We start from the raw sequence: 60,948 nt of genomic DNA, 5'->3' as shown, positions 1-60,948 counted from the left end.
CTGTGGGCCCAACTCAAACTGTTGAAACAATTCTGTCTTGCAGGCGTGTTCTAAAAAAACATGTATTTGTGTGTTTTCTCAACTAAACTGCTAATCCTAATCTTATCCACCTGCCTTTGAACCTCCCAAACGGTTGTCTAAAATACTCATCACATCATCATCTCATCATCACTCATCTTCTTCCGCTTATCCGGGGCCGGGTCGCGGGGGCAGCAGTCTAAGCAGGGATGCCCAGACTTCCCTCTCCCCAGACACTTCCTCCAGCTCTTCCGGGGGACACCGAGGAGTTCCCAGGCCAGCCGGGAGACATAGTCCCTCCAGCGTGTCCTAGGTCTTCCCCGGGGTCTCCTCCCGGTGGGACGGGACCGGAACACCTTCCCAGGAAGGCGTTCCGGAGGCATCCGAAACAGATGCCCAAGCCACCTCAGCTGGCCCCTCTCGATGTGGAGGAGCAGCGGCTCTACTCTGAGCTCCTCCCGGGTGACCGAGCTTCTCACCTTCTCATCTCTAAGGGATCGCCCAGCCACCCTGCGGAGAAAGCTCATTTCAGCCGCCTGTATCCGGGATCTTGTCCTTTCGGTCATGACCCAAAGCTCATGACCATAGGTGAGAGTAGGAACGTAGATTGACCGGTAAATCGAGAGCTTCGCCTTGCGGCTCAGCTCTTTCTTCACCACGACAGACTGATACATGAACCGCATTACTGCAGAAGCTGCACCGATCCGTCTGTCAATCTCCCGTTCCATCCTTCCCTCACTCGTGAACAGGACCCCTAGATACTTAAACTCCTCCACTTGAGGCAGGCACTCTCCACCAACCTGAAGTGCACAACAGAGATTCAACAACAAGCCAGTGACTCTTCCCCCGAAAGGCATTGGAGGGAGGGCATCCCAGTGGCAACGAGAGCCCACCTGGCAAGACAGCAAGGGTGGACAGTATCAAGCCTACTAGTCACCTTCACACCCCCGGGACAGGCTACACCTAATTATAAACCGTGCTGTAGAGATGAGTCGACACCTGAAAGTTTGCACTGAGTTGGCATTTCTAACCTTAATTGGCAGATCATTCCACAGTAGTGGAGCTCTATGAGAAAAGGCCCTGCCTCCGGCTGTTTGTTTTACAGAGTTTTGGGGTACGACCATGCAGCCATCGAGGTTCACAGTGAGATCTGCTAACAATGCTCTTTGTTTCTTGGGTCCTAAAACGAGCATTTCTGTTTTCCTTGAGTTTAAGAGCAAGAAATTATCTGTCATCCACTTCCTAATATCTGAAACGCATGCTTCCAAAGTAGCTAATTTAGAGGCTTCTCCATGCTTATATATATAACTGTGTGTCATCAGCGTAACAGTGAAAGTTTACATTGTGATTTCGGATTGCCCAGAGGGAGCATATATAGTGAGAACAATAATGGGCCCAGAACCGAGCCTTGAGGAACACCAAAGCATACCTTCGGTGTTCTAAACATTTATCTTTTCACTGAGAGTTTTCATTCTGGGCAGACAAAAGATAGGAAGAGGTCAACTTCATTTTGGATCACCACAGGTGGCGGGTGAATATTATCTGGGGAATAGTGGCAGGAGGTCATCTGCCAAACGTCAATGAGGACCACGGGCAGGTCCCTGAACATCGTCCTGAGGGTCAGGTCAAGCTGCCAGGAGAGCCAGTCGCTGCCGTACACGTCCTTGTAGCCTGTGTTGGCGGACTTGATGATGACCAGGGTGGAGGGAGAGCGTTGCAGCAGCGAGGACACAGCCCGACGGATGATGGCTAGGCGGTGAGCGTAGCTGGCCAAGGGGTACGTGGTGAAATGAGCCCAGAGGGTGAAGACCACCACAGAGTGTGGCCCTCCTGCCAGATCCTCCACCTCCCTGGCAATGTAGTGGAGGTCAGCCTTGGGGGTCTTGCTCGTCCGAATTGGTATCCCATGGGCCCGCCAGATGATACGAGTGTTGGATTGGAGGTCAACCGCCTCAAAAGGGCCCGATTGGCTTGAGGTGTAGAGGTTCAGGCGTTTCAGTGCTGCAGAGGGGTCATATGAGAAACAAGTAAATTACACATTTACATGACAAATCCATCCAAAATGTTCTTGACACAAATATATTTTATATATTAATGGACCACAATTTGTTTACATATGTATATTTTCTCAAAATGTGATTTTTTTTGTACCATGTCAACCAGTCATTCTGTCAAATTTCAGGTCCATTTTGAAACTGGAATTGTCAATTTTAAATTATCCTAAACCATTCCCTAAATTACAAAACATTGACATCGAACAGAATTTACAAAACATACAGGACAACGACAAAGATATCATACTTGGCACAGTGTTCTCCAGATACTCGAACCACTGACGGAGGGTGGAGTCACCCATCATGAGGATCTGTTTGTTCTTCAGGCATCCTGACACCAGCTGGGCCGATGGAAACGTCTTTGAATCACACACCAGGGATGTCCAGTGATCCTGGAGGTAGAATCCAGATGGGACTGAGGTGTGCAAACCAGGACGGCATTTTGTTTGTGATCCTACAGAAAAAGGGGGTCAAATGCTGAAGTGGTTATAAGAATGAAGGCTCAGCAACTGAAAGATCACTTTGCTGGTATTCTACCGAAGACTAAGAATGCTACAGCTGTATCTCAAGCATGTACTGTGTAATGAGGAAAGTTTGTAAAAATATGCAGTCTAGGTTTTTTGTGATTAACAACAATGTTAAACCTCCCATTTTGGGCTGGATGTGTAATATGTAAAAAAAAAATTGCACCACTTTTACAAGCAATGGCCAAAACCAGTGGCCAAAAATCTTCTGCATCTTTAAGTTCATATTTTGTTTAGAGCAATCAATACAGTGTTTCATGCTTCAAGTTTCTGCTCAGATGCAAGGTAAAAGCCTGATAGATCACATGGTGTCAGAAATTGACACATCTGGTAATTACTTACAGTGATGAGGTCCTGGTAGGCAGAGAAGATTGAGCAAGATGGAACAAGGTGGAACAATCAGCAAATTTTATCTTCAGTTAAACATCTTACCTCAAAATTGTTTTTTCTTTCCCAAAGCCATAATGATTTACTCACACTGTGTACATAGCTTTATAGACTCAAACCTGCAATGGTTTTTTGTAGGAGTGGTGTGCTCACTAGAACGATCAGATGAAAATGGAAATACCCTAAATATAAAGCAATCAAGAATGCTAAACAATTTGTGAACTTTATTGTTGTTGTTTCACCATCTGTGTTGATAAGCTGTTTTAGTGACAACCAAGAAAACACCATGAGCCTCATTACGTAAACAACAGAAACAGACCCGCCATTTGTTTTTCGTTTACTTCTGTGAAATGCCAGTAGGGACAGAAACAAATTCAAAGTGTAATTTGAGAGACGCTGCCAAAGTTTCAAGATTTTCTGAAAATGGGTCAAAATTCTGCTTCAAGAGGAAGCTGCTCTGACCATTGGAGTTGTGCCACGTGGGGAGGGATGGCCGAGAAACTGGAGGTGGCCGAACAAACTGCCCTGCAGTAAGGACAGTTTGAGCCTGTCAGTAAGAAAAAACTTTTTTGACAAGGGTTTGGTGTCAGTTTGGTGTCTAAATGGGAATCAGAGTTTCTGGGTATGGAGAAAGCGACTTAAAGTAAAGGCAAAGCAAACAACACAAAATATAAATCTGGCCCTATAAGCATATGTTGCTGTAAGTTAAGGAAAGGACGATTCGGTTGTAAGGACTTACGTGTTTTGTTGCCTGGTTTGACATAGATAACTGATTCATCACCTTGCAGAACAATGTCTTTGCTGCAAAAATTGAAATCTTGTTATTTGAGTTAAGAACAGTATTGAATCATTTGGATACTCCAGGTATTACACCAGGTGTTTTATACACCAGGTATTAAAACACTTCTGTTGGGAATTACATGAATAGATACACTCATAAGCAAAGTAACACAGGATTGTTTTAGTTTGGAACAATTGGTTTAAAGTATTTGACCAAATAGAAACAACATCAAGCAACTTATAGGTAATGTGACAGTGAGTAAAAGGAACTGGATCAGTCAAGTCACAAGAGGAAGGGCATATTCTTATAGTATGAACACTGCAACATCTTTAAATATGCAACCCTTGTTTGGAGCTCAACTGGGGGCCACATTAAATTGGATGCTGGGTAAACAATGACCCTCTAACTGCACATTTGACGTGACTGATGGAAAGGCACCTACCTCTGCAGAAGAGTTGTCTCCAACTGGGAGAGTGCAGCCTGGTAACCACCCATGCTGTGGTAGGTCAAAGCATGGCAGGGCAGGGACGATGGTTGCTGACAGAACCATTCCTCTCCAGTGACCGGCTCATTGTATTCACAGCAGCACTGAGTGCCGTCCCCCAGCAGCCTGGAACTTCTCTGGGCATTGCAAATAGCTGTTTCCTGCTTGACACCCTCCTCAAAGTGTCCCAGGAAGTAGACTTTGTCTGGTTCCTGCTCCCTATGTCGGCACAGTACCTGTACAGCCTCGCTGGAGTGCACTAAACGGATGGACACCTTTGCCGGTCCAGGCCAGAGAAGGGCCAGGCGGACAGTGTAGGTGCCATTGAAGTGGTCCGTCACGGCTCCATAAGTACTGGCCTTAAGTTCTGTGTTATACAACTTGGCCTGAAAAAAGTCCCCTCCATAGGTTTTGGGCCTGTTTTTGGAATCTCTAGCGGTCAGAATCACATCTACAAACTCTCCGACTGTGTGGCTTGAACTGGAGTTGACAACAGAGAATGAGCATTTAGTCGGGTTTGTTGCCTCCTGTGGTGATAGGAGGTCAACAGGGGGAAATGGCCATTGTAGATCTGTGACCAGAGATTCCCATTCTGCTTTACTTATTAGGGAGTCGTTGGCTGGTGCAAAGGTCCTGAGGCTGGTTCCACTACAAATAATATCTGGAGATTGTGACAAAGTATCTGTGGTGAAGGGAGTATGGTAACCATCCAAATGTTCTGGGAAAATGTTGCCTCGAATGTGCTGTGGGAAAACATTTACTAGGCAATGGTTGTCTTGACACTCCTGAAATCGGAAAAACAAGATGGCCCTTATTTACATTTGCAGCATGATCCCTTTCATTCACTGCTGTGTCTGAGTTGTCTAGTTAAATCATCACTTATCGGCGTTAGAAATATAACTCAGAAAACTGGATCTCAAGCCTGGATCACACTTTGACCCAGTAATCTCCACAGAAATGGGCATGACTGCCTTTTCCTGTTACGGTCCTTGCTTATGGAATATTCTGCAGACCAGACTTGATGTGAACATGTTGTAACTGAATAAAATTTGAAAAATCTGGGGGGGTGAATTATTTTGTGAGCTACTCAGCATTTTCATGTACAGTATCTGTTGCTGCACTAGAGCCACATGCTAACGCTCGATAAGCTGAGCTCCATTTTAAATGTTGACATTAAATGACTTGGCGCACTCTGTTGTCCAAAGTAACTTACAGTAGTGAGTGCACACCGATGCATACGTTAACATATTTACTTTCCATACTTTGGCTGTAACAACTGGCAAGTCATGATATCAACATTTTGGAGGCAATGCAGAGTTCAAGTAATGGGTTCCTTCCAAATAACAGAGATCCATTTATCTTTGTTTGTTGGATGATTTGATCTTAAAATGTACACTAGGAGACATTTGAGGGTTAATATGTGTATTAAAATATTTTTTCAGTGAATGATATAAATGGAAAAGCCTAGTCCGACAGACTACAAAGGGTTCAATATTACAAAAACATTCTGGGATTTTTCATCCACTTCTTGGAAATTGTGCTGTTGAGCCAATACAGGTCCCTGAAAATTGTACATTAGGTGTTGAAAAATTTATTACGAACTGCTTCAGAATTATCTAAATTCTAAATAATCATGAATTGTTTAAGTGTTACCTATAAGATGCCACTGAATAACAAAATAATCTTTGCATGTACAAGAAAAACAAAACAGAGGATTTGTATTAATTATTAGAATCTAATATCCCAATTAAACAATAAAGTATTTAAACATTTCTTGGACAAAAATGTATGTGTCTAATGTAAGAGTTAAGTTAGTTGATAAAAAAATAATAATAAATAATTTTAATGGTAGGTTTATTTGAATAGTGAGAGACAGAATAACAACAAAAAAATCCAGAAAAATCCATGTCAAAAATGTTATAAATTGATTAGCATTTTAATGAGTGAAATAAGTATTTGATCCCCTCTCAATCAGAAATATTTCTGTCTCCCAGGTGTCTTTTATACAGGTAACGAGCTGAGATTAGGAGCACACTCTTAAACGGAGTGCTCCTAATTTCAGCTTGTTACCTGTATAAAAGACATCAGTCCACAGAAGCAATCAATCAATCAGATTCCAAACTCTTCACCATGGCCAAGACCAAAGAGTTGTCCAAGGATGTCAGGGACAATATTGTAGACCTACATAAAGCTGTAATGGGCTACAAGACCATCGCCAAGCAGCTTGGTGAGAAGGTGACAACAGTTGGTGCGATGATTTGAAGAAACACAAAATAACTGTCAATCTCCCTCGTTCTGGGTCTCCATGCAAGATCTTGCAATGATCATGAGAACGGTGAATCAGCCCAGAACTACATGGGAGGATCTTGTCAATGATATCAATGCAGCTGGGACCATAGTCACCAAGAAAACTATTGGAAACACACTACGCTGTGAAGGACTGAAATCCTGCAGCGCCCAGTCCCCCTCCTCAAGAAAACACATGTATAGGCCCATCTGAAGCTTGCCAATGAACATCTCAATGATTCAGAGGAGAACTGGGTGAAAGTGTTGTCGTCAGATGAGATCCAAATTGAGCTCTTTGGCATCAACTCAACTTGCTGTGTTTGGAGGAGGAGGAATGCTGCCTATGATCCCAAGAACACCATCCCCACCGTCAAACATGGAGGTGGAAACATTATGCTTTGGGGGGTTTTTTCTGCTAAGGGGACAGGAGAATTTCACAGCATCAAAGGAACGATGGACAGGGTTATGTACTGTCAAATCTTGGGTGAGAACCTCCTTCCCTCAGCCAGGGCATTGAAAATGGATCGTGGATGGGTATTCCAGCATGAAAATGATCCAAAACACACGGCCAAGGTAACAAAGGAGTGGCTCAAGAAGAAGCACATTAAGGTTCTGGAGTGGCCTAGCCAGTCTCCAGACCTTTATCCAATGGAAAATCTGTGGAGGGAGCTGAAGGTTCAAGTTGCCAAACGTCAGCCTCGAAACCCCTCCAGGGTCCGAGGTGATTTCGGACGGATTTCATTATTTGGACATTTTGGGTCCTAGATTCATTACTGTAACAGATATAATCTATTATTATGTATCCTTGAAAAACCAATCACGCCTAGTTCAGCTGGCCCGCAATAGAAAATGTTGCTATCTCAAGATTCAAACCCGGGTCCCCTACATGAAAGGTTGTGTCGTTTAACACTACACCATGGAGGTGTACATTTTCTGGGTGTCAGTATAGCCTCTTGTCTCTATCCTGAACAAATCCTCTTCTGCCACTGGACGATTTAATAGTTATTTGGCTATTCGTGAATGACATTGATACAGTTAAACTGACTAACGATTCTTACTAAGTTTACCACCACAAATAGTTTGCCACTGGCCGTTTTAACAGCGCATTAGCAAATAAGCTTTACCGGTATCTACTTACTTACCGGAATAGTCATAAGAATTGAGCAATTGCTAGCAAGTCTGCCAAAGCTATTTCATTTCATGGAATACGAACATATTTTTTTAATTCATGACAAAACAACACACTTTTTTCTTTCATTCATGAATTACATTTATACAATAACTATCAATAAAGGCAACAATAACTAACTTTTTCATTATGTGAAAAGACGAGAGAATAGTGGAATCTACCAGAAATAATTAATAAATGTCATTGCTCTCAATAGATTCGAACTTGAGAGGCACTGTCTTTAAACACTACGCCACGGCATTACATGTTTCAGCAGACTAGACTCCATTGAGGATTGTATTAAACTGACTAACGTTTCTCATTAAGTTCACCTCCACCACAAATAGCGTCTATGAACTGTTTGGCTTTTGCCACCGGACATTTTCACAGCTTATTAGCCAGTAATAGGCATACTAGTATCTACTAACTTAGGAATAATCATAAGAATTGAGCTAACTAGTATCTACTAACTTAGTGAGACTGAAGATGCACTATTCCATGCCAGAAACAGTAGCAATATAACTGTATACAGTTTCATTCAGCAAAGTTTTCGCCAATACAGAATAATTCACAATGCGAACATTGCTGCGCCTGTGAGGAGATACAAACTCAGGACCTATAGCTCACAAGTCCTCTTCTCTAACCACTACGCTATTTAACAAGGGGCGGTCAGTCAGGCACTCAGTCAGTCAGTAAGAGACATTCACTCTTTCTAGCCGGCTCCGCTTACGTGGTCCGGCCAAAAAAACTAAGATTTTATCCATGATTGTTTTTTTTGCATATTTATGTGAATTTATGCTAATGTCCAAAATCCACATATCCATGGATTGAGACCCTGGAGGCTTTTGATGATGATGAGAAGATCTGCAAAGAGGAGTGGGACAAAATCCCTCCTGAGATGTTTGCAAACCTGGTGGCCAACTACAAGAAAAATCTGACCTCTGTGATTGTCAACAAGTACTAAGTCATGTTTTGCAGAGGGGTCAAATACTTATTTCACTCATTAAAATGCAAATCAATTTATAACATTTATTTTTTCAAAAATTTTTGGGGGTAATTCCATCTCTAACTGTTAAAATTATAGACTGATCATTTCTTTGTCAGTGGGCAAACATACAAAATCAGCACAGGATCAAATATGTTTTTTGCTCACTGTATACCGAAATAAAAGATTATGGAAATGTTTATAAAAATAAATAAATACAGAAATTAATGATCAAGGAACTAAATAGGGAAACATTATTGATGAATAAATGTATTATTAGATTTTTATGTATAAATATATGTGTTGATTCATTTATTCCAGGTTTGGTCCTCCATATACATAAACCGCATTTGCCCGGAGAAATTTGACTTGTAGTGTGCTACCAATATTAATCTATTGAAGAATAAAAAAATGTGAAACATATTTGCTACCTGAGTTTCTGAGACCTGTGTTGTCAAGCAATCATCTGTGAAAATGTTTGCCGGTTGAAACTGTTTCAAAAATGTAAACTTGTGTATTAGCCACACCCATCTATTAACCGCTGTGGTTCTCAAAATCTGTGTGTACAGTGGATATAAAAGTCTACACACCCACGTTAAAATGCCAGGTTTTTGTGATGTAAAAGAATGAGACAAAGATAAATCATGTCCAAATGTTTTTCACTGGAACTGGGGCCTTAGTCAGGTTGGAGGGAATTATGAACAGTTCCAAATACCAGGCAATTTTGGCACAAAACCTTAATGCGTCAGTTAGAAAGGTGAAGATTAAGTTCACCTTTCAACACAACAACGACTCAAAGCACACATCCAAATCCACAAAAGCATGGCTTTACCAGAAGAAGATTAATGTTTTGGAATGGCCCAGCCAGAGCCCAGACCTGAATCCAATTGAACATCTGTTAGGTGATCTGTAAAGGGCTGTGCACAGGAGATGTCCTCACAATCTGACCTATTTGGAGCGCTTTTGTGAAGAAGAATGGGAAAATATTGCCACGTCAAGATGTGCCATGCTAATAGACTCCTACCCAAAAAGACTGAGTGCTGTAATAAAATCAAAAGGTGCTTCAACAAAGTATTAGTTTAAGGGTGGGGACACTTATGCAACCAGGTTATTGTTTTATTTAAAAAATGTCCCCCACAAAGTTTTCAGTTTGTTTTTCAATTTAATTGTTCATGTTATAGGTCACATTACAGGTGAAAAGTGTTCTGACATGATTTATCTTTGTCTCATTCTTTTACGTCACAAGAACCTGACATTTTAACATGGGTGTGTAGACTTTTTATATCCACTGTAAGTCGATGTTTATAAATGGGACATTTTGGTAATTGTGCTATTAATTGGAGTTGAACCAAGATCAGCATTTTAATATTATATTCTTTAACAATTAATGAATACATTTAGTAAGAATATAAAAATTCCTTTATAACTTACTGATACAAAATAAATGATGATCATCAGAAGCATAACCAACATCAAAATCAACAGCCGTCTTCTCATTCTCAGTCTGTTGGTAAATCATAAGAGAATATCAAAGTAAGAAAATATAGAATATCTTAAAACCATTCTTCAGGAGTATTTAAAATAATTTCACCCATTGTAGTATGTAAGTTAGTTTAGGCCTAGTATTCTTTCAACATTCCAATAATCACAATATAGGTTATTTATGTTCTGATTCTAATATTTTTATTATAAAACAAAATTAGCCTGCTACCATGTAGAAAGTGAACAATGTGATCGGATTTTGTTTGTGGTATTGTATTGAGGCTTTAATGCTTGCATCTGCTACAAACTGTTGTATCCTCTTTTCCTCCCCTCTGCCATGTTAATCAAACTTCCTGCCCAAAAAACTAACTCTCAGAGTGGAAAGTAGCATTGTTGGCCTTATTTAGAAAATGTATCTCACAGTTTGATGCAAATTGATAGAGAAATAAACCTTCTCAGGTGGAGCAGTTACCAGATTGAATCAGTAGTGTGAATGCTGCCACCACGTTTGTTTAACCGAAGCTCAGACACATCAAGACACCAACATATACTGTATATATACTGTATAAACAATAATCTTTATCGCCGTTAAAAAAGGCTTAACAGATGTTGGACTAGCAGTCTGGAGCAGCTTACCTAGATGAAGTAAAAGCGCAGCATGGCCTGTGACATGTTCCAAATTGTTTGAAAAAGGAATCTAAGCGGAAGAAGATGGTATGGTATGGTAAAGGAAGTGGTCTAAATGCACTCCTGTCAACCCCGGCGACAACTGAACCTCTCCTGATAGAAACCCCCTCCCCCTCTGCTTATCCTCGTCAACATCTGCCCTAACTGATATTGAACGCATCCCCCCCTTCCCTTTAGGTGAGTGCAAATGAATTCGCCCGGTTGTCTCAATGGCCACATGCAGTCTGTCCTCCTTTTACATAAGCACTAGTCGAAAACCAACCAACCAATTAACCAACCAAAGAAAGTTTCACTTTCAGTAGCATTACCACTGATGCCTTTAACAAAGTGGTATATTTTAAAAAACAATCAGCAGTGATTATGTTTTATTATTAGTCCGGTTTGGCCAGACATTTTTCCACTTTTAATGTGACCTGTAATGTGAAGAATTCAATTGAAAAGCAAACTGAGATCTTCGAGGGGGAAAAATTGAAAATAAAAACCTTAACAGCACTGGTACTGAGAGCATCGGGTTCTGAGTTGGGTCCAGTAGCCGAGAGACAGATACACAGTCAAGAGTCCGATGATCTGCTCTTTTACTGAACCACCTCGGCCCTTTTATAGAATTTATTTTACATAAGGGCATTTTCTTACAGTTATGGTTACTCTTCCCCTTTGTACAAACGTTCCGATTTTCACACTTTAATACTTACATCTCAGGTTTCTGTCACTTTTGTGGTCGTCTGTTCTTCTTGTCAGATGCACTTAATGCATTCATTCATTTACATACAGTATACAGAATAAATGAGTACACCCCTCCTGGATCCTAACAAAACCCGCTGTCTCTCTTTGTAAATAAGACATTTGCGTTTCCTGTATGATTAATTGTTCCAGCAAAAATGGTGAATCAGTCATCAATGAAACATTTAAAGTAAGGGCAATTCATCAGCAGATGAGCCTTTTGAACCACCAGCCTCAAACAGGTGTAATGCCAATTAAGAGGGGTACTTAACCCATTGAATCACTCTCAGACTTGATGCTGACAATGGCACCACATGAGAGAAAAATGGCTGGAGAAAAATAATTGTTTCATTGCACAAAAGAGAAGAAGAGTACAAGAGGATTAGAAAATCCCTGTTATTAAGTTGGAACACAGTAGCAAAAATGATACAGAAGTTAAAAAAGGATGGACTTGACAAGCCCTTTGAAATGTTCTTGCCGGCCCTGTAAGCTTTCCCCATGTCCTGAACGATCTTTGCTGAAAAAGGTGTAAGAGAAAGTGCCTCAGAGCTGGCAAAAGCTGTGGAAAGCCAAACTTGAGTGATTGTTTCATCTCACACTGTAGGAAGTGGATTGCATGGTTGTCGTCCACGCAGGAAGCCACTGTTGAAGCCAAAGCACAAGAAGGCCCGTTTAGGCCCATGTTGACAAAGGTGAAGACTTTTGGGGATCCATACTTTGGTGTTATGAGACCAAAATCAATCTGTTTGGATCTGATGGCATCCGAAATCTCTGGCATTACAAGGGGGAGTACAGTGAAGTGCATGGCCCCAAGTATGGAAGTGGTAGAATTCTTATGGGGATGTATGAGTGTTAAAGGTGTAGGGGACTTGTACTTCATTTAGTCTTTTCATGGCCCTAAAACATTGTGGGGAAATAATTTGTAGTTTGAAAGTACATGTTCTGCAGTTCTACATATTGGCATTGGGGTTGGGGCTTCATCATAAAAGATGCAGTTATACTCGTTAAGACTACTGAATTTCTGTGACAGGTTTACTAAAATATAACAGATATACAGGTGCATCTAAAAAAAATTTAATATTGTGAGGAAAAAAAATATCCCCGTTATTTCATATCGAAAGTGTCACCTTCATATATTCTAGCTTTATTCTAGGTCAACATTTCTGTATTATATTTATTTAGATATTTTCAGATACTGAATTTTATATTTCCATGGGCTGTAAGCCATAATCATCAAGATTGAAACAAAAAATCATTGAAATGTTTCACTTCATGTGTAACAGTGTGTCTAGAGGCGTGTTGAAAAAAGGAGTCGAATGCAGGGATGCGGTCAAGGTATATGTATTGCGTTCTCAAGAAAACAAGGCACGCAAAACTCAAAAATGCACAAGCTCAAAAAACCCACCGCACAAGGCAAATACAGAACACTGAACATAGAACAATACCACACAAAGACGCCCAGAAACAAGGGAACTAATATAGGCAACCTAATGAGGGTGTGTGCGATAACAAGACAGGACAGTGCCGTGGGAGGAGGAGCGGCGTGGCTAGAAGGCCGGTGATGACGCGCACCGAACACCACGTCGGGAGGGGTGGCGCGCGTCCTCCATGCGCGTCCTCGTTACATCATGTGTAATGAATCTAGAATATATTAAGTCACTTTTTGATTTGAATTACAGAGAATAAGGAACTTTTCCACAATTATTTAAAAAAAAAAAATAATAGTGGAAATATAAACATTAATATAAACGTTAACTACTAGTACTGCACCTGTCAAACCACAAGCACTTGATAGAAGTGTTGTGAACAAACGGGTGTCTTATCAAGGGGAGAACTTTAATCTCCAAGTTGATAACAGCAATGAGCTGCTCGATGACAGACAGAGACAAAAAATATCAAGGGGGGGGGGTGGACGGACAGACATCGAAAAAACAAGTGTGACACACTATCAACATTATTTTGACACAATGACTAGTCTTGATATTAATTAATGTTTTGGGGCAGTAGGTAAGGGTTAGTCTGGGGATGCTGTTCTTCTTTTGTACCTCGATTGATGAATTTACTTCCCTGAATAGTTAGGAACAACCCTCATAGTATACAACTAAATCGGAATCAACTATATGCATTTCATTAGTCTTAATTCAATACTGAATTGTTCGCATGAGGAATCATATGCACAGGACGCCTGTACTCGGCAGGAAACAAAACAGCAAAACTTCAGCACACCGTCTACATCAGTGGTTCCCAACCAGGGGTACTAGGAGCCTTAGGGGTACTTGGCCTCTCCACAGGGGGTACTTGAAAACACTCATGGCACCATAGGCTTACTAGTGAAATTAACATGAGTGGGTACTTCAGCAGTACTCCAAGCAGAGCAAAACCCTGTCAGTGGTACAGTAACTGAAAAAGGTTGGGAACCCCTACCACCATTTATGCATACAAATACAGACAGTCTATGTGTTGAATGTCAACAAAAACAAAGTTTATTCTACCCATCAACTTGACATAAGGTAATATTTGTCTCACTACAGTGAAACAACAGATATGTATTAGTTTAAAACATTTCTGACTGTATCAGACTGTGTCAGAATATCAAGCGAAGGAGAATCATTGAAATTACACAGTGTGCTCTAGGCACTGAAGGTACAGAACGTTCATTTGCTTCATGCTCGTAGGACAAAAAACGTCACTGTATATTCATTCATTGTTTTATTTAAAGAAGTTAACAACCATCCCTACTTTTTCATTATGTAGAATAGGTGGTTTTGAAGTATGCTGAAAAAATAGGAACCCACTTTTTTTCTAGTCAAATTATGCATGCTGATCTCCTTCCTGTTCTACAGTTTCACAATGCTTGCAAAGACTAATTTGACACCAAGGCACACCCATCAAATTGTCCTTCAAAGCTACCAGCAAATCTTAAGAACACAAGAGCACATCATATCTTATATCTTATATGGAAAGTGAAGTGGAGAAGAGGCAAAATAACTACATCCTGTTATGATTCTATTAACGCAAAGCTGTCCCTCTCTCCAATTTCAAACCTCAAACTTTCTGATAGTTTGAAGGCTACATTGGGACCTCATCAGCTCTGAGCTTTCAGCACTATACCCTGTTTTGTTTTTTTCTCCTGCCTTTTTCTTCTTCTGCCTTTTATCTTTTAATAATCCTCTAGCCCTCTTAAATATGATGTTATATTTGTGTGCTTTCTTTTTTAAATGTGCAGTTCTTTTTATGCTTTGTTTTTTATGTTGAATTTATTTATAGTATGCTTGATGTTTGTTTTTACATTTTAGGCCTAAAGCACTTTTAATTGCCCTGTGTATGACATGTGCAATACAAATACGTAAACTTGCCTTGCCTATGCATATTCATATTGTTAATTAGGCTGTAACCAGGCTTTCAGAATGCGCTGTGCTAAAGCCAACAATTTGGGACTCAGAAAAACAAAACAGGGTATAGTGCCGAAAGCTCAGAGCTGATGAGGTCCCAATGTAACCTTCAAACTATCAGAAAGTTTGAGGTTTGAAATGGGAGAGAGGGACAGCTTTGCGATAATAGAATCATAACAGGATGTAGTTATTTAGCCTCTTTTCCACTTCATGGATCATTTGATGGGTGTGCCTTTGTGTCAAATTAGTCTTTGCAAGCAGAGTGAAACTGTAGAACAGGAAGGAGATGAGCAGGCATAACTTGACAAGAAAAATAGTGGGTTCCATTTGTTCAGCATACTTCAAAACCACCTATTCTACATAATGAAAAAGTAGGGATGGTTGTAAACGTATTTAAATAAAACAATGAATGAATATACAGTGAAGTTTTTTGTCCTATGAGCATGAAGCAAATGAACGTTCTGTACCTTCAGTGCCTAGAGCACACTGTGTAATTTCAAAGAAAAAAAAACACTAGGGTCGCCGCTACGTTACGTTAGGCAAGTGCGCAGCTGCGTTGATAACATGAAGCGATCTAATAAACCCTTCGGTGCACAGGGACGAAAACGGAGTAAGGATGAAGAGAAAAAGAAAGAACAGTATAGAGGTAAATCTTCTCATCTCAGCCATTAGGGTGTTAAATGACATACATTTGCTTAATATTGTGCTTGTGCATCATCACCTAATATTGAACGTTTCATTGCTGTCACTAAGCTATCACTAGCTAGCTAACTGCTAGTTATTACTTTGCTAGTTTGCTACGTATTACTAGCAAACGTAACTTCACTGATAAACTTAGTTAACTTACATGGATGTAAATGTCAAAAGACCAGTATCACTCAATTGAACTCGATTTTTTTGGCCATGGCCAGATGCACTCAGCCAATATTTGCAGAGGCCGGCACCTGCTGGAGAAAGAACACCTGATCCTTCATCTGAACTTTGTAAGTACAACTAGTACAACTGTTGCTGTTTGTTATTGTTATTATTATTAGCGATTATTACTTTTATAATCACATCACATTAATTCTACTAATTGTAATCAGTAGTATTATTTAGCCTTGTAGCAGCCTAATAGATTAGTAATACTAGTAGTGGTGGTAGTAATTGTAATTTATCTACTACAAGTTACATGGTCAGAGATAAAATGTATTTGTACAATGCAACTATGTGGTACCGTGGTAGGATGATAGAAATGACCAAATGCAGTTGTGTAACAAACAGCATGGATAAACTCTGTGTTTAAATATGAAACAGCTGCAGGAATAGGGACATCCAGTAGTAGTACTCCAGGGACCAGTGACACACAGGCCAGGAACACACAGCCTGCATCAAGTGAGTCTATTTAATAGTATTTATTCAAGCCACATCCATACTTTAAAGTACAATAAAAAAAGTTAGCATGTATTAAAATACAATAGCTTGTTTTCTTAAAGAAATTCAACCACATTCATTATTTCACTCACTGCGTCTGCGTCTACAATTTGCTTGTATACAGGTGAAGGTGAAGGGACACCCAGGACCACATCAAGCACTCAGCCACAGACTCTATGATTAAAACTGAGGCACAGTCTTTGGCTGAAGAGGTTGGATCATACCGCTTCTCCATTTGTAGCGTTGTGTGGTATGACATGCTGGCCAAAATTCATCATGTCAGCAAAGCATTACAGTCCATGTCTATGCAACTGGATGTGGCTCTGAATCTCCTGAGGACAAGGGAAGCCTCTCTGGTCAGCTACAGAAGCAGTGGGTTTGTTTCTGCTCAGGTATCTGCAAGAGATCTCTGTGAGGAGATGAATGTGGACACTGTCCTAAAGCAGAAGAGGCTGAGAAAAAACAAAAGACAGTTCTCTTATGAATCCCCTGATGAGCCAGAGGGAAATGCGCTAAAGAAATTGGAAATTTCCTTTTTCTATGTCATTGTTGATGTGTCAGTTACATCACTGCAAGAACGCTTCAAGCTCTTGGGTGATGTTGAGGACAAGTTTGGAGTGTTGGTGAACTTTCCTAATTTGCCAGAGGAAGACCTTGCAAAGGAGTGCGAAACCCTCAGCAACACTCTGAGCCATGGTGACCATAAAGATGTTGATGGGAGGGAACTGTCACTTGAGTTGAAAAATGTCCCAGTGTTGCCAAAAGCTGGCATGACAACAATGGAAATTCTGAATTACTTGAAGGAGAAGAAACTTGAAGAAGTTTTTCCTAATATGTGGGTGGCCCTAAGAATTGCTGTCACACTACCGGTGACAGTAGCTTCTGCTGAAAGAAGCTTCTCTAAATTAAAATGACTTAAGACCTACCTGAGGTCAACGATGAGTCAGGCACGCCTCAATGGGCTTGCACTGATGAGCATCAACCAAGAGGTCTGAAGTAAAATATCATTTGATGTTACCATCAACGAATTTGCCATTAGGAAGTCCAGACGAGTCAAATTGTAAAGCTGCGTAAATTTTGAAGGTGAAAGCCGAAAGGGACTTTTGTTTGTAGAGGGTATAGTTTTGCACAGTTATTGGAGTTTATTACTTAATTTATGTAAATATCCTCGAACATTCTTTGCAGCATTTGTGTATGAACAATTTATTACTGTTTATCCTTATGATTTGCTTGTTATAGTGTTGCAGTGACTATTAAAGCATTTTTGTTTGTTCATCCATTGTATGAGATATAATTAAATGTCCTTGATCATTTTTTTAGTATATGCAACTTATTAGTTGGGGGGGGGGTGCAAAACTCAATCTCGCCTAGGGCAACCAAAGGGCTAGAGCCGGCCCTGCCCTTACCTACTGCCCCAAAACATTAATTAATATCAAGACTAGTCATTGTGTCAAAATAATGTTGATAGTGTGTCACACTTGTTTTCGATGTCTGTCCGTCCATCCCCCCCTTGATATTTTTTGTCTCTGTCTGTCATCGAGCAGCTCATTGCTGTTATCAACTTGGAGATTAGTTCTCCCCTTGATAAGACACCCGTTTGTTCACAACACTTCTATCACGTGCTTGTGGTTTGACAGGTGCAGTACTAGTAGTTAATGTTTATTGTCAGTGTAGTTCTGCATGTGTAACGTGGTATGTAGTGTTGGGTAAATTTGTAATATAGTATCAATTTATTCTAATGTCTATACGTATTCTTTAGAGACATATAGTAATACTAAGAAGACGGCCACACGTGAGTTCTCTCTGTGTTTGGTTTATTAGCTTGCCAGTGTGCACCACAACAACCGGTCTACCTCTTCTTCGGCTCTCACTCCCCAAACCTGGGCTAGAACAATGACACCTCTACGACACTACCTGTCATTACATTTATCAATATAAACTAGAGAATTGTGTTTACAAGAGTAATCTTTGATTAACCTTTGTCTGGAGCTTAATGTTGTTTGGTCATCGATGAACTGCATTGTGGGATTGTTGAGATTGCGGATTGTTGACGTGCAGTACGCTGCCTGCTGTTAACTACCTGGCTACCTGCCAAACTTTTTCGAATTTACTCTATATAAACTAATTGGTCAAAATTCTATTTTAAGAGTTGTAACAACGCAATATTTATCTGTTGACCTCTTACCCAACTTTACTACACCAAGACTCTTTTTGGACATAATTAATTGAACTACTCCCCCCTGAACACCCGAGGCTAAATATCATTACAATGCCTTATCACTGTAATTGTTGTAGCAACAACACGGAGGAGAATTATCGTCTTCAGTTAAAGATAGCAGAGTTAGAGGCTCGGCTTCTGACGCAAATGTCAGGCAAGGATTATGCTAGTGTAGAAATAGAAAAAACGGTGTCAGTGCCACCAGGAAGAAACGATAGTCTTGTTAGCCCCCCGGCACAGCTCCTGCAGCCGGGCAAGAACTTTCTCTTGGTCACTGGGAGGAAGTGACATTTTCTACCGGTGGCCTTGAAAAACTGAAAACTTTATTCATTGGCGATTCCATTACCCGCAGTATTAGACTAAAGAATCAGCCGGGGATGGTACAATGTTTAGCGGGGGGCAGAGCCACTGACGTAGCCGCAAATCTGGGGTTGGTTCTAGCGAAGTCTAAAACTGGCAAGTATAGAGAGTACAGAGATATTGTTATTCATGTTGGCACCAACGACGTTAGGATGAAACAGTCAGAGGTTACGAAGCAGAACATAGCATCAGCGTGTAAACTAGCTAGAAAGATGTGTCGGCATCAAGTAATTGTCTCTGGCCCCCTCCCAGCTAGGGGTGGTGACGAGCTCTACAGCAGATTTGCGCAACTCAATCGCTGGCTGAAAACTGAGTTCTGCCCGTCGCAGGAGGTAGAGTTTGTAGATAACTGGCTTTCTTTTTGGGACTCTCCCAGAAATAGGGCCAGGCCTGATCTGCTGAGGAGCGACGGACTCCATCCTAGATGGAGTGGTGCTCTTCTTTTATCTAGGAACATTGACAGGAGTCTCACTCCTATAGACTTAAGATGAGAGAGGGTGCAGGTCAAGCCACAGGCTGTTAGCCAGCCTGCTAGCATAGTGGAGTCTGTCGATAGCATAGCCAGAGTAGTTAGTACAGCTTTACCTATTGCCACTGTGATTCGTTCCAGGCTGAGAAAAGTTAAACGAGGTAGTGCCAACAAAAACAATCTTATTAAGATAAAGCCTTCCTCCGCCTCGGTCACTAATAAAAATAAAAATGACTGTATCACCTCGCATCTCAAAATGGGACTCCTAAATGTTAGATCCCTTGCTCCAAAGGCAGTTGCAGTAAATTAATTAATCTCTGATCATAAACTAGATGTTATTGGTTTATGTGAAACGTGGCTAAAGCCTAATTAATTCACTGCCTTAAATGAGGCCTCTCCTCCTGGTTATACTAGTGATCATATCCCTCGTGCATCCCGAAAAGGAGGGGGTGTTGCTAATATAAATTTAAATTATATAAATTTACTCTCAAACACATCACTGAGTTTCATTCTTTTGAAGTTTTACTAATGAATGTTTAACCAGGCTGATAAATCGTTTTACATAGCTACTATTTATAGGCCCCCCGGGCCATACACAATGTTCCTCAATGAGTTTCCAGAATTCTTGTCTAACCTTGTAGTAATGGCATATAGTATTCAGATTTTTGGCGATTTCAATATTTATATGGAAAAGTCCAATGATCCTCTTCAAAAAGCCTTTGAAGCCATCATTGACTCAATGGGTTTTATCCAACATGTCTCAGGTCATACACATTGCCACAATCACACCTTAGATTTTGTCCTGTCACGAGAAATAGATATTGTAGATCTAATAATTTCCCCCCAAAATCATTTATGAAATACTCCAGTCCGGTTTCAGATCCCATCATAGTACTGAGACTGCACTCGTGAAGGTTACAAATTACCTTCTAATGGCCTCGGACAAAGGTTCCGCATCCATCCTGTTGCTTCTTGATCTTAGTGCTGCTTTTGACACTATTGATCACTCCTTTATCTTAGAGAGACTGGAAACCCATATTGGGCTACGTGGACATGTTCTAGCCTGGTTTAAATCTTATTAATCTGAAAGATATCAGTTTGTTAGTGTGGATGGCATATCCTCTGATAATTCAAAGGTATGCTTTGGTGTTCCTCAAGGCTTGGTTCTGGGCCCATTATTGTTCTCACTATATATGCTCCCTCTGGGCGATGTAATACGAAATCACAATGTCAACTTTCACTGTTACACTGATGACACACAGTTATATATTTCAATGAAGCATGGAGAAGCCCCTAAATTAGCTACTTTGGAAGCATGCGTTTCAGATATTAGGAAGTGGATGACAGATAATTTCTTGCTCTTAAACTCAAGGAAAACAGAAATGCTAATTTTAGGACCCAAGAAACAAAGAGCATTGTTAGCAGATCTCACTGTGAACCTCGACGGCTGCATGGTCGTACCCCAAAACTCGGTAAAACAAACAGCCGGAGGCAGGGCCTTTTCTCATAGAGCTCCACTACTGTGGAATGATCTGCCAATTAAGGTTAGAAATGCCAACTCAGTGCAAACTTTCAGGTGTCTATTAAAGACTCATCTCTACAGCACGGTTTATAATTAGGTGTAGCCTGTCCCGGGGGCGTGAAGGTGACCAGTAGGCTTGATACTGTCCACCCTTGCTGTCTTGCCAGGTGGGCTCTCGTCGCCACTGGGATGCCCTCCCTCCAATGCCTTTCGGGGGAAGAGTCACTGGCTTGTTGTTGAATCTCTGTTGTGCACTTGTGCAATTGGGCTGTACGCTGCTGGCAATACTCGGCCCTCATTCAGGGGGGTTGCGGTTGGTGGGTGTCCCTTTGGTTGATGCCTGGCAATGTGGGTGGATTGATTTCCTGCCTGTTGGGCCCTGTCCGGGGCCTCCCCCGGGTAGGGCCACAGTGTCGCCGGACCCCCTCGTCTCAGTTCCAAGGTGTTACGCTGCTATATTATTGTGCTGGGGGATATGAGGAATGCACTTCTAACTTTTCTCCGTCTCCTCAAGTTTTACATTTTAGGAGGAGATGAGGTCCTGGTCCACACCTGCGGAGTACCTGGTTTGGGGGGCCTGTTGCTGTCCCTGTCCTTGTCCATCTCGTCATACTTTTGGCCTAGTCTAGAATCAAATAGACTCTGGATTTAGCCCAGAGAAATGTATTTATTATTCCAATTGGACTCTTAATATCTCACCCGGCACAGCCAGAAGAGGACTGGTCACCCCTCTGAGCCTGGGTACTCTCTAGGTTTCTTCCTAAAATTCAACCTTCTTAGGGAGTTTTTCCTAGCCACTGAAATCCAACACTACTTTTGTTTGCTCCTTGGGGTTTAAGGCCGGGTGTCTCTGTAAAGCACTTTGTGACAACTGCTGTTGTAAAAAGGGCTTTATAAATACATTTGATTGATTGATTGATTTGACTAGTCATTTTGAACCTGACATGTAGTCAGTGGTTTCAGTACATTCAGAAAGTACTAATAGTACTAATACTAATAAAGAGACTAATTCCAAAATAAATAAAACTTTTTGTACATCAATCTACAAATAATATATAATGACACAGGAAAAACAGGCTTTTAGAAATGTTAGCAAATTTGTAAAAATTACTAAAACAAAATATCGCATTTGGCTGGGCCTCGCAAGGACATTCACAGACTGGTCCCCAAACCACGCCTGCTATGTTTTGCCTGTGTCCTCAGGCTTGTTGTCCTGTTGGAAGGTAAACTTGTAGCCGAGTCTAAGGTCCTGAATGCTCGAGTACATTTTCAAGGTCAGTCTGTACTTTGTTCTATTCCTTTTTTCCCTAAATTCTGACTGGTCTCCTGGGTCCCTGTCACTGTGTGAGGATAGACAACAGGTTGGATTCCATATAAGTCAGATAACTTTAAAGTAAGTTACAATTTCCGAAAGTCAGGAAAAGTATTGCATCAGTGAAACGGCTCAGCTGTGGTTGTACTCTCAACTTCCCTCATTTTCATACTGTGTAAAAGAACATGCAGTTGTGCTCATAAGTGTAACGGTCCCAGCCTGAGGGGACGTTCCACTTTGTGTTTTCTGTTTGTCCTCGATAGTGATCATATGAATGGCAAATGCCATTCAGTACTGTTCAATCATTTATTAAGAAGTGGAAAAGTCTGGTAACTCTTGACACCAAGCCAAGGTCAGGTAGACCAAGAATGATTTCAGCCAAAACTGCCAGAAGAATTTTTCAGGATACAAAGAAAAACCCACAGGTAACCACAGGAGAAATATAGGCTGCTCTGGAAAAAGATGGTGTGGTTGTTTCAAGGAGCACAATACGACGATGCAGAAAAAGCCCGGTTACAATATGCCCGACGACACCTTGACACACCTCACAGCTTCTGGTACACTGTAATCTGGAGTGATGAGACCAAAATAGAGCTTTATGGTTACAACCATAAGCGCTATGTTTGGAGAGGGGCCAACAAGGCCCATAGTGAACAGAATACCATCCCCACTGTTACCGGTGTGTCAAGGTGCGTGAATAAGGGAGCCAAACGCAGGGAGGTAGTTACTCTTCTTTCTTTCTTAATGGAAAAATATGGCACGCGTAAAACAAACAAGAGCGTAAAACAAACATAGAACAGTACCACACAAAGACACCCAGAAACACAGGAACTAATATAGGCAACCTAATGAGGGAATGGACACTAGGTGTGTGCAATAACAAGACATGACAGTGCCGTGGGAGGAGGAGCGGCGTGGCTAGAAGACCGGCGACAATGCGCGCCGAATACCACGTCGGGGGGGGAGGCGTGCGTCCTCCACGCGCCTCCTCGTTACACCCACTTTGAAGCATGGTGGTGATTCACTGATGTTTTGGGGTTGTGTAAGCTCTAAATGCACAGGGAATCTTGCATGGCAAGATGAATGCTGCATGTTATAAGAAAATACTGGCAGACAACTTGCATTCTTCTGCATGACAGCTGCACATGGGACGCTCTTGGACTTTCCAGCACGACAATGACCCTAAGCACAAGGCCAAGATGACCCTCCAGTGGTCACAGCAGAAAAAGGTGAAGGTTCTGGAGTGGCCATTACAGTTTCCCGACCTTAATATCATTGAGCTACACTGTAAAAAAAAAAAAACTTAAATAAACGGTCAATGACTGGCAGCTACGGCTGGGGACAATCCTAAAAATTCTACAGAAAAATACCATTATTTTACAGATTTTTCCCAAATAATTATGATCAATCACCTTCAATAAAGGGACAATCTTAAAAATTCTACAGAAAAATACCATTATTTTACAGATTTTTCCCAAATAATTATGATCAATCACCTTCAATAAAGGGATAATCCTAAAAATTCTACAGACAAATACCATTATTTTACAGAGTTTTGCTAAATTATTACGATCAGACACCAAAATATGATCTTCGAAATTACTGTGAAATATCCTCAACTGAAAACATACTCAAGCAATACAAAATATATATATAATTTTCACTGTTTCAATTAAAATGCCGTAGGAAATTAACTACAAATAAAGTAAACACCAATATTGATTCTAAAATCCTTTTATTAAATGTATTCAGATGTAAATTTACAATATCAACCAATTATTAACAAACAGTTCTTTAGAGCCCCCCAGGAGGAACTGAAAAACTAAAAATTGTACTTCTCCATGTGTGTAACGTGTGTCTGTAAGCATTTCTATCAAAATGAGGTCAAGATTTCCCCTTTGAAATGGATGGAGGAAGCAACAAATTGTGCTTTTGAGCTGAGGGCGTTGTGGTCTTCTTCTTCTTCATTCTCCTAACCCTTGGGGGCTCTGTATAAGGTAGTTCTGATAACATTTAAGAATCCTAACTATACAGTGTATTTAAATAAAACACAACACAAAAGGTCAATGAATCTGTAACAGAGGTGCAACACAGAAGAAAGATCAGACTTCCTCCAAATGGCCAGTAATCATCTGGATCTGCTCCTGGAGGGGACACACACAGAGAAAATATTACTGAAAGGTCTTTACTGTAAAAAGTATAATTTTATTTATAGTTCATTTTAAATGAACACTGCTGGACTTTCAGTGTTGTAGCATTTTCCCAAACAGCTGCAGAAAAATAGAAAAAACAACTCAAGAATCCTAAGGTTCTCATTTCATCAAATTTGACCTGGACCATACATACTGGATATGAACAGTTTGTAAGGGGACGAAAATAGCCTAAATCCTCACAGTTACCCAATGTTTGTGTAGGTTAATATTGTGGATGTTATAACAAGCTGTTAACTGTTCACTGCACCTGATATTTTTATATTTGTGTTGTTACTGTGTGCAATGCTGCTGCTACACTGCAATTTCCCAACTTGGGATCAATAAAGTATACCTATCTAATGTGTAATAGTCACATCTGACCATCTAAAACTAACAAGGCAGGGGATAAACACAAAAAGATTCCAGTTAGTTCTAATGATAATGCATAACATTAGATTAGACCAGTCATCTCTCTCTCTCTCTCTCTCTCTCTCTCTCTCTCTCTCTCTCTCTCTCTCTCTCTCTCTCTCTCTCTCTCTCTCTCTCTCTCTCTCTCTCTCTCTCTCTCTCTCTCTCTCTCTCTCTCTCTCTCTGTCTGTCTGTCTGTCTGTCTTCCTCTCTCACAGACACACACACATACACACACATTGTGACCAGAAGTTAGGCTGCATTATAACTTTTAAATTCATATTTTCAGAAGGCAGTAAGGCTGTTACCACTCACCAAAACTGCTACTGTTATTACACAAGCAAGTACAACGTTATAACAACGTAACGTAATTTAACGCTATTACTGAGCTGTACATTAGGTTGACTCAGCAACAAGTGTCTGTAATGTTAGTACCATAACGTTAATGGTATTATAAATGCCTGTAAACAGAACAAGGAAACCATCTCGACTAAAACCACACTCAATATTAACGTTGTGTTTTGCTAACATGAATCATGCCGAGCTTAACAAGCTAGCTAATGTTAGATAACGTTACCACATTAAGTTACCTGTAACTTAAGTTAACGTTAATTACTCAGCATTTAGCTAAACTAACAGTCTGACAACGTTACAGTCTAAATTATGGATATGAACACAAACATTACGTTAGGTTATTAACTTAGAAAAACAACAGGGAAATGTTTTCTTACCTGATATCACCAGGATAACGTTATAACGTTCATGCTAGAAGAGCAAACAGATCCTGACTCTTCCACTGCGTCCATATTCCCATTTTTGTTCTCCGTTGAAATCCCACAACTCATATTCACTCAAATAATAATTTGGCATGCAGATGTAAAATAATCCAGGTAATGATCCACGTAATTCATTAGGTGTCATGGTGCGGTGAGCAGCAGCGCCACTGTGCCATATTTCCACAAGTTCCCATATTCTCACGAACACATCCCGGACTGTCACATGTTTCCCATCTTCCACACCAGGTCCCAATCTAGCTTGTTTGTATGTGTATATATGTTTCCCCTCTGCTCCCCACATTGTGGATCATTGTTGCTGTTTGTTAGTTAATCGGTGAGTGTTGTTTAATGTACTGTTTGAATGTTTATTGCTAAGACGCATGTTGCGCACTTTTATTTCATTCAGTCATTAGTATTGTTTTCCGTTCGTGTTTGGTTTGTTTGTTGAGTATTAAACCCACAAACGAGATTACTGCCTGCGCCTGGTTCCTAACCAACACTACACCACGACAAGTTGTTACAGAATGATCCACCAAACCTGGAACCAGCAGGCAGTCCCTCCAGAGAGGGTATATACCTGGAGGGGCGATTGGGGGTCTGACTCCCTCTCCTCAGATGACGACGAAGCGGTCTATGAGAGAGTGGAGGAGGATCCCCTTGGGGAGCAGTGTTGGGGGTTGCCCCAAGACGGGTTCGGGGTGCCGCTGTGGGGCATGGACCAGTATGGAGTGGTCAAGCCCCTCACCAAAGAACAAGGGGAGCTGGTGAAGGGTCTCCTGCAGGACATGCAGGAGGCAGGAAGGACAGGACGCAGGCGAGGCCGGAGGAAGAAGAGGGCGAGGTGCCCAACGCTTGGTCCGAGGTCCCCCCAGGAAAATTTTAGGGGGGGGCTGAGTGGGTGCACGGGGGAAGTCCCGACGGCGCCCCCTCTATGTCCGGTGCCTCCTCGACCCCGTGCAGGCTGGCCAGGCTGTAGGCTGGCAATTAGGCGCACACCGCTTCCTGCTCCGCGGCCTTCCGCCGCCCCTGTCCCTGCGCCACGGCGCCGATTGCCCACTGCTGCTTTGGAGCAGCAGCCAGCGCCTCCTACCAGCCAGCAGCGGCAGTCAGCGCCCCCTGCTGCATTGGAGCAGCAGCCAGCGCCTCCTACCTGCCAGCAGCGGCAGTCAGCACCCCCTGCTGCATTGGAGCAGCAGCCAGCGCCTCCTTCCTGCCAGTGGCAGCAGCCTGCACCGCCTGAGGCCGAGGAGGAGTGGCCTGCACCGCCTGAGGCCGAGGAGGAGTGGCCTGCACCGCCTGAGGCCGAGGAGGAGTGGCCTGCACCGCCTGAGGCCGAGGAGGAGTGGCCTGCACCGCCTGAGGCCGAGGAGGAGTGGCCTGCACCGCCTGAGGCCGAGGAGGAGTGGCCTGCACCGCCTGAGGCCGAGGAGGAGTGGCCTGCACCGCCTGAGGCCGAGGAGGAGTGGCCTGCACCGCCTGAGGCCGAGGAGGAGTGGCCTGCACCGCCTGAGGCCGAGGAGGAGTGGCCTGCACCGCCTGAGGCCGAGGAGGAGTGGCCTGCACCGCCTGAGGCCGAGGAGGAGTGGCCTGCACCGCCTGAGGCCGAGGAGGAGTGGCCTGCACCGCCTGAGGCCGAGGAGGAGTGGCCTGCACCGCCTGAGGCCGAGGAGGAGTGGCCTGCACCGCCTGAGCTTGCCGGGGTTTGGCTGCCACCGCCCTCTCCTGTCCCGGCCGCCCCGGCGCCTCCTTCGGCTCTTCCGGCTACCGACCCTCCTTCGGCTCTTCCGGCTACCGACCCTCCTTCGGCTCTTCCGGCTACCGACCCTCCTTCGGCTCTTCCGGCTACCGACCCTCCTTCGGCTCTTCCGGCTACCGACCCTCCTTCGGCTCTTCCGGCTACCGACCCTCCTTCGGCTCTTCCGGCTACCGACCCTCCTTCGGCTCTTCCGGCTACCGACCCTCCTTCGGCTCTTCCGGCTACCGACCCTCCTTCGGCTCTTCCGGCTACCGACCCTCCTTCGGCTCTTCCGGCCTCTGACCCTCCGCCGGCCACCGACCCTCCGTCGGCTCTCCCGGCCTCTGACCCTCCGCCGGCCACCGACCCTCCGTCGGCTCTCCCGGCCTCTGACCCTCCGCCGGCCACCGACCCTCCGTCGGCTCTCCCGGCCTCTGACCCTCCGCCGGCCACCGACCCTCCGTCGGCTCTCCCGGCCTCTGACCCTCCGCCGGCCACCGACCCTCCGTCGGCTCTCCCGGCCTCTGACCCTCCGCCGGCCACCGACCCTCCGTCGGCTCTCCCGGCCTCTGACCCTCCGCCGGCCACCGACCCTCCGTCGGCTCTCCCGGCCTCTGACCCTCCGCCGGCCACCGACCCTCCGTCGGCTCTCCCGGCCTCTGACCCTCCGCCGGCCACCGACCCTCCGTCGGCTCTCCCGGCCTCTGACCCTCCGCCGGCCACCGACCCTCCGTCGGCTCTCCCGGCCTCTGACCCTCCGCCGGCCACCGACCCTGCGTCGGCTCTCCCGGCCTCTGACCCTCCGCCGGCCACCGACCCTCCGTCGGCTCTCCCGGCCCCTGACCCTCCGCCGGCTCCTGATCTTCGGCCGGTTCTGCCTCCCCGGCCTGTCCCGACGGCTCCGCCACCCTGGTTAGTCTCGGCTGTTCCGCCCCCTCGGCGGGTTTATTAGACCCATTTATGTTTTAACACACTATAGGGAGTCATGTATTATACACATGTATGTTTTAATACCCTATATGGAGTCCTGTATTAAACACGTTTGTTTTAACACCCTATAGGGTGTTATGTGATAGACACATTTATGTTTTAACACCCTATAGGGAGTCATGTATTAGACACGTATGTTTTAACACCCTAAAGGGAGTCATGTATTAGACACATGTATGCCACTGGACAGGTCAATCAGAGTTATTGTTTCATGAAATTTACACTGTACAGGAAAATCCAAGATGGCTGACTATAGGTTCTTAACGCAATTTTGTACTTCCTGGGGAATGAACATGTACACACAAATCAGCATTCTAGGTCAATCTAGGTGGAAATTGTGTCATTGTAGAGTGAATGCATTAAGGCATGGCCTGTGGGGCCCCCTGTGGAGGAATCGGGTCAGGTGTCAGTGTGGTAGGTGTCTGTGGTCTACATTTTATAATAATAATGATGCTCAATTACATTAGGGTTCCTCCTACCGATGGACCACTAAAAATAATAATTATAATGATACTATCAATTACACTAGGGTTCCTCCTACCTAAGGACCCATAATAATATTAATTATAATAATGATACTATCAATTACAATAGGGTTCCTCCTACCGAAGGACCCCTAATAATAAATATAGCTGCAAGCAGCAATTATGGGGTCCAAGCTATAAGAACGCTTCGAGAATAGGTCTTATAAGCCTGATAGGTTGTGTAAGCCTGTTTGTGTTCAGGATTAATTAGTGTTTAATGTGATTTTCTGGAAAAGCGTCCCCAAATGGCCAATTGGCACAACACACTTCACATGTCCTTATCTTGTCATACCAATGATGCTACAATCACTGACCACCTCCTATGTGTATTGGTATAAAAGACTGTGTTAACTCTGTAATTATTGGAGAACATGTAAGAACTATAGAAGATCAACATCTTGGACTCGTGATAAATAAAGTTTCTCCCCTGACTACTGGTTGCATTCATTTTGTTGATGGATCAAAAGTGGACAGAATCTAACAATGCATAACAAATTTGGTGAGAATTCACTTTCTGTGAATCTGTAGGACTCAGGAAGTTGACATATGACAGCTGTGTTTGAAATGTCTAATATTGTTAATAGTTATTGATGGGCACTATCCACAGATGCTATTTGTGAAGTTTCTTGGAAATAGGACGAACAGCATAGGATTACTTCTCAAAGGTAGATTTTTCAGAAGATTCAAAACAGTGGAAAATGTAATCAGGCTCAAATGAAAACGGCCTTTTGCAAAGTTGTACAGCACCTGTTTCCATATTATACCAGTTTTAGGTCTGTACCACAATCGGGGCAAAAGTTATAAGCATTTGAAAATCCCATTTTTGGCTGGTAGGTGGCGCTAGAAACATTGGCCTGTGGACGAGGTGAAGCTGTCCAGAGTCACTGTGGCAACTTGATCTGATCGTGTTAAACGCGTAGCTGTTAGAACTTATTGAAACTTTTATGTAAATTGATCCGATTGGGTGAGCTTTGATTACAGCATGAATTCGCAGAGAAATTTTTTCAACTATATTATGCAACATCAAATCATTTATTTCCGTCCAGAGTTGCATACATTTTTGGCTGAGATCTTGTATTGACAACTGGAGAGGCAACCACTCTGTAAAGTCTTCTCCAGGATATCCCAAAGACTTTCAATGGGGCTGAGGTCAGGACTCTGTGGTGGCCAATTAATGTGTTAAAATGATTCCTTAAAAAATGTATTCATTTGATAACCTGGTCATTCAGTATTTTCAGGTACTTGTAGAGTGGGAATAGGGTAAATCTGGACTCATTAAACTGTATGACTTTTCTTCATTGCTCCAGAGTCCAATTTTGATGGTTCAAAGTTGATGGTTGAACACTATTCTTCCAGGTTTTAATAATGCGTTTGACAATTCTTAACCCAATTCCAGTCATTTCAGCTATCCCCTTAGTGGTTTTCTTTGCTTGATGCAGGCCAATCATTTCAACCTTCTGAAACACAGTAACATCTTATCTTCCGATATGGTTGTTTAAGAAATGAGAACGTACTCACTGCATAAGTTAAGGTAAAAATAATTGTAACGGGCTGAAACATGTTAATCATTGCAGAAATTATTCAATCATAGGCTCTTAAGTATCACCTTATTTAAATCCAAACGGTGATGTTTGTTTGGTCAGGGAGTGTAGACTGTTGGAAGTTTGGGGAAACTTCAAGCTGAGATGAAGTAACAGTATGAGGCACTCAGGACCTGGAGAAGTGAATAACACTGATCTGATCTCGTTTTCATGGCACCTGTCAATGAGTGGGATATATTAGGCAGCAACATTCTGTCCTAAAAGTTCATGTGCTAGAAGCAGAACAAATGGGCAAGCGTTAGGATCTGAGCAACATTGACAAGAGCCACATTTTTATGACTAGGAGACTGGGTGAGAGCATCTCCAAAACTGCATCCCTTGTGGGGGGTTCCAGGTCTGCGAAGGCTGGCCTGTGTGGTCCAATTCAACAGAGGAGCTACTTTAGCTCAAATTGCTGAAAAGGTTCATGCTGGTACTGATAGAAAGGTTTCAGAACGCACAGTGCATCGCAGTTTGTTGCATATGGGGCTGCGTAGCCGCAGACCAGTCAGGGCGCCCTGACTGGCCCTGACAATCACAGTTTGCTTTTGAGACTGTCTTGTCTGGCTTGATATAAACAAGGGAACAAATGCAGTATGTCTGATTACTTTGCTTGTTTTAATCCCAGATGAAGTAAAGCACAAGGAGCCAAAGATCATGTGTCTTTGCTTTCTTGTAGAAACACCATGTCATAATGGAATAGCATTGTTTGTACACTAGAACTACTAAGGCAGTCATTTTGACCGTAGGTAATAACTTTGTGGAAATGAAACCCATGTACCTATAGGCAGTGGTGTAGTGGAGGGTATACACAGGCAAACACTGTATACCAACTTTTTTGTTAGCTGCCATTGCATACACTCACTTCTTACCAGTGGTTTAGTGGAGGGTATACCCAGGTATATGCTTCCAACCCACTTTTTGTCAGTGGGCATAGCGTATACAGACTTCTTACTGATGCGTATGAATGTAGTATAGTGAATGTACAGTGAGGGAAAACAATATTTGATCCCCTGCTGATTTTGTTCACTGACGAAGAAATTAACAGTCTATAATTTTAATGGTAGGTTTATTTGAACAGTGAGAGACAGAATGACAACAGAAATATCCAGAAAAATGCATGTCAAGAATGTTACATGTTGATTTGCATTTTAATTAGTTAAATCAGTATTCAACCCCTCTGCAAAACATTACACAGTGCTTAGACGTTTCTTGTAGTTGGTCACCAGGATTGCACACATCTCTGGAGGGATTTTGTCCCACTCGTCCTTGCAGATCTTCTCAAAGTCATTAAGTTTTCGAGGCTGACATCTGGCAACTCGAACCTTCAGCTCCCTCCACAGATTTTCTATGGGATGAAGGTCTGGAGACGAGCTAGGCCATTCCAGGACCTTAATGTGCTTCTTCTTGAGCCACTCCTTTGTTGCCTTGGCCGTGTGTTTTAGGTCATTGTCATGCTGGAATACCCATCCACGACCCATTTTCAATGCCCTGGCTGAGGGAAGGAGGTTCTCACCCAAGATTTGACAGTACATGGCCCCGTCCATTGTCCCTTTGATGCAGTGAAGTTGTCCTGTCCCCTTAGCAGAAAAACACCCTCAATGCATAATGTTTCCACCTCCATGTTTGACGATGGGGATGGTGTTCTTGGGGTCATAGGCAGCATTCCACCTCCTCCAAACACGGTGAGTTGAGTTGATACCAAAGAGCTCGATTTTGGTCTCATTTTCACCCAGTTCTCCTCTGAATCATTCAGATGTTCACTGGCAAACTTCAGACGGGCCTGAATATGTGCTTTCTTGAACAGGGGGATTTTGCCAGCGCTGCAGGATTTCATTCCTTCACAGAGGGAGATTGACAGTTCTTTTGTGTTTCTTTCATTTGCGAATAATCGCACCAACTGTTTTCACCTTCTCACCAAGTTGCTTGGCGATGGTCTTGTAGCCCATTCCAGCCTTGTGTGAGTCTACAATCTTGTCCCTGACATCCTTGGACAACTCTTTGGTCTTGGCCATGGTGGAGAGTTTGGAATCTGATTGATTGATTGCTTCTGATGTTTCTTTTATGGATGTAACAAGCACTCCCTTTAAGAGTGTGCTCCTAATCTCAGCTCGTTACCTGTGTAAAAGATACCTGAGAGCCCGAAATCTTTCTGATTGAGAGGGGATGTTATGGAAAATTTGATCTAAGGCGCATTTGAGAAATGTCTGTTTTTCCATTGGTATGTAAATCTTTACTTTGATTGTGACACACATGTCTGTATAATATCAGAGGATTATTAGGTATTTGGGCCATTTCCTCCTGCCTAGACAAAGAAGGGTGTCAGTTCTCTGTTCCTTAGGAATGTGGTCCTTGGGGGGAGTAAGGTCAGTTGGCCCCTTTAGGTAAACACAATAGTAAACAATATGGTAGGAAGGATAAGGTGGGGGGACAGCCCGCCCTTTGGGTAAATCCTGACACAAGACAGATGGGCAACAACTTACCACACCCCTTTTCTATGTAATATATACTGTTGAATGACTGGTATCGAGTTAGAGACTCCTCGGACGATTATGTTTGTAAGCGTTTGACGCGTCTCTCTTAACTGTTAAATTGTGCCAGAATTCTGTCTTTTTTGACATGCATTTTTCTGGATTTCTTTGTTGTTATTCTGTCTCTCACTGTTCAAATAAACCTACCATTAAAATTATAACTGATCATTTATTTGTCAGTGGGCAAATGTACAAAATCAACAGGGGCTGTAAATGCAATATACATAATTATTGTGGTAGATAAAGCATGCAAAAAGTAGCAAACAAAGGCCAGTCGCATAATTATTACAAACACTATTCTTTTTTTAAACGACCAATAAATAATGTGCCAGAAACCGACGTATGAAATAGCTCTGATTGGCTGGTAATTTAGAACGTCATGTTACTTCTGTCAAATATTTTTGCTTGCCAGAATATTGAGTTTTTTTTTATTAATGATATTTCCATTGGCTTTACGTTACTTCCGAAATACATTATGAGACAAACTCATCAAACAACTTTGTCATTTGTCCAACCAAATAAACGTAGTCGAGCAGCAGACAGAACTGCCAGCTCTGCTGGTGCCTTTCCAGATTTTGAAAGTTACCAGATCCTTCATGGTAACGACTTGGTACCTCCATTGGTACAGACTGTACCGTACAGTATATCAGTAAATAATGTATTTTTGCCCTATATCAATTTGTCAGTGTTGCGGTTTGGCAATACTCTCTAGTAAACTGCCTTAGCTAGCTAATATTTACAAGCTAACATTGCTGTTGACAATTTTTGCATTTTGGAAATGGTAGCTAATTCAGTTGGAAAATGCGGGTGGGGAAGCTGACATCAGGACTCGTAGCCAGTTAGCTAGATTTCTTATTTAAAACCTTTTAGCTTTCATACAGCCAAGAGTGCATCATACATAGCTTGCTATTTTAATACAATATTGTTATCTTGTTGTGGTGTAAATTGGTCATCTTATTTGCACTTTCACTGTAATTTACTTAGTATACTGTATTTTTTTTGTTTTTCATAAACACCAATGATTGGCCAGACCTATTGACAGTAAAGCAAGATTTACTATAAAGTCAAAAAACCTCTGGTTAGGATGCAAGAAACTGGGTAGGTTAGGTTAGTTCAGAGACTTGGTTTCCAATGTATCTCCATGGTGTTAGACATGGATGAGCAGTATTTATGATACATGTATTTCAAATACAAAATAGAATTTTGTCATTTATATTTGATAAAAATGGCTTCATGTTATGTATCAAAATACTTTAGTGTTTTGTATTTTGCATCTTAAAAAGTCTACATGATGTGAAAAGTCTACATGATGACATCATAACAATGCTGCCTCTGATAGGTGCCTACTCAGTAATTTGCCCAAACGTGTTGAGATCAGAACAGAAAAGGCATCCATACCTGAAGAAGAAGGTCAAGGTGAGAAACGTGTACTTGGCATCTCTGGAGCAGTATCTCCTAATCATTTTTGGAGGTATAACACAATCATCCCATTCTCAGCTCCATTAGAGCTATTATTTTCCTTTGCTGGACTGATCAACCGGCCCCATCCACTACATCAAAATGCCACACCAGTTATTTGTTCTTAAAGGCATCAGTAGCAAAAGAGACCTCTGCAATGTAGGCCACATTCTCCTTCAATACACTCCCTGTCTCACACGCACTCACTGAATCACATGCTTACTTTGTCACCCACAGTCACGCATAAGTTTGACTGTTTTTAGTAGAACCTTTGAACTGTTTTGGAAAAGCTGATCTGTAGTATTCTCTATTGTATTATTCGAGTTTAAGTAAATGTTCTTACTACACTGTTAATGCGTATGTGTCCTCTATACCTATATTCTGAGGCTCTCAATAGCTTCAGTGGTTGGAGTTGGGTTAATACTCCTTGACAAGTTCTGTTGCTAATTTCTGATTATGTTTCTGGCTACATTTAAAATCAAAACATATTGATTATTTAATAATTGTTGACAAAGTGCTGAAATGTTTGTTTTCAACTTCCAAATAGGTGTCCAATAATTGATAAATAATCTATTTCTAAATGATTGTAACCTAATTGAAGTAGCTGTTTAATAGGATCATGATTTTGCATACCATTGCATGAATGACTGCCTGACACATCATTTATTATATTTAGTTATTCATTACTTAGAAACTAGTTGATATGAGTAAAGGTCCCATCAGTTGTATTCTTATGAATGACTTATTTGTCATTGAGTCAGTGTTGCTAATGCAAAGTAGGCCCTTCATTACCAAACACCAAGTAACTAAATTAGAATACAATTATGAGTCATTGGCAAAATCCCAGGATTTTCACTCTTTTCTAGGAGGGTCACATTGACCTGTCTGTAATATTGGGGGGGTCATGACCCCCCTGTCCCCCTAATTCTACGCCCCTGATTACAGTATGCCTACTTCTCTGGGCACCACTACACCACTGGTTGTAGGACCCTGACTTTTCATATATATGTATGTTTTATTCTAAACTTGTTGTTTCATTAAAATTGATGTGGAACAATTTTTCATGAATACTCATACATTTTTCTTATTTCAAGGTTGTAGTCACACCAAACGGCCACTAGATGGTAGCAGTGGACTGGTAGCGCAGTTTGAATTAACTTCTGGTTATAAAATCAGTATGAGACCAAAGAATGTCAACCGAACAAAATGTTTACATCATTATTATAATGCAAACAATGTAACAAGGTGCCAACTACCATAAATAGCGAACTTACTCGTTATCCAGATGGGTCACTAGGCACAAACACCCATACCCACACGCCATTCCCAAAAAACACACACCTTTCCCATAACTGTGAACACTATTCTCCTGCTTCCACATGTTCCAAACTCTTTCTGCAAAACTCTTTCTGCAAAAACAAATTAAAAAAGTAATTGCACTGACTATCCAGACCTCAAGTGTGGTTGTAGTTCTGACTATCCAGACCTCACCAGGTTGTAGTTCTTGAGCTTCCTGCGGCAGCTCAGGAACTACAACCTACCAAATCCAATGGTTGTGCACTTCTTCACTGACATCACATCTACACCCTACCCTCACCACATCCATCACCATCCCTTGAAGACCTGCACGCCTCCAGGGCCCAGAGGATTGTGGCTGACCCCTCTCACCCTGGGCATAAACCATTTGAACCACTGCCCAACGGCAGGAGGCTGAGGTCCATCAGGACCAAAGTACATTTTCTTCCCGACTACTCCTGGCCTCATGAAAAAAACCTGTGTCCCTCACTGACACTGACTGTAATCCTGAACCCACTGACACCAAACAATCACATACAGTGGGGAGAACAAGTATTTGATACACTGCCGATTTTGCAGGTTTTCCTACTTGCAAAGCATGTAGAGGTCTGTAATTTTTATCATAGGTACACTTCAACTGTGAGAGACGGAATCCAGAAAATTACATTGTATGATTATTAAATAATTAATATGGTTTGGACTACTGACTCCCAATTCGCTGCAGTCCAACAACCTGTTGAGCTCATCTGTTTGCGGTCCGGAGTAATGAGCCTGTAATGAACCTTAAAGTGCTTTTCTGGTATAGCGCCCCCACAGGGCCGATTTGTGCCAAACTCCACTTGTCCCCTCTGTTCCTAATAACAACCATGGATACCAAGTTTGAGGACATTTGGACAAACGATTGCTGAGATACGCCTTCCTGTTTGGCACCTTCGCCGTCAAATTTGATTGGCTGTAATGGCGGAAAATCTAGTTGGCGGAAATGAAAACATCCTGTCACAAAGTTGTTCAGCAAGTGCACCTGCATCATATGACACCGTGTCTCTAGGACAATCAGAGCCTGAGCAATAGGCATTTATTTATAGGCATGGGCCTATGGACTCCAAAATTGCTGTGGCTTAGTTTGTGATAGCCCTCTATCAGCGTGCAAAATTACAAAAAAGGTTAGCCAGCAGAAGTAGGTGAACTTGAAAAAAACAGCAGAAGAATAATAATAATGAATTAATAATAATTAATATATTAAGGAGTCCAAGCAGTAAGAATGCCATAAGAGGATAGGCCTTATAGGCCTGATAGGTTGTATTGGCTGGTTTGTGTTAAGGATTAATGTATGTTGTGCCATGAAATTAAATTAGCTTTGACAGTGTACATTTTGTCTTCAGTCTCGCTAGCCTGGGCTCAACTCACGACAATTCTAAGTAATAAGACATTAGTATTACTGGCTTGTGAGTTTAACACTGCTTAATGGTGTCTAGCTAAATATTTGAACTTGGCGTAATGTTAATGCACGAAAGAAGTATATTGACGAAGTAGTATAAAACTGTAGTGTAGAGTGTGCATAGATTCTATTCTTCCCAAACAACAAATCTTAAATTAGAAATGTCAGAATCTTCGTGGAAACTGTGTAAGTGGGTTTTAAAAAGGAATTTCTTGTTAAGGAAGTTTGGTGAATCAGGCCCAATGTCTAATAAGACAGATTTGTGGACTATATTTGAGAGAAATAGGCCTTTTGTGTTCATATAGTAAGTCTTAGATCTTTGAGTTCATGAATAATGGGGGCAAAAACAAAAGTGTTGCGTTTATAATTTTGTTGTGTGTACAAGTGTTTCGAAATTCACATTTTACCCATAATGCCTTGCACCTAGCAACCCAATCACAGCCCTGTTACACACACCAAGGTGGTCACTGGTACAATATATTTGAAAAAAATTAGGAGCATATCTTAAGTATACTAGAATAGTTCATTAAGTCGGTCCGTTTTAACACATACTAATTTAATACTATTTAGTGTACTAATGTAAAACCTAAGTGGTTCCAAAATAATACTTTTGAGGACTTAGGAACTTTCTCAAGGACAAATGTAAGAATAAACGTAGGAAGATAATGGTGAACGAGGCCCGTTGATCTAAGGTCGATAATATATTGTTAATATACTGTCTTTATATTCAATAATGTGTACATATATATACACACATATATACAGGTGCTGGTCATATAATTAGAATATCATCAAAAATTCCATTCAAAAAGTGAAACTTGTATATTATATTCATTCATTACACACAGACTGATATATTTCAAATGTTTATTTATTTTAATTGTGATGATTATAACTGACAACTAATGAAAATCCCAAATTCAGTATTTCAGAAAATTTGAATATTACTTAAGACCAATACAAAAAAAGGATTTTTAAAAATGTTGGCCAACTGAAAAGTATGAACATGAAAGGTATGAGCATGTACAGCACTCAATACTTAGTTGGGGCTCCTTTTGCCTGAATTACTGCAGCAATGCGGCGTGGCATGGAGTCGATCAGTCTGTGGCACTGCTCAGATGTTATGAGAGCCCAGGTGTTATGAGAGCCCAGGTTGCTCTGATAATGGCCTTCAGCTCTTCTGCATTATTGGGTCTGGCGTATCGCATCTTCCTCTTCACAATACCCCATATATTTTCTATAGGGTTAAGGTCAGGCGAGTTTGCTTTCCAATTAAGAACAGGGATACCATGGTCCTTAAACCAGGTACTGGTAGTTTTGTCACTGTGTTCAGGTGCCACGTCCTGTTGGAAAATGAAATCTGCATCTCCATAAGGTTGGTCAGCAGCAGGAAGCATGAAGTGCTCTAAAACTTCCTGGTAGACGGCTGCGTTGACCTTGGACCTCAGAAAACACAGTGGACCAACACCAGCAGATGACATGGCACCCAAACCATCACTGACTGTGGAAACTTTACACTGGACTTCAAGCAACGTGGATTCTTTGCCTCTCCTCTCTTCCTCCAGACTCTGGGACATTGATTTCCAAAGGAAATGCTAAATTTACTTTCATCAGAGAACATAACTTTGGACCACTCAGTAGCAGTCCAGTCCTTTTTGTATTTAGCCCAGGAGAGACACTTCTGACGCTGTGTCTTGAGTGGCTTGACACAAGGAATGCGACAGCTGAAACCCATGTCTTGCATATGTCTCTGCGTGGTGGTTCTTGAAGCACTGACTCCAGCTGCAGTCCATTCTTTGTCAATCTCCCCCACATTTTTGAATGGTTTTTGTTTCACAATCCTCTCCAGGGTGCGGTTATCCCTATTGCTTGTACACTTTTTTCTACCACATTTTTCCTTCCTTTCACCTCTTTATTAATGTGCTTGGACACAGAGCTCTGTGAACAGCCAGCGTCTTTAGCAATGACCTTTTGTGTCTTGCCCTCCTTGTGCAAGGTGTCATTGGTCATCTTTTGGACAGCTGTCAAGTCAGCAGTCTTCCCCATGATTGTGAAGCCTACAGAACTAGACTGAGAGACCATTTAAAGGCCTTTACAGGTGTTTTCAGTTAATTAGTTAGAGTGTGGCATTTCTGAGATACTGAATTTGGGGTTTTCATTAGTTGGAATATATCAGTCTGGAATGAATACATTATACATTATACAAGTTTCACTTTTTGAATGGAATTACTGGAATAAATCAACTTTTTGATGATATTCAAATTTTATGACCAGCACCTGTAAATATATACAAACACGATTAAACACATACTCCGGAACAGTAGATGGCGATAAGCACATATGCACCCGTTCGTTTTCATTTTGATACATGAGTAAGACTTGTTTTCCCTTCTTCGATTTTAACCCGCGCAAGTTTAAAAAGAAAAGAAGAAAGTCAAGAGAAAAAGCAATGTCAGAGAAAAGAAATAATTTCCAAGATCCCAAAGGTAGTAACATGACATTCGACTTTACCGACTGTACTATCGATAAGGATGACTCTAAACAGGTTACGCTAGAAGAAGATGACATCGATGCGCCAGTCGTATTTCTCTGCGGGAGTTGCAAGTTGCCTGTCGGTGACTCGTTGTCTTGGGCTGGAAGTGAGGAGGAAAATAATCAAATTATTTTAAAACGTAAGTTGCTATTGTTTACAAAGCAGTAGCGTTTTACATAAACTTTTTTGAGGCCTGTTACAATGCCAAAGTGGGTTCTGTCAGGAATGGAATGCAGTACTAAGCGGTGATATTTGTCAGGGTACCAAAATAAAATGGCAACCGTAGCTCTGCAATGAAAACGAGTTATTTTTCTAAATAGTTTTGATAAAAGTGAATCCAACTCTTTGTTGAAAATTAACTGTCTAATTAGTTTTGTAACTACTGTAACCTGCGTATTTCGGTTGGTTCTGTCATGCCAACTTCAGATCCAAAATCTAATCCCAAGGACAATTTACGCTGACTGCACTAAGTAAATGTTGTAATCAGAATGCAGTATAAATGCACTACACTGTGTTTCTGTTACTGAATCAATACCATCACACATTACTTCTATTAATACACTTTTACTGCAGTTACCAAATTATTTTTTTATTAGAGTGGTAGCTTGCTAGCTTATGAGACATGTTCCTATTTTCCTCAACAAAACAATACTCTCACATGCTTTTGATTACAGGTGTCAGTGACAATGTTATAGTTGGCAAAGAAACACACATCGCTGGTACTATAAAAGAACTAGGATGGTAAGTGTGTGTGTGTGTCTGCCTGTTTTTTTCTTTCTGTGAGTCTACCTAGGTAGATAATTCCTTGTTAAAACTATTTGTCCTATTGTTGCTAACGTTCCTTTTCATCCAGTGATGAAATCGGGAAGCCTGGTTTTATAATGTATTTGTTTTTACTTGAGTACCTAATAATGAAGATATTTACTCAAGTTGAAGTGACTGTAGCTGTCTCAAGAGCTACTTGAGTAGTTAAATTAAAAGATCTAGACCTGTTTGTTTGGGCTGCGTAACACTGACCCAAGGCTTGTGACTCCAACAGTGGCGTTTCTCTTAGAGGTTGAAGGCTGTTCTGTTCGGTGAAGGTGAACAACACTGCTGGCCACTTCGTTCTGTATCTGACAGCCTGTGTTCTTCAGACTGTTTTCATCTCTTTCTCACAATGAATCTCAGTTGCAGTGTTTTATGGAAAAATCGCCTTTGGGTGCTTTGCACGTTGTTATTTTTAATTGTGAAATAATATTGGGTATTAAAAACACAACAGAACTGTTATAATTTGATAGTCATTTTAAATGTGTAAATACTTGGGAACAACTTATTTTTTGCTGTATTCCTGATAATTAAATGTTTTCATTATAACAAAATCCCTCATGCAAATGTACCCCCTTATATTACTTGTAAACAGGAACTTTTTTTCGACCACATTTCTAAATCCCTTGCTACGTCACAAACGTTTCCCTTTAAACCCAAGTGTTCCTATGAACCCATTGAACGACCAAACCTGCGGACCGTCCTGTGCTATTCCTTGTTTCAGCCTGGTTGTTCATCTGACCTGTGGGGGATGCAGTTCTCTGCTTGGCCTGGTCTACATCTCCACACCCAGGAAACTGGACTACATCCGGTCCCTGTTTTGCCTAGACGTGGCGGCCATAGAGAGGTGAGCGGCGTTGGAACAGCTTTTTAGCCAGTGTCTGTCAGGCTAGGGTTTCCTGCCTGGATCCTGGGTGTAGGATAGTTTTAAGTTCTTTGGTTTATTTTTAACCTGACGTTTAGTGGCAATAAAATTCATGTTGCAACCCTAACACAACCAAATGTCATAAAAACCATGTCTTCCACCTCAATCTGCAATGTTTATAGTTGTCAGCGAAACGTTATTGAACATTTTGTTTTGAGCCGAAATTCTCCTTATAAGGGAGAATCACGTCTTAAAGTGTGCAGACACTTCTAATAAAATACTTTTGACATATTACAATAGCTGTGTACTGTGTCTGAGAATAGGTTTCATCCTCTAGGGTGTAGCGGACCTGTTAAAGTATTGTATGTGAATCAAGAGATGAAGCTGCCTGGAGAAACATTGTAATGAATCTGTGAATATCTTCTGCTATTTAAATACCTTCGGGACCTCCATGCAGCTATGTCCTGGGCTCTTCCAAACAGCAGGTGGCGTCATTGAGCACCAAACAGCAGCCGATCACACTGGAGTACCGACAGACTGTGGAGCAACAGCTGGCCGAGGTAACCGTGTCCATAGAACCCTGCTTTATGTCTGCAAGGAACCGTGTCCATAGAACCCTGCTTTATGTCTGCAAGGAACCGTGTCCATAGAACCCTGCTTTATGTCTGCAAGGAACCGTGTCCATAGAACCCTGCTTTATGTCTGCAAGGAACCGTGTCCATAGAACCCTGCTTTATGTCTGGAAGGAACTGTTTCCATAGAACCCTGCTTTATGTCTGGAGGGAACCGTGTCCATAGAACCCTGCTTTGTCTGGAGGGAACCGTGTCCATAGCATCCTTCTTTATGTCTGGAGAGAGAAATAACTATAGAACGCAGCTATACATCTAAAGAGAACAATGCTTATAGAACCCTGATATATGTCTGAAGTTACCTAAAGCTAATAGAACCCAGCTGGGATGCGTTATTGTGTTATTTTGTGATTTTGTAGTTAGAATCCTGCTGGGAAAGAATAAGGTTTATTTACCAACTTTTAAAATCTTTTGACAAAAATGTATGAGAATATCATGAGTAGTGTATTGAAGGGGGGGGGGGGTCACCTGCTTAATTCATTTATTTCAGTCCATGTACAGGGAGGCAATTTCATCATTTTGTCTTAAAGGGATTTTTTTTTAGCATTTTAGACCTAATTTTACTTTATATTTTGAAGCATTATCCTGGCAGTAGTTTAACCCCTCAGTCCCCTCTAATAACATGCACAACTCCTTTAGTTTCAAATCTCTCAATTCCAACTTTGTTGATTTGATGCCAGCTCTACATTTTCAAATCAGAATTTGACTGTATCCACGTGTACTGAATATGCCCATTGTGTGTGTGTGAAGCGTCGTATCATGCTGTAATTTCCAGTTTGTAATAATCTTCAGGAACCTGGTAGTAGGTAAAAAAAAGAAAACTGAGAAAATAATAATTCATAGATGTCAGATTGGTTTGTGTACCGTCATGCCAGTGTCATGGACAATCCAAACAGGTGGCATGACCAGGGGTTTGCATGATAGCGTCTGCAGAACCCCACTCAGTCCAGTTCTTTGTCTTCTCTACTGGAATTTCTTGTTGTTGAAAAAGCTGCTGTAGTTACATGTATCACCAGTAGGGGGCAGTGATGCTCAGGAATGCCAGCCAGCCCACTGTACATATAGTGTCAGCAGGAACAATAGAAGATATATATGGAGAGATGCTGGGGAGAGGCTCTTTGTGTGTGGCGGAGGAAAAACATGTTTTGGTCATAATGTTCTCTGGGATTATGACTCGTGTGTCGTTGCTGTAACACTGTTTGTTTTGACACTACTACTAGTGACCACATGGATGGAGGAATTGATCAATGTTGAATGTAGTCAGCAATGACATGAATGCATCTGGTAGAGTAATTGATATTAACACTTCTGTAAAAACAATTGTTTTTCTTTGTGACAGCATCAAGGAAAATGCATTATTTGTTCTAATAGGTGACGTAAAAAACCATTACACACTATTTAAAAACATGACTTTTGGTTTGTTGTACGGTTAAGGTTCTCCCAAATGATCGGAGGCATCCCTTAACCAATTTACCAATGAACAGAATTCAAAAATGTAATGGTAAAAAAATTTATAGTATTGAATTACTTGAATTGAAAATGGAATCTATTCATTTCAATGAGAACTGCAACAAGTTCCGCCACCGTGGAGATAATAGGACTCTGATTGGATAAGGAAATCACAGCTTTGCATAACAAGATTAAATTCTTTCTGCACTCAAACCAAGTTTTCTTTTAATAAATTCTAGTGTCTCTGTGTGCATTTAATGCCCGATGGCATGGGTGCACCACCTCTAAATCGAATCAAATCCTCTCTGTCTGGTTTTTTAATTACAGACAATATAGCCTAGATTTTTATTAGATGGTGTTTCATGGATCGGTCAACTGGTTCGTGTGTGCTTCATCAGGATCAGGAGTCAGAAAGCCCTGAGCTCTTGGGTGTCAATGGTGTTACAACTAGTTACTGATAAGACCTGGACATTGCTCTGGATCCCATGTTTATTCCAGTCAACCTGAGAATGTAAGAACTCCATTGGAGAAATTCCATGACTGGTGGCTGTCTCTCTCTGTCTGCCTGCGCTCTCTCTCTGACAATGATAACATGGCATTATGGGAAGAATGCCTTTTGGACAAGTGGCATCACAAAATGTATATGTTAATATGAAACAATCTATATGGAGAAACCATTAGAGAAACCTTTCTGATTCAGTCTAGACCCTGTCAGCTGCTGGCTGTTGTAGTTCAACAAGGTGTGTACAGCACAACTTAACAGCTGGAAATTTTTGCTAATTCATTGTCTGGGATTCTGCAATTCTCGGATTTCACTTCCCCTTCCTCTCGTCCCTCTGTAGATCAAGGCGGTGACTCTGTCTTCCTCTCGTCCCTCTGTAGATCAAGGCGGTGACTCTGTCTTCCTCTCGTCCCTCTGTAGATCAAGGCGGTGACTCTGTCTTCCTCTCGTCCCTCTGTAGATCAAGGCGGTGACTCTGTCTTCCTCTCGTCCCTCTGTAGATCAAGGCGGTGACTCTGTCTTCCTCTCGTCCCTCTGTAGATCAAGGCGGTGACTCTGTCTTCCTCTCGTCCCTCTGTAGATCAAGGCGGTGACTCTGTCTTCCTCTCGTCCCTCTGTAGATCAAGGCGGTGACTCTGTCTTCCTCTCGTCCCTCTGTAGATCAAGGCGGTGACTCTGTCTTCCTCTCGTCCCTCTGTAGATCAAGGCGGTGACTCTGTCTTCCTCTCATCCCTCTGTAGATCAAGGCGGTGACTCTGTCTATGGGACAGAGGTTGCTGGGGCTGGAGGCAGAACTGCAGTGTAAAAGTCAGATGTGATGATCCGCCTCGACCCAGACCCTGTACACTCAATCCCAACCCGCTTTTTTCCCAAGTTTCCCATTCACCGATTTATGCTTTGTCCTGGGCCGTTTTTCAATTGTTTTCTTGTGCCTGCTGTCTTCTCACTTCTATAAACACATTGGGGGGGGGGGGAGGACCTTTTGGCTTTGAAATCTAATGAGATTTGAGGAGGCAAGAAGAGGAGAATTGAAAAAAGGCTTTGGAAAACGGCGTGTTTTGGGTTATGGGCTGAATGTCTGTCATCACTTGTTAAATTGTCCACTATATGTTCTTATTATATCAAATATATTTCTATGTAAAGTAATTATGGAATGAAAATGTTTCCTTTGTTGTTTTGTTTGTTTTTGAAAGATATTAAAATGAGTTCTAAAATGTCCTGTTTTGTGTTTCCATTTCTTCTAATGTCAGTAAAGTTGACATGGACACTCAGGTGGTGGTTGGCTCATCATGGGCGTTGATGTTTCCATCAACAGCCGTCAGACGTGTCTGGCACGTGGCAGCATGTTCCACAGGGACCGATAATGCAATAAACAACAGCCCCCCACCGCTGGAGACCAAAACCTCACCCCTCCTTCACTGTAGGCATAGAGCAGTCTGAATCCTCACCCCTCTCCCCCACCACGAGGTTTCAGTGTGGTTGCTACCATAACAACAGTTCTGGGGGACAGTGAGACTGTCCAACCAGCGCGCTGTATCCACCTGCATCCAGGAACGGGTTGCTACGGAAACAAATGGGCGCGTGCTGTGTTGCCCGGCACTCGTTGCTATCTATCTTGTCGGTGTTTCCACGGCGACGGGCCAGCCAGCTTGCTTGTCTGGACGCCTGTCAAACGACGTCAGTGCTCTGCACGCGCTCATTGGGCTCTGGGGGGCGGAGCCTAGTGGAGGCTGCCCCACCCCCCTTATCCCTCATGCCTGAAGTCTAATCTGTGTGTGTGTGTGTGTGAGAGAGAGAGATGGCAAGAGGGGGTGTTTTTTTCCTCAAAACCCTTCCTCCCTCACCCCCTCCCTCATACCTCCCTCGCCGGGGTAAAAACAACAACATCTATCTGGGCGTCCGCGTGGTCTTTGTTCCCAGCAGGGGTTTCGTTGCCTGTCTCCTGCCTCAGTGGAGGCTGTGCTGTCTGGGTAAAGATGGGCTGTGGAGAGGGGTATTGGAGGTCGACCATTAAGTCCCCTGGCTGAACAAATGTTTGTTGCTTTAGTGGCCCACTATATATATATATATATATATATATATATATTTTTTTTTTTTTTTTGTGTGTGTGTGTGTGGTAGCGGTAGCTCATTCAGTCTGCTGTATATAGAGCTGATTTGGTCCAATTGCACTGAAAGATGCAACTATTGCAGTGGTTTCCTTCAGCCTCGTCTCCACCCGCCAGTCACACACTGGTGGAGCTCAGGGACATCCGATGAATAATGCAGGGGTGGTGTCTGAGTGAAACTAGCCTCTCCTCCTTCACCTCTCCCCTCCTCCTTCTCCTCTCCCCTCCTCCTTCACCTCTCTCCTCCTCCTTCACCCCTCTATCGTTCACCTTCTGAAGCAGCAGTGGGGAAACAATGTTGCCATGGAGCTACTGAAGCAACAGCTCCCAGCCAGCCAATCACTTCCCTTCCTGCCTGTAACGCCTGGCCAATCGCAGCCAGGTCTGACGCCACATCTATCAAAGACGCCGAGCTACCATTGGCTAAGAGAGAGCAGCTCTCTGATTGGCGTTCTGTTTGTGTTTTTGAGGGAAAGTGTCTGAGGGGGCAACCTGTGAGCTTTTCTTCATGGAGCCCCTGCCAAAAGTAGTGTACTTAATAGGGGAAAAGGGTGCCACTTGTGATTCATTTTAAACCTATTTTTAACAAAACGAAGAAAGACTGATAACAAAACAGGCTGATTAACTTATTTTTCCTGAAGCGGAACTGCTTACAGTGCTAGGATCTGTGGTCTTCTCTACCTTTCCTTGTCATCAGATGTTACACAGCTATTGGATTAACACATCTTTGAATTTCTGGCATTGCTTTTAAAGGAAGACCTTAGTGGTGTTCAAATTAATATAGTTATCAAGTATTCTTGCTGTTATTATTTCTGTTGTGTACTAAATGTCCTGCATCCAATGTGAAAATAATACTAACAATAATAAAAATGAATTCACTGCTTTGAAAGAAAAATGTGAACAGACACACACGTGTTCCTTTCAGTGATGGTTACAAAATCAAGGGCAGAGCTACGAACCGTCTCGTAGTATTGTGGCTGGGTTGTGTTCATGAAGGTGCGTACAGCACACAGAATGCCTCGTGGCCACAGCGCCACAGTAATTCATTGTCTGGGATTCAGAGTGCGGGAAAAGAAAAAACACACCACAGTAGAACACTCACGGTGCGGTTCTCCATGAAGCGACCAATAGATCAACCTTTGTGACAGGTCAACCGACAGACAGGAAGGCAAGCAGACAGACACCCTGGGTGCGGTGGACACAGACAGTGGGGAAGACAGACAGGGAGACAAACACAAGTAGAAAGAGAGGGAGGGGAGACCAGGGTGGCAGTAAGACCAGCAAAGGTATCTGAATTATGTGGGGAGAATTAAGTCTGATACTATGACTCTGTTACGACACAATCAGCGATGCTTTTAAAAGTGTGAACTAGGTCAGAAATCAGGTGACTGTTATGGTTTTGTCTTAGTGGTTTGATTTGTAAATTAATTAGGTGGATCACATTGTAGTGGTGAGAAGCACAAAGTCATCAATGAACTAAATATGATTCTGTCTTTGCATATTTTTCTCTTTCTAAGAAAACACAGCAACCAATGCAAACCAGTCCACATGTTGAGGGACCCATTCTGACTAGTGTGTCCCACCATTAGGAAAATATACATTTGTCAGAACAACAGTAATATTAATAACACATGTTATAATACAGCTCTGGAAACAATTGAGACCACTGCAACTTTTTCTTCCCTTTCCAAAAAAGTCAAAAGGGAAAGTTTTGAGTGTGGAACAGATGCGTTAAATTTGCAGTGGTCTCTTCCTTTTAACTCTTCTGTTCCTCACTCAAAACCTTCCTTTCCAACTTTTTTGGAAAGGAAAGAAAAAGGTGCAGTGGTCTCTTAATTGTTTCCAGAGCTGTATATACAATCACAATATGGTAACAATCATAATATTGACCTTCAAACAACTCTGAGGCTCTGTACAAGATCAACAGCAAATCTGTAAAGATCTGTAAAATCTGCCATTCCTTACAAAACACAACATGACGCAGTACTGATACATCTCTCCCTGACAGAATCTTTCTCTCCCTCTCTTTCTCTCCTTGTCTCTATCTGTTCATCTATATTCGATGAAGTTGACAACTTTGTCTGTCATGACTGAATCGCCAGTGAATATCCTGAAACTTAACCTCTCCTGCAGACTGTAAGAGTGTTTTCACAGTATGTTCCTGTTTTTTATTTGATGACTTCCTACTGTCTGATCTGTTGTGGGTGACACCACTGGTTCCCTGTGTGTAATAAGCATTTGGGATCTGTTTTTGACTGATGATCCGATCTACCTGTCTGACTGTCTTTACGTCTGTCTGACTTTGTCTGCCTGCCCATCGGCCTGTTGGTCTGTTTTTCTCCCTGTCTGTCTGCCTGTCATTCTGTCCACTTGTCATGTTATGCTGGGATGCCCATGTTGAGACACATTCTGGGAAAGATGATACCTTGTGTTGGGCTGGCACTGTGTTGGTACCAACCTATTGGGTCTACATCCCCAAACCTCAGAACCAGTTGGTTGTGTTCCCCAGGTTGTTGCTGTAGATGTTTATTCTCAGTCAACCGACCTGGTAAAATAAAAACAATGAAGAGACACTGATAACCCAGTCTTTACTTGGTGTAATGCCATGTAACTTTTTACCTCCATGAAAACACCATGTGAGAATCATACCAAATGCAAACATAGAGACTCACAGTAGTGCTCACACAACAATGCCTCAGATTGAGTAGTTACAAATACCAGATGTTTGCATATATCAGATGTTTACATATACCAGATGTACCACCTTTCATTTAAAGTTTACAAACCTATTTTACCCATAAATCTCCCTGTGCCTATTCACTATATAAACTATATAAGGATTTTCTGGTGTCTTAAAAGCTGGGTTGTCTTCCTGGAGATCTGGTAGATGGGGGGGGCGGTGGTACACTGAATAACTTTAGTAACGAAACATCTAAGGTGCCATGTCTGTCTGTCTGTCTGTCAGTCTGTCTGTCTTGGTAACTGTGAGGTAAGCTGAGGGTTTGAATCCCAAAGCTGCCAGCAGGAAAATCTGCATGAAGGGATCTGGCCTCATAACCCCAATATAGCACCTAGTGCTGTTATGTGCGCCTCAGCAAGGCACTTTAGCTTAGGTGGTGACCCCCATCTGGGATGTGTTCTGTTGTCAAGTCGGTCACAGTGACAACACAACATATGGAGGATCAGAGCAAATGGCCGCCAAGGCCAGTACGAAAAAATAAAGACCAGCCTGTCTGCAGTAGCCCAAAACGCCCAAAACTGATCTGTTCTCACAATCACACTTAGTCTGGTTGTGTTAATGCAGCCTAAAGGGACTGTGTTGTACAGTAAGTCATGTTTGACAAAGTCAACAGCTGCTTATCTTTAAAGCTTTTCATGATGTATGTAAAACCTCGTTTCGGTTCATTTTTGAAAATCCACTACTGGTTGATTAGGACTTCCAGCCTCCTAAATGACAGGGGGTAATGGTTCCATTCAGTGTGGCAAATTGCTGAGACACCAAGCAGCTACGCGCTGATCTTTCCACATTTATTCAGACCAAATCCCAAACGTATGTAAAACCTCAATCTTCTTTGCATGATCCCAGAAAGAGCCATATTAGAAACATCCAACAAAATCATGAGAAATGCATGTGTGCGTGTGTATGTGCGTGCTTGCCTGTGTGTGTGTGTTTGTGTGTGTGCGTGTACAGGATATGTTTCAGCGTATGGTGGGGTAATCATGTTTTTTTTCTCAGACACAAAGGCAGTTCGTCCCAGCCGCTCGGTCACCCTGGCCAGCTAGGGGTGTGTCTGTGTGTGTGTGTGTGTGGGTGAGATAGAAGACAAGGGGACGACGACAGACAGATGGAGAGAGAGAAAAGGGGAGAGGCATAGAGGGAGAACAAAGAGAAAGAGAGAGATTTGGAAAAGGGACACGGAGAGATAGAAGGCAGACAACGTAGAGACTGCAGGTCTGGTTTGTCGATATTTGAGAGAGACTGAGCTTCCATCATGTCATTCGCAGCCCTTGTTCTTTTCTCTGCATTATTTCCCATGTATGATTGTTTCTTGAACACACGTTGTTTTAGCATTGACCTTCTACAAATAGTCTACTGCAAAGCTTCCATTGTAGCAGTAGATACACCTAGAGATGGACCTTCCAAGCCAGCTGTCTTTTCCCTAACCCAAACGGACCCCACAGAGCCCCAGGACAGCAAAACAGTTAGACCCGACCAAATTGTGAAAAAACTGAAGCTATTTGACACAGGAACGAATCAACAACCTCAAAAAACAAATTGTATTGCTGTCTTGCTCTAAACAGAGAGTTTACAGTAGCCAAATACCTGAACACTGAACTACGTTGACCATGTAAAGACTCAGTGATCATGGCCTTGACTATGTACAGACTCAGTGATCATGGTCTTGACTATATACAGACTCCGTGATCATGGTCTTGACTATGTACAGACTCAGTGATCATGGTCTTGACTATATACAGACTCCGTGAGCATGGTCTTGACTATATACAGACTCAGTGAGCATGGTCTTGACTATATACAGACTCAGTGATCATGGTCTTGACTATGTACAGACTCAGTGATCATGGTCTTGACTATATACAGACTCAGTGATCATGGTCTTGACTATATACAGACTCAGTGAGCATAGTCTTGACTATGTACAGACTCAGTGATCATGGCCTTGACTATATACAGACTCAGTGATCATGGTCTTGACTATGTACAGACTCAGTGATCATGGCCTTGACTATATACAGACTCAGTGATCATGGGCTTGACTATGTACAGACTCAGTGATCATGGCCTTGACAATATACAGACTCAGTGATCATGGGCTTGACTATGTACAGACTCAGTGATCATGGCCTTGACTATATACAGACTCAGTGATCATGGCCTTGACTATATACAGACTCAGTGATCATGGTCTTGACTATGTACAGACTCAGTGATCATGGTCTTGACTATGTACAGACTCAGTGATCATGGTCTTGACTATATACAGACTCAGTGAGCATGGTCTTGACTATATACAGACTCAGTGATCATGGTCTTGACTATATACAGACTCAGTGATCATGGTCTTGACTATATACAGACTCCGTGATAATGGGTTTGACTATGTACAGACTCAGTGATAATGGGTTTGACTATATACAGACTCAGTGATCATGGCCTTGACTATATACAGACTCAGTGATAATGGGTTTGACTATGTACAGACTCAGTGATCATGGTCTTGACTATATACAGACTCAATGATCATTGTCTTGACTATATACAGACTCAGTGATCATGGCCTTGACTATATACAGACTCAGTGATAATGGGTTTGACTATGTACAGACTCAGTGATAATGGGTTTGACTATATACAGACTCAGTGATCATGGCCTTGACTATATACAGACTCAGTGATCATGGCCTTGACTATATACAGACTCAGTGATCATGGTCTTGACTATATACAGACTCAATGATCATGTCTTGACTATGTACAGTCTCAGTGATCATGGTCTTGACTATATACAGACTATGTGATAATGTTCTTGCTAGAGAGTCCTCCATAGGCAGAACTGACTCTCCAGAGAAGTGTCCAAAGGTGGAAGCAGAGCTGCACTACCTGATTTCAGATGTATGACCACATTAGAGACAAGAGACCACTCAAATTATTTCTGAAATCAGCATCTCTACATGTATGGCAGCCATTCCATTCCAGTGTCTGTTAAATTCCAACACAGGCACACCTCATTTTACATAATGAGGTGCTGATTTGATGATTACCTGAACCAAATCTGATTTAACAGGGAAAAGTATAAAAACCACTGCTGTGGTCATCACTATCCTCTTGCAATAGGACCAGCTGGGTGGCAAAAACTGTGCAAGTAGTACCTAAAAGGTCATTGGAATTAAAAAAAAAATATTCAGCATGACAAAAGAGTTGAAAAGAAAGTCTCTGAGTTTGGAAAAGAAGGGTTCGATTCTGGCTCTACTGGCATAGGGAGACAGTGAGCGTCAGGTTGCTTCCATCCTGAAAATGTCAAAGACGGCGGTTCATAAGAACAAGGTCAAGCAACAAACACTGGGGACAACAAAGCTACAGACTGGCAGAGGGCAAAAATGACTGTCCACTGATCGAGATTGCCATCAACTCATTCAAATGTCACTCAACAACTGCTGAATGACATCAAGTGACCTACAAAAAGAACAACTGGGGTGAAGTGCACAGCAAGGACAATTTGAAACAGTCTCCTTGGGGCAGGGCTAAAGTCGTGAAAAGCTAGAAGAAAGTCCTTTATCAATGAGAATCAAAGAAGAGCCAGGCTGAAGTTTGCAAAAGACCATAAGGGTTGGACCATAGAGGAATGGAGTAAGGTCATCTTCTCTGACGAGCTTTGCCCAACACCTGGTCGTCTGATGGTTATACAGAGACCTGGAGAGGCCTACAAGCCACAGTGTCTCGCACCCACTGTGAAATTTGGTGGAGGATCGGTGATGATCTGGGGATGCTTCAGCAAGGCTGGAATCGGGCAGATTTGTCTTTGTGAAGGACGCATGAATCAAGTACAAAGTTATCCTGGAAGAACACCTGCTTCCTTCTGCTCTGACAATGTTCCCCAACTCTGATTTTTTTTCCCAGCAGGACAATGCTCCATGCCACTTAGCCAGGTCAATCAAGGTGTGGATGGAGGACCACTAGATCAAGACCCTGTGATGGCCAGCCCAATCTCCAGACCTGAACCCCATTGAAAACCGTTGGAATTTGATCAAGAGGAAAATGGATGGTCACAAGTCATCAAACAAATGTTTGTGCTAGGAGTGGCAATTCAACACTACTGTTGTTTGCTCCTTGGGGTTGGGGTTTAAGGCCGGGTGTTTTGTAAAAGCACTTTGTGACAACTGCTGATGTAGAAAGGGCTTTATAAATAAATTTGATAAAGTCACCCAACAGCAATGTGACAGACTAGTGGAGAGCATGCCAAGATGCATGAAAGCAGTGATTGAAAATCAGGGTTATTCCACCAAATATTGATTGCTGAAGTCTTCCTAAGTTAAAACATTAGTATTTCTTTGTTGAATAATGATTATGAATTTGTTTTCTTTGCATTATTTGAGGTCTGAAAACAGTGCATAATTTTTGTTATTTTCTACAAATAAATACTCTAAATGACAATATTTTGGGGGGGAATTTGGCAATAATGTTGTCAGTAGTTTATAGAATAAAACAAAACTGTTCATTACTCAAACACATACCTATGAATATCAATGTTAATCATTGCCATGAAAAATGGGCTACCGGTGAAGATTTTTCTTTCCTTGTTAATTTCTGCTCATAACACTTTGCCATTATTACCAAGACTGTACATATCTATTAAAATTATATTTGAAGTTGGCATCCCCTCAGACATTATAGCAATTAGCATGTCTCTCAGGCAAGTCCCGATTAGCAATCATTGCATCATGTCGGCCCTCTCAGCATCGAACGCCTCAAAGAAGATACGTTTTGCGTGTACTCAGGAAATCCCTTGTTGACCCCAACTTTGGATTATAGTGTTTATACTCCCATTTTCTGATTGGCTAAGAGGTCGCAAATTAACATCTAGCGATTGAGCAAGGCCCGCCACTAAAGGCTAAGAGTTAGCCACAAATTAAACACCACCTGAACAGAGCGTGAGACGAGTTAGCGACCGGAGGAGAGATGAAAGCCAAGAAATCGCAAGGCTACCAGTCTCTCCAGTCCATGGACATTACAAACCTCTGCAGGTTCAAAATTGTATCACTTGTTATTTATTATTGATTTTTATTATATTTCACTTGCTTTGTCAATGGTAACACATGTTCCAAGCTGATAAAACTGAACTGAGAGACAGAGAGACACAGAAAAAGAGAGTTAGAGACAAAGAATGAGAGACAGAGATCGAAACAGAGAAAGAGAGGGAGACAAAGAGAGAGAGAGACAGAGTGACAGACAGTGAGAGAGACATGACTGAAAACAGGATTAATGTGTTTGGGATTTAATCCTGAACAGATTGACAGATGAGACGCCTGGCCTGTAATAGTAAGTGGCTACTGGCCAGTGTTTAACACTAATGATGATCTAACTATGTTAGGAATACTGTCTCACAGTCTCTCTGTCTCTCTCCCTCTCTGCCTGTCTCTCTCTCTGTCTCCCTCTCTTTCTGTCTCTCTCTGTCTCTCCCTAGCTCTCTGTCTGTCTCTCCCTAGCTCTCTGTCTGTTTCTCTGTCTCTGTCTCACATTCTCTTTGTTTAATTCAGCTTCAAATGTTCAATTTCAATTTAATGGGTTTTATTGGAATGGGACACATTTTTACATTACAAAAGCAGGTGTAAAATAAGTAACCTATTGTAAATAACAACATTTTATTAATATAAATAACATTCCAAGTCGCTCCCCCCCACCCCACCCTTTCTTTTTTTTATTTAATTTATTAAAGTGAATTCATGTCATGGGAAACAATTGTTAACACTGTGAAAGCAAATGGAAAATCTGAAAGATTAAATACAAATAAATCTCTATCCCACACCCTCTCTCTCTTTAACATGTTTAAGCTCTTGGATACTCAGAACAGATTAGCCTTGCAATATGGCTCTTCATTTACAGCTTTGTTTGGTTGGTTGTTTTTTGTTTACAGTGTTCTTCTCTGTTGTAGCCTGGTACCAGATGTGTTTGTGCTGTAAATCCACTGCTTCCATGTGATGTCTGAATGTCCCCCCTTGTGGTTCTCCTCATTAAACCATGACTTGATGTTACGTGTGCTTATTTATTAGACATGTTACTGGCTGAAATATCTTGAGAAGCATCGTCTTGTTTTCGAGTGTTGAAAGATTGGACGAACGCAGTAATAAGACGGCAATAACATGGCAAACATCTGCTATATTACAATAATATTAAAATAACAGTAATATTAAAAACAAAAGCATTGACTAACTGAATAAAAGTGTTATTGTATTGTACAACTACATAGGTATTGAATTTATTATTGTAACTAGCAATACAATTAATAGGGTTAGGATTTAAAATATAACCATGCATTACATTCACTTACTGTTCATACTGAGCATCTACATTCATTACAAATATTTCCTGATTGTTACTTAATTAAAAAGATTGTTTGTTCTTAACAATTGAAAATAGAGCGGTTTCAAACTGTTCTTTGTGATTTTAAGGCCCTGATTTCTAAAGATAAATGTTTCCAGTCAGTTTGACCTTTTTTAAGGATTACTTCCACCTCATGATGTACTTTTAGGTTTGTTGTTGCTGCTGCCCTCAAAATCAGAAACCAGACTGAACACTAGGGACTTGGGACTGAATGAGACATGACCACTAAGGACTTGGGACTGAATCAGACATGAACATTAGGGACTGAATCAGACATGAACACTAAGGCCTTGGGACTGAATCAGATTTGAACACTAGGAACTTGGAACTGAATCAGATTTGAAAACTAGGAACTTTGCACTTATATCTGGACTTCACTGCTGTACAGAGGCGTCGCTAGGATCACTACATTCGGGGCTTAGCCCCTTAGTACTGTCTGCTGATCCTAATCATAGTGTCTGCTATAATTGTGTGTATTTTCCTGTACATGCAGTAGCCAGTGTATGAAATACATACATGCTAGCCTGTTCCTCAACGCCACTGAACCAAGTCTTTAGAGGAAGGACATATTCAGAGAGTTAGGACACTGAGGTTTTTAAAGAAAAACCATGACAATTAATTACGTGGCAGGCTTGTTAGCTCCCAGTGGAAAGCAGGGACCAAAAGGAACTCACAGAATGCTCTGAGTTTGGACAACGCCTTACGGTCCTCACCACCCGTGTTTTGGACCACGCAGTACGATTCTCACCACCCGTGTTTTGGACCACGCTGTACGATTCTCACCACCTGTGTTTTGGACCACGCAGTACGATTCTCACCACCCGTGTTTTGGACCACGCAGTACGATTCTCACCACTCGTGTTTTGGACCACGCTGTACGATTCTCACCACCCGTGTTTTGGACCACGCTGTACGATTCTCACCACCCGTGTTTTGGACCACGCTGTACGATTCTCACCACCCGTGTTTTGGACCACGCTGTACGATTCTCACCACCCGTGTTTTGGACCACGCTGTACGATTCTCACCACCCGTGTTTTGGACTACGCCTTACAGTCCTCACCACCCGTGTTTTGGACCACGCTGTACGATTCTCACCACCCGTGTTTTGGACTACGCCGTACAGTCCTCACCACCCGTGTTTTGGATTACGCTGTACAGTCCTCACCACCCGTGTTTTGGACCACGCTGTACGATTCTCACCACCTGTGTTTTGGACCACGCAGTACGATTCTCACCACCCGTGTTTTGGACCACGCAGTACGATTCTCACCACTCGTGTTTTGGACCACGCTGTACGATTCTCACCACCCGTGTTTTGGACCACGCTGTACGATTCTCACCACCCGTGTTTTGGACCACGCTGTACGATTCTCACCACCCGTGTTTTGGACCACGCTGTACGATTCTCACCACCCGTGTTTTGGACCACGCTGTACGATTCTCACCACCCGTGTTTTGGACTACGCCGTACAGTCCTCACCACCCGTGTTTTGGACTACGCCGTACAGTCCTCACCACCCGTGTTTTGGATTACGCTGTACGGTCCTCACCACCCGTGTTTTGGATTACGCTGTACGGTCCTCACCACCCGTGTTTTGGACTACGCCGTACAGTCCTCACCACCCGTGTTTTGGACTACGCCGTACAGTCCTCACCACCCGTGTTTTGGATTACGCCGTACGGTCCTCACCACCCGTGTTTTGGATTACGCTGTACGGTCCTCACCACCCGTGTTTTGGATTACGCTGTACGGTCCTCACCACCCGTGTTTTGGACTACGCCGTACAGTCCTCACCACCCGTGTTTTGGACTACGCCGTACAGTCCTCACCACCCGTGTTTTGGATTACGCCGTACAGTCCTCACCACCCGTGTTTTGGATTACGCCGTACAGTCCTCGCCACCCGTGTTTTGGATTACGCTGTACGGTCCTCACCACCCGTGTTTTGGATTACGCTGTACGGTCCTCACCACCCGTGTTTTGGATTACGCTGTACAGTCCTCACCACCCGTGTTTTGGATTACGCTGTACGGTCCTTGCCACCCGTGTTTTGGATTACGCTGTACGGTCCTCACCACCCGTGTTTTGGATTACGCTGTACGGTCCTCACCACCCGTGTTTTGGATTACGCTGTACGGTCCTCACCACCCGTGTTTTGGATTACGCTGTACGGTCCTTGCCACCCGTGTTTTGGATTACGCTGTACGGTCCTCACCACCCGTGTTTTGGATTACGCTGTACGGTCCTCACCACCCGTGTTTTGGATTACGCTGTACGGTCCTTGCCACGCGTGTTTTGACCAGGGGATTGGGTCAGGGTTCCTGGTGGCAGGTCTGACCCCTCCCACAGAGCGGAGTCTTACAGTCTTTCTGATGCTACAGGGGGATTTGGCTCAGAAAAGCCCCCCAGACCAGAGTTCCAAATGGGCCCCTGTTCCCCCTTTAGTGTACAGCTGTCAGGGGTCTGACCCCAGGGCTCTGGTCAATGGCAGTGCCCCACATAGGGAGTCAGGTTTTATTTGGGATGCGGCCCAGTCTGCGGTAAACAAAGAGCTTGGGCCGTCTCTGCCCCCCCCCCCCCCACAGGCTTAACCACACCGACTTACCAGGAAGCCTTGTTTTTGTGTCTCACAGGGCTTTTAGGACCCCCCTTTGTCATCTGGTCAGAGGGCGGCGTGACGGAGAACGGTTTACACGGGGGACCAGAGAGCCATACATTACTGGATTAGTCTGTGTCTGTGTGTGTTGCAGTATCAAGGGATTTTCAGCTGTGGTGTTGATGTCAGGACCGCCACAGGTGCCTTGTGGGAAATGGATATGCCATGTGTGGGAGGGTGTGATTGGTGAGGCCCCCAGAGGACATTTTCCCACCGCTCTTTACTAGGCGAGGATGGTTCACATTCTCCAGCCCTGTCCCAACCAACCCTGTCCCAACCAACGCTGTCATTTAGTGGTTACACTCCGGTCTTTTTAAGTGATTTACTAATGCAATATTTGAACTATTGGTTTTTCTTTCTACTATATTCATTTGATTACATGGTGTTTAATAATAAGTGTGGTTTATATCAGCTAATGGAGTAGCATCAATGACATTCTTTACATTTTCATTGAAGGCTGGGCCTTGTGTTTTCAAATGCACACGCACACACACACACACACACACACACACACACACACACACACACACACACACACACACACACACCCCCCCACACGCACTTGTTAAAGAACTGAACTGTACATACAAGACACTGTGTGCAACAGGACCAGCCAGAGACATCATATATTGTGTATAAATATTTAAAATCTTTTATAAGTCATAATAGAAATCTCTCCACAGTCAAAAGCAAAAAAGCAATTCATTACAAAAGCTTACAAAAGAACCCCTTTAAACCAAGTCAAACCATATTAATCTCATTATCAACAAAAGGACTTACAAAGACATTTTCTAAAAGTTCAGAAGTTTTGACATTTACTTATTAAAAATCGGTAATAAAACGCTTTCGCATGCAAGACTCGACAGATATGAAAGAAGACATTCTATCTCAACAGTAAGTAGCCTGGCGTAAGTGGAAGCATTTTCTTTAGTCCAACACAGTCTACGGTGAATCTACGGAGAGTGACACTGTAAAATGTAACAGGCGAAGTCACAATGAATCGGAACACGTCAGCAGTTTGAATCATGGAACACAGAACAATGGAATTCATCATCGGAACATTTGGAACAGTGGAATCATGTAGTGTTATTTACAAACAGCCAACTCTCATGACCACACACTAACGTAGTTCCCCATACGCTCAGAAAGCACCGTCTTGGGACAAGGCCACAACAGCGGGCAGAACACATCCTATTGCACTAACTACAGGCAGCAGAGCTTAAGACGGTAGTGGTCCGTATAACAGATGGACATGATTGGACACACTGTAATACTATTTTCACCTGGGTTTCTTCTTCGGCTTGAGGCCCAGGGGCAGTGTTGGCAACTCATAAGGCTTTGACACTTCCCTAGAACCAGTCCAGCTGTCTCGACAGGTAGATCTATGGACTATGTAGGGAAAAGGGCTCGGGTGGAAAGTTCCAGTGTTGCGCTTTGTTGCACAACAGCTGTTGCGTGTGTCTGTGTGTGTGTGTGTGTGTTCTATGACAGGTTGAGAGTTGTGCCCAGTGCAGTACTGGAGCAGTCAACTGGGATATTATGTCTGAGAGCCCGTACAAAAAAATAAAAGAGATTTAAAATAAAATGTGAAACAAACTATTCGCCAAATAATGCATTTTCAAGGCATTTTTATCTGATACTTTACACACATTTGTAAATGTATTTGGAACACGTGTTAAAAAGAATATTATTCGGCCAACGTTTTATATTTCACAAGTATTTTAGATGTTCGTGTATGCAGTAGGCCGATATGTTTTTAATATGGTGTGCATGAATGGATACGTCTGGCTAGGAACCAGGCTATGGCTAGAGTTCTGCGGGGTAAGGTGGAGAAGGATTCCCTTTCCAAGTAACTACTGATTCTGTGGGACAATCAGGTCATGTTCTGCTGAAAAGGCAGACATTCCACAGAACCAATCTACAGCAATGAAACCTGAAACCACAGATTGCATTTGTTTGAGTGTTTGTGACAACGACAGACAGGTGTGCGTTTCACATGACTGCAGCTATGTGGCCAAACACACACGCGCGTGTGTGTTTACGATCTACCAAAATACAGGTTGCCCAAAAGGTTAGACAGATCAGTGAGGGTTATAAACGTCATTTGAACAATTGTCCACCGCAGCCTTGCTAGCATGCTCAAACCCGTCAGACTTATTGGACCAATCTCTTTCATTGTAAATTTGAAGCCCATTGTCTGCCTAGTAAACAAGTACCCAGGATTACTGGTTATAATGCAATGATATAACACTCTTCCAGGAAAAGCAGCTTGTTGTCGCTAGAGGCTTGGTTTACACTAGTTTGGTTTACAGTAATTAGACAGACACAGTATGGAATTTCCCAGACATTCTCTCTCCTGTGTGTTTGTCTTCTGAGCTCCTCTTACTTTATTTCCTGTTTGTTTGTGTGTGTCAGGCCAGGGATAATAGCTCCCCTGTGATCTGTGTCCACCATCGCCTCTCTTCCAGATCTGATATGGAACGATGACACACACACCTTCTGCTCACCACACATCCAGCGTCTTCACAAAGGCCTCTCCTCAGCACAACCAACCCTGGACAGCAATGTTACGTTTCAGCTCAGTAAACGGCCTTTAGAGTGTCAACAACAGGAGCACATCCCTGTATCATCGTGACTGCCTCAGCAGAGGTCAAAGTTCGCAAAAAGTCCAAAGGCCACTCAGAAATCCCCCCCCCCCCCACCCCTTCCAATCATAGTACTTGTAGTTGGACCACACCGTGTTCACCTCTCGCCGGGTTACCCACGGGCCTTCAGCAAAGGGTCTTGAGAGCCCCGGAGGCACACAGCAGCGTCTGCATGGGGTATGGGGGCGGGGACACCAAATCCTCCTCCACCGCCTGCTCCGCCCTGAAACTGAATGGCTGGAAGGGGACCTTCTTCTTCAGGATCTGGCCGATGCCCATCGAGGGGAACTTACTGCCACGGTGCAGGGGGCTGTCTGGCTCAGCGCTGCCCCCGGAGGACGGAGGACTGAACGCTGAAGACGGGTTGAGGGGGGAGAAGGCCGATTTCGGGGGGGAGAAGGCCGAGCCTCCTGGGGGGCTGCCGAATGTGCTGGGGGGGC

The 60,948-nt window shown here is 42.6% G+C and overlaps 3 protein-coding genes and 1 long non-coding RNA gene across 4 annotated transcripts in view; 2 read left to right on the top strand and 2 right to left on the bottom strand.

The window, feature by feature from the left end:
• Positions 1–1,379: 1,379 nt before the first annotated feature.
• Positions 1,380–11,027, bottom strand: LOC105026057 (NXPE family member 3-like). The gene is made up of 7 exons (XM_010897251.5): positions 10,903–11,027; positions 10,806–10,865; positions 10,119–10,191; positions 4,207–5,033; positions 3,723–3,784; positions 2,320–2,526; positions 1,380–2,019 (listed from the first exon to the last, which is right to left on the bottom strand). The coding sequence occupies exons 3-7, from the start codon at positions 10,182–10,184 to the stop codon at positions 1,487–1,489; spliced, it is 1,695 nt and encodes a 564-aa protein (XP_010895553.5). The 5' UTR covers positions 10,185–10,191; positions 10,806–10,865; positions 10,903–11,027; the 3' UTR covers positions 1,380–1,486.
• Positions 11,028–15,519: 4,492 nt separating this feature from the next.
• On the top strand, positions 15,520–17,654 carry LOC117594739. The gene is made up of 4 exons (XR_004575987.1): positions 15,520–15,614; positions 15,880–15,951; positions 16,265–16,342; positions 16,506–17,654. It is a non-coding gene; the product is annotated as an uncharacterized LOC117594739 (long non-coding RNA).
• A 21,899-nt stretch (positions 17,655–39,553) lies between these two features.
• Positions 39,554–45,193, top strand: mis18a (MIS18 kinetochore protein A). Its single transcript, XM_034293420.1, has 5 exons — positions 39,554–39,862; positions 40,398–40,464; positions 41,255–41,377; positions 41,853–41,955; positions 44,717–45,193. The coding sequence occupies exons 1-5, from the start codon at positions 39,559–39,561 to the stop codon at positions 44,792–44,794; spliced, it is 675 nt and encodes a 224-aa protein (XP_034149311.1). The 5' UTR covers positions 39,554–39,558; the 3' UTR covers positions 44,795–45,193.
• Positions 45,194–59,337: 14,144 nt separating this feature from the next.
• Positions 59,338–60,948, bottom strand: part of hunk (hormonally up-regulated Neu-associated kinase) — a 12,329-nt gene continuing 10,718 nt past the window's right edge. The window contains exon 10 of the mRNA XM_034293415.1: positions 59,338–60,948. This exon is cut by the window's right edge and continues 456 nt beyond it. Coding sequence (XP_034149306.1) covers positions 60,635–60,948 — 314 coding nt within the window. The 3' untranslated portion in view covers positions 59,338–60,634.

Source organism: Esox lucius, chromosome 7 (assembly GCF_011004845.1).
Source record: "Esox lucius isolate fEsoLuc1 chromosome 7, fEsoLuc1.pri, whole genome shotgun sequence".
NCBI classification, from domain to species: Eukaryota; Metazoa; Chordata; class Actinopteri; order Esociformes; family Esocidae; genus Esox; species Esox lucius.
This window is presented reverse-complemented; position numbering and strand designations above follow the sequence as displayed.

Excerpts from the sequence above, each read along its gene's own strand:
- LOC105026057 (XM_010897251.5), bottom strand. The coding sequence starts at position 10,184 with ATGAGAAGACGGCTGTTGATTTTGATGTTGGTTATGCTTCTGATGATC. Across the intron at positions 5,034-10,118 it reads TCATCATTTATTTTGTATCA|GAGTGTCAAGACAACCATTG; the intron begins GTAAGTTATAAA and ends TTCCGATTTCAG. Across the intron at positions 3,785-4,206 it reads GAGACAACTCTTCTGCAGAG|CAAAGACATTGTTCTGCAAG; the intron begins GTAGGTGCCTTT and ends CAATTTTTGCAG.
- mis18a (XM_034293420.1), top strand. The coding sequence starts at position 39,559 with ATGAGTAAGACTTGTTTTCCCTTCTTCGATTTTAACCCGCGCAAGTTT. Across the intron at positions 39,863-40,397 it reads TAATCAAATTATTTTAAAAC|GTGTCAGTGACAATGTTATA; the intron begins GTAAGTTGCTAT and ends TTTTGATTACAG. Across the intron at positions 40,465-41,254 it reads ACTATAAAAGAACTAGGATG|CCTGGTTGTTCATCTGACCT; the intron begins GTAAGTGTGTGT and ends TCCTTGTTTCAG.